Source organism: Chelonoidis abingdonii, chromosome 25, assembly GCF_003597395.2.
Source record: "Chelonoidis abingdonii isolate Lonesome George chromosome 25, CheloAbing_2.0, whole genome shotgun sequence".
Taxonomy (NCBI): domain Eukaryota; kingdom Metazoa; phylum Chordata; order Testudines; family Testudinidae; genus Chelonoidis; species Chelonoidis abingdonii.
In genome coordinates, this window is record NC_133793.1 from 18513189 (window position 1) to 18585277 (window position 72089).

Below are 72089 nucleotides of genomic sequence, written 5' to 3' on the forward strand. Positions count from 1 at the left end.
ATCTATCCCTTACCTAATGGTGCCTAACACTCTATTAGTTTTCTTGACTGCGGCTGCACATTGAGCAGATCTTCCCAGAGATCTATCCACGGTGACTCCAAGATCTTTCTTGAATGTAACAGCTAATTTAGACCCCATCATTTTGTGTGTATAGCTGCAATTATGTTTTCCGATGTGCTTTACTTTCATTTATCAGCCTTGAATTTCATCTGTCATTTTCTTGCTCAGTCATTCAGGTTTTTGAGATCCCTTTTGTAAGTCTTCATAGTCTGCTTTGGATTTAATTATCTTGAATAATTTTGTATAGTGTGTAAATTTTTCCACTTCACTGTTTACTCCTTTTCTTACATCATTTATTAATATGTTAAACAACACTGGCTCTAGTTCTGATCCTTGAGACCAGCTATTTATCTGTTTCCATTCAGAAATTTTCCTTTGCACAGAATCTGACTATGTTGAAAGCTAGGTTCTGGTACAAGTTCCATCTCTTTGCTTAGATATTTGTCTCATGGGCAGATTATGGAGGAAAGGTTTAGTTTCTCTATGGAGACAACGTTGACTTCATTCCCATTTCTATTAAAAATTGATGTCAAAATAGCCACTCACTTTCATGAGGGCAGGATAGAATCTTGTATATATGTGGAGCTTGACTTTCAGATGTGCAAAACAAAGAGCTAACATCTCATTCAGTCAGATTTTCAAAGGTGTTTAAGTGACTTAGGAACTGATGTCCTACAAATTTTCTATCGGGCTCTATTCAAAAGTATGTCCCTGTGACTAGAGAATGTTTTCCATGTACACTCATTTCTCTTTATTGAAAAATCCTAGCAATTTCAATCATTTCTCCTCATCAGATACTTGAAGTTGGGGTCTCCCATATCTGAGATGAGCACCGTAACCACTGGGATAAAAGTTATGGTGGAGCTCCCCTTCCTAATTTCCTCTCCGTGTTGGACAAAAACAAATTTATATAATTGGTCATGACCAATGCAGGATGGAAATTAGAAGAAGGTTTCTCACCAACAGAGGGGTGAGATTCTGGAACAACCTTCCAATAGAAGCTGTAAGGACACATAACTTAATTAGTTTTAAGAGAGAGATGGATACATTTATGAGTGCAACTGTATGATTGCATTTCCTGAGAAGTTGGGGGGCACAGTTTAGCAGCCCTGGGCTTCACAATTGGTTTATGTCTTAGGTTCCTAAAGCAAAGAATTCAGGGTTTACATCCTCTGGGAATGTATTCTGGGAGGGATTTTGTTTTGGGGGATTTTTTTGGTCTCTTTCCTCTGAAGCATCAGGAATGGTCACAGCTGGAGACTGTGGGTAGGGTGGGTCAGGTCTCTAAGGTGGCACCAAGCATTCTCTCTCTCAGATGTTTGCCAAGATAGTTCTTGCTCATATAATCAGAGACTAACTGAACCTTGACTCTCTCCCAGCATATTTCACTTCAGTTATGACTTTTTCTTTTTTTACTCTTTCTATTTTATTTACATTCAAATGCTATTTTTTTATTTTAATTTTTTCAAATGTTCCATTTTTGAAAATCTTTGTTTATTTTTTCTTTTTAATATATTTATATTTTTTCCATTTTATATTTTAATTTTCTGTGTTTTTGTTTTATTTTTATTTTATAGTGTTTATTATAATTTTACATTTTTATATTTTATTTCTATTTCTTTTATAATTGTTTAGTGTTTTATTTCTTTTTAATTTATATTATCATTTTGATGTATTTGTAAAACTAAATGTCACATCCCAGTACAAAGTTTTGATTTGGATAAATCAACATTTCCATCAGAAAATTTTCAATCGGCATCCAACTGAGTTCTCTAGCCAAGGTTTGGGCTTCAGCTAGAATCCCAGTTTATGTACTGCAGTATTATCTCTTATCCAGATTATCCCCAGTAAAAGGTTTTAATTATCCTCAGTGAGTGCTTGGCCATATAAACAGACTGGGAATTTCCTCTATAAATGGCTTTATGACCATCTCTCTGGCTGATGACTGCAATGATGATGGGGAGGTGAGATACTTCCAGTTGCCTGAATTCCACTAAAATCAGGCCCACAGAATCCCCGATGTGTTGCTCTAGGCAGAGGAAAACTCTTTGACATGCCCTCACCCAAATCCGCAACTTGATGTCCCTAAACCGCTCACACTCTAGACCGTAATACAGAGGTCACTGCCTCATCTCTGTAGTCAGAGCCTATGTAATCAGTACCGAGAAGATCATTTAATTTTCAGAATGTCACTAAGCAGTTTGAATCAACAATATCCCTTGGCAGAGAAATTTAAAAGTTAATATGCAATAATCACAAAGCAGCCTAAAAACTGATCTGCATGGTAGAGCACAAATGAAATCAAATGATGACCACCTAAAAAGGCTTAGGAGGTGAGGGTTTGGACTAGCATAACCTCACTCATGGTGAGTTGGTTTCTGTTGGGAACCATGGAAGCTTCTGAAGTCCAAACCAAACTGATTCACAGCCAGGAAAATTGTGGAGTGTTTTACCAGCCCAAAGGAGGCTGGGAGAATTCAGGGAATCCAGTGCCTAAAACTTCATTTGCCAGACTCCTCCTGGCGATCTGGTTTTCCCACTGCACACCACTAGTGTCAGCTCTTGAGAGCAGAATGAAGGGAGCAAGGCCTATTCTGTTCCCAATCAGAAAAAAAATGTGATTTTACACAAATCTCAGCTTCCACCAGCCAGACGCAAAAGGCATTTTCTACCTGCTCCTCTCACCTCATTGTGGTGACAATTTTCTATGGGACCCTGATCATTGTGTATCTGTGTAGCAGGTTGCTCCTGCAAAGGCAGCTAATTAGCCCTGCTCAGCCAGCCCCAATCAATTAAAATGGATTGGGGCTGGGGAGAAGCCTGGTGCCTGGCCTCTGAATGGGCTGCACCTGCGGGCCTGCAGGCTCAAGGGCCATAGAGGCTGGCTGGCAGCCAGAGAAAGGGGGGAAGAGAATAGCCAGAGGCATGACAATCTCCAGGCTGGGGTAGACTCTCTGTAAAGGGAAGAGGAGTGAAAACCTGTACAGCTGTAAATAGAATAACTGGTGGTGGGAACTGTGCGAGAATAAAAAGCCACGGGTGTTGCATCCAGGAGGCTCAGGGTCCTTTATTGAGACAGCAGAGAGCTGCAGCAAGGGGGCCTGAGGAAGGGGCCTGGTTACAATCTGCTATCAAAAACCAACACACTCAGAGACCTCAACAAAGTTTTCTCTGTCTTCTATGCAATTCTGACTCCTATGGCCAATCCCTTCATATACAGCCTGAGAAACAAAGAGGTGAAAGAGGCTCTGAGAAAAGAAAATGCCAGTAAATGTGTAAATTAATATCTCATGATTTTTAAGCCATTCTCATCATTTTTCACATCTGTCTCATTAAGTTTGTACATTTAGGGTTGAATTTACAGGATTGTCTTTGGATCAGTCTACCCTGCAATCATGCGGTGTGATTTCAGTTGATGTAGACAGGCCTTAACAAGCTTTATTCTAGCTACCAAGTACTGGAGCATTAAAGCTGCGGCAGTGCATGCTTCAGCTGAGATTAGCCATGCAAGTAAGTTCACAAGTTTCCGGGTGGGCTGCTACAGCCCAGGCTGAAGCACAGACTGCTGCATCTCCATTGCTCCGGTACCTGAGCTAGATAGATTAAAGCTGACTTGGGTGTATCTACACTAGCTGCAGTAACATCCCGTCATTGCAGTGCAGACATACCCCTAACTGCAATGTTAGCTCAAGACCCAACTTGATTTTAGTTTGAGCTGTGGATTTTGTCTTTTATATATATATATATATATACACACAATTGTAAAACCTATCAATTATGTTTTTGTTTGTTTGTTTAAACTGTACTCTGGATTTCTTAACAATTTAAGGCAGAGCAGTTTCGTTGGGTTGTCTTTTGTATTCTGGTCAATTTGTTTAGGCAAAACTCTGAAAAGCAAGCTAATACTATTTTTGAAAGAGCTCCATTAAACATTTCAAAAGCTATAACGTCTTTTTATGTTTTATTTTATTATTGTGCAACCCTTCTTTACGTGTGAGTTTTGTATAATATTGCTCTTCCCTGGAAACTTATTTTTTCACAATTTACATTCTTGTAAGCTATTTTTACGGGGGAGGGAGTATCTTACTATCCAAGGCATTTCAACAAAAAAAATACTAAAATCTTTCTTTAAGCTGTACCCCAAAGATAGGGGGAGGGATAGTGCAGTTGTTTGAGCATTGGCCTGCTAAACCCAGGGTTGTGAATTCAATCCTTGAGGAGACCACTGAGAGATGTGTGGCAGAAATCTGTCTGGGGATTGATCCTGCTTTGAGTAAGGGCTTGAACTAGATGACCTTCTGAGGTCCCTTCCAACACTGATATTCTATGATAGTTAACTAATTATGGAAATTGAATAAACTGCATTTTTTTAAAATTTGTGATAGTATAGCTTTTCATCACTTTATTTAATTGTAATCCTGTGATTAAAAAATCTTTCCCTGAAAAATATAACCATTTTTTTAAAAAAGGGAATAGGGGGTATGTTTCTTCAGATAACAGGGGTGAGTGGGGGCTGTCTTTACCTTACCCTTTCATACAGTTAGAAAAGCTTCATGACACAAGGGTGTCTCTTTGTTGCAAAATGTCGCTTGCTTTGTGTCATGTTTAGATGCAATAGAAAAGCATGCAAACATAACTTTATTTCTAATAAAAACAACATTTTGTTGCAGAAGTTAACTGCTTCAAATAACAAGGGTGAGAGGGGGCAGCATTTTACTCCTTCATGCAATGGCTGAAGCCACCTGGCTTTTGTCTTTTTAAGCTTTTATTATAAATGGTGGGAACATTACATTCACCCTAAAATCTTCACACTTTACAAAGGAGATCCTGTAAAGTGGTGTTATAAAGTTTAAATTAAAAGGCCTCCTTGCAGCTAAAGCTGGGTGCTAATTTCCAATAAATGGAAAGACTATCAAAACGCATTACTGTAAGTAGATGGAATAAGAGAAGTTGATATAAAGGTTAGCCATAACTTTCATGAGGGTCTTGTTTCCATCTTTAAAGACCAAGGCTAAAGGCATAACATAACTTCTGCTACAAAACTGAAAACAAATAAGGATGTTTGCTGAATTTATATAAATTTGGTAAATAAAGATATCTACAGATATGTTCTTTTGATTGGTGTTTTAAAAGTGTGTTAAAACTTTACTTGATTTAACTGTGTTTTGATTTAAAAAAAGAAGAAGAAAAAGAGTCAGGCACTGAGGGAAAGCCTTCTAATCTCCGGTATAAAATGTTAACTGTTTTACATCAGCTAGTTTTTCATTTAAGTTAGCCTGTGCGTGTGCTTTGTATAAAGTGTGTAAATTTAAAGCTTTTTTTCACAGCAGTTTTTCTTTCGGGAAAGATTTAAAAAGCACCCTAAAGGCTGGTATATTACTACAAAATCTTGTGTTATACACAGGGTTTGACTTTTCATTCCTTTGTTTAAAGAGCTGCATTTTTTTAAACAGACCACTGGTCAAAAGCCATGCCCCTTGGATGTTGTGATTGGTTCAGGGAAATATATTCTAGAGTATTGCTATAGAACAGCTCCTGATTGGCTCAACCAAGAGGCATAGGTTGCCTCAGGCTGACTGGCTGACCCTAGATTTGCTGGCATTTGCCTAGAAGTAGCTGCAGGGGTAAGATGCTTTTCTCTTTTCTCTGCCATGTGGTCAGTGACACAGGAGAGAGAGATTAGAATAGAGACAGAGATAAGTCAAATGTGCCCGAACGACTTGGAAGCTTAAATCCCATTAATTTTCTATGGCACATAGATTCATCAAATTTTAAGTCCAGAAAGGATCATTAGATCATCTATTCTGACCTTCTGTGTAACAGGGGCCGTTAAATTCCACCCAGTTGCCTCTGGATTGAGTCCAGTAATTTATGTTTGACTAAATCCTAGCCTCCAGGAAGGCACCAGTCTGAGTTGGTTCTGATAGTTAATCACAATGACTGTTAAAAAGATGTGCCAAATTATTAATTTCAATTTGAGCTACTTGCCCTTGGATCTCATTATTCCAAGGTTAGGCTCTTCAGCCACTGAAGCATTTCAGAAAAAAAATCCCCACAATGAATAAAAATGTAATAAACCCAGGTTGCTTGTGAGCCACCTGTGGTCAAGTATTATTGAAATTCTTTGAGTAATTTTGAATGAGTGTATTTGTGAACATTGTGTGGTTCTTCATGGAAAAAATCACTGTATGTGTCACTTGCTCTAAATTGTTCAGCCATCTCTATAGCTGTTAGCCTTGTTTGACCTTAGTATGAAGTTTGTATCAGTTGTGTTAACCATTTTGTGTTCTTACTTACAATGAACAATCAGATTACAGTGGAACATATTCAGGGTATTCTAGCACTGAGGCTAGAAAGTGAAAATGCTGAGACACAATGGCTCATTTATTTAATATTCGGTGTGTGGAAGGAAGCAGAGTTGTGAAGTGTTATCATCTCAAACAGAAATAGAAAACTGATTTGGAAATTCACAGGCAATAAAAACTCACCATTAAGAATAACAGACCAGATTCTAACCTCCTGTTAACCTTGTGAAAATCTGGAGTAACATCATCAGCTTCAGTAAAGTTACTCCATGTTTACCAATGGTATAAATAAGACTGCAACATGGCCCAATATCTCTTGCTCTCAGAGGGGCATAAATGTCTTTTCTTATTTTCTTCCTTTTGCACGCTAGAAAAAGAGCCATGGAGTAATCTTGCAGACACGTTTGTTTGCGAGGCAGCAGAAATACTGTGATTCTTCACAGTGCTTTTGAGAATTGACAAACCAACACGTATGTAAATGTATTATTCAAAAACTGTCTATCGATCTACCTGCCTTAGGAATTTTTTTCATACTCAGCAGTGGGGGCCAGATAAGTACATTGAATATTGCGACTCTGTAAGATGGACAAAAAAAAATCAGATATACACTGCAGCGGAACCAGAAATCTCTCCAAAGCGAGGCCAGGTCTACACTGGGAAATTAGGTTGGTATAACTGCATCGTTCAGGCCTCGCAGTGCAGTGGTTTTGGGTACTATATACACAATAATTAAAGTCCTATAGAAATGGTAACCACAATAAAGTGAGAGAAGCAGGTGGAAAAACATCCAGTCTTGATTTTAAAATTATCAGCAATGCATCAAATCAAGAAATGTCAGAGGTGATTTTTTTTTTTTTTAATAAAAACATTATTTGGAGCCACCATTACGAACATAAAGCATCTTCTTTTAAAAACCAAACACTTTACTGTGGGTGACTTGTACAATTATATTTGCATAACACCAACATGGCTCAAACCTGGGATCTCTGGATGGAAACACCTGAGCCGAAAAGACGCAGCTTTCCTGGCTTGTGGTGTAGCAGGCACATCGATCTGTAGCTGGCCTAGTCACCAGTAGCAGAGGCCAGACCATCAGCTTGAGCAGTAATGCTGACACTTCCAAAATTCCCCTGGTCAGGTAAGCCCATCCCGAGATCAGAGACTTCCCAGTTCAGTTCTTCATACAGGTCACCACTTGCAACGCTGACACCCTCGGGTTCGTCATCAGCATCAGAGATCAAACTTGGTCCGCTGGACCTTAATATATGAGCCTCTCCTGCCGAAGCTAAAAAAGCCCCCTCTCTCTCCCTCTCTCAGCCAGTCCTGTAGCAGACTCATCACACTGTAGCTTGCCTACCACCAGTAGAGGGGGGCAGAGTGTCACACTGAGCAGGCCTGGCTTACACTTAAACTAAACGGTTTCACTAGCCTCCATCCTATACCTTGCACCCATCAGCATTGCTTCCTGGAGCTCCTCTTCAGGCAGTGACAGCCCCGTGAGAAACTGGGATCAGGGACTTATCACAGGGAGAGGGAGAGAGGCAGAGGGGTTGCTCAGAAGTCACAGGAACCACTTTCAGGAGGGGGGGGCAATACTCATGCGTGCACCCTCCCACTCCCTACAGCAGTCGGTGGTCCACACAAGTGCTCTGCTCACCTCATTCCCCCTCTGTGTGGTTGCATCCGCCATCAACCCCGGTTACCTTCTCCTGCACAGGTGCGCTGTGCTGTCTGCCGGGGAGTCTGCAAGCAGGGACCTGGATCAGGGGAGTTAGAGGAGGTAGTAGATCCAGGTAAAAATCAGAAAAATCCGAATACTGGATTTTTCAAAACTCAGGGATTTTTTTGGAGGTTTTCGGTAAATAATGAAAATGAAGGGCCTTATTTTTAAGAAAGAGAGGCCAATATTTCATAATCATGACTCTTGAATTTGCATGTCTCCTTTTTTAGCTCTCCAGCTTAAATTGGCTCAGTTTTCAAAAGAAGGGTGCTCAGTACTTCAGGGCCCTTACAGGCATCTCAAGTTCAGCATCTGAAATCACCAGTCACGTTTGACAATCTTGGTCAAAACATACAATAATTAGTGTCCAAGAGCCCCCAACCTCCTGCCACCATTAAATATTTCAAAGAGTCTGCAAGGACCTTGTTAGCAAAGTAATACCTTATTCCTCCAGTAACTCTGCTGAAATAAGCAGTTCAAAATCCTATTCACTGGAATTTAGGGTATCGCAGTGTGGTCCATAAATAACACTCAGAACATCTGAGCTTCAAACAGAAAGCTAGTCTAAAGTTTAATTAAAGAAAACCTGGCAGGAGACCTTTTCAAAGCTGCAAATGGGAATTTAGTGCCCAACTGTCATTGACTTATCGGGGATTTGGGCATCTGACTGCCCCTTTATGCCTTTGGCATTCATTCCAAACCATACTAAATAGTAACACTCCCACTGACTTCACTTGCACAAGATTGGAGCCCTGGGGCTTTTCATCTTCAAAGTGATCCATGCAGCTTAACTCATTGCTACTCACAGACTGGCTGGGTGGTAGGTATTGTCTAACTCAGCATTAGGAAGATGGAAGAAGGATGAGATGAGATAATGCAGCATTTTCTTGTTTATAACTTAATTTTGTTTGAATGAAAACGAGTGGAGGGCAAACAAGGATCCATTGGTCTGTGTGATGGTGTATGACAAGTTGAAATCTCTGACATGACCTCTTCATTCAGGATTTCTGGGAGTGGGACACGGATTCTGCCATCCGTCTTGCAGCTTTCTCTCTGTCCCCCTCATCCACCTCAGTTCTCTCATTAAAGAGACCTGTATTTGCCTGTGAGGACACCCCAATTCTGCTCTCTCACTTGGTTCACTGTGTCAGAGATCCATTGCCAAAAACGAACCCAATTTATGCCTCGCACGAGAAGATGAGATCTCCTTGGCAAGGAAAAGTTAATTATACATATATATATTCTTAGAAATTAAAGAAAACCAAGTTAATAGAGTGAAATTTTAGACCTCAGAGGGAAAAAAGATAATAGAGAGTCAGGCTGAAGAGAAGCGGGGAAAGAGGGGACAATTGGACCAGGGCCCTGAGTTTACATGTACTTGATCATCTGTAACTGGGGGAAAATGGGAGGAGTTGGGGATCCAGAAACAGGATGTCTGCTCGATTGGCCTGAAAGGGAAACTTCTAACCTCAGGAAATCTGCACCTTAACCAGCTGCTCTGCTTATTGCAAAATAACAACTCATAAGTTTAAACAGTAAACTTTAAGGGCCCGATCCATCATGCTTCCTACTCTTCTGGACAGTTTCATGGGACTCGATTCATGAAGAACTTAGACATTGGGTTGCTGAGTGTCACAGCGCTAACTTTTAGGCACTTGGGAAAATCACTGCCCTTCACAAAGCCTGAGCTTGGCCCCCCAGCTGCCTACACAATTAAGGGTGGGAGAGAGAGGTACCTAAGAAGGGGATCCACAAAAGCCAGCATGCTAGGCAGGCAGCCTCCTAAACTAGCTAGTGGGAGATGCTAAGCCAAGAAGTGCAAAGTCCCACCACTCCCAGGGAGTTCAGTGCCTAAAGCCTGATCTACACTGGGCAGGGGAGCAGAGGGGGAGGCGGCATCAATCTAAGTTATGCATCTTCAGCTACGTGAATAGTCTCATTGCTCTCATTTGTTGGCACTACAGGGAATTGCTTGAGTGCTGACCCAGCCCAGTGTTACTGGTAGCTTGTTACAGAGAGTGAACTTCAGGGATCTTGTCCCAAGGGGAACAAAAGAGCATTTAAACCATTCTCAAGAAATCAGCTTGAGTTCTGGAGGCAGCTCAGGAAAGGCGCTTTGTTCCACTACCTCAGATAACCCTACACCTTGAGTGGTTTCACTGCTCTGGGTAAAGGGTCCAAGGATCACATCCATAGACGTATTGGATGTCTTGAGATGTTCTATTCCGGATGCAGATAGACTAGATAGTCTACCTACCTACTTATTGATTTGACTAAGAAAACAGAGACAATCACAAGTCAGAATGATCTCTCCATATCTATAATCTCTGTTTAAAAGGCAGGTGAGTTAATTCATATTCTTCTTTGTTTTCATCTTTCAGTTTAAAAGGTCCAGATTCTGCTCCACTTATCTAGGGGTGAGTCCCTCTGCAGAGTCCCACTGACTTCTGCCAGGATGCAACACTCTGCTCACACTGTCAGTTACAGCACAGAGGTTGTGGCTGGCAACCTAGATACAATATGAATCACCCAGCTCTCTCCTTTGCTTATACGGTGACCAGACAGCAAGTGTGAAAAATCAGGACAGGGGGCGATGGGTAACAGGACCCAAAGATCGAGACTGACTTTATAAAATCGTGACATCTGGTCACTGTACTTGCTTGCCACAACTCTGAGACAAATGAGATCAGTTGGTGCATGTTAGCAATAGTGTGTGTTTGTTAGGGGGTGGTGAGGTTGGAGGCAGGGGATTCTCTGGAGATGACACTTAGCTTTGGAGTTTACTTTGCACAGAATCTGCCTGTGACATTCAGGTTCTAGTGTAGGATTCCTTTGCTTGGGCATTAGTCTGATGAGCCGATAATCGGGAAAAGATTCAGTTGCTCTCTGGCAGACATTTCGGTTTAAATATTGATTTGGTGTTGCACAGAACACTGGCTTCATTCCCATTTCCACTAAAAATCAATGTTAAAATAGCCACTCACTTCCAAGAGGGCGGGAGAGATTTTCTTATGTATGAGCAGCCTGATATTCAGACTTGCAGAACACTAAGTCAAAAGCCCCATTAGATCAGACTTTCAAAGGAACTTTAGAGATTTTTAGACACAAAAATCCCATTAATTTTCAATCAGAACATTTTTCAAATTATGTCAGCATACCTAGACAGTTTTCTGGGCACATTCCTTTATTATGATCATTATTAATTTCTCTCAGTATCACATAGGGTGGATTTTAGAAAAAAAGAAAGAAATAGCTTTCACAACATACTAAATCTTTACGCTTAGAAAGAAGAAAGCTGTTGTCTAAAATGTATCCCCATGTGTCACCAATAACTCCTGGCTGAACAGACTCTGTAGGTTTCGGTAATCAGGAGGCTTGTTAAACCCCTTTCAGTATTCCTGTATTTCAAGTGCTTACATTCATTCAGGCTCCTTTGACTTTCCTTCATGTTATCACAGTGCCTAAGAGCGTTGTCTTCTGGTGCTCACTAGCCATGATGTCTCCCATTCCTAACGCATTCTTGAGCTGCTTGTTCATGCCCTGCTGGGCTTGTCTATGTTCTAATTTGCCATAACTGCTCCCCTTCGAGGCAGAGTTCTTCACACTCCTCCATCTTCTCTCCTGTGTAAATCTTTCAAGTCTTTTACTTATTTATTGTTGTTTGTTTGTTTTTTTAACAATTTGCTTTCTCCTTTATTTCATGCTTTCGTGGGTTTGGATGCAGCTCAGTCATTGCTTTTTATTGTAACCAGATGATTTTTATTCAGGTTTACTCCTCATATTTTGATATTATAGTCTACTTTATCAATAGCTTCTTCCACAGATAGAGAATTTTCCTTCATCACATCGTGGGATGTATGTTCTGTCAATGCTTGATTGCTATGCAGTATGCTAGGTATCACCAGCAGTTGTCTTCTTTAGATGTCAATTTTTTTCTTCTCCTCTTGATTCCACTTGATCACTCCAGCAATGCTCTGTACTACTGGCATCCCGCACATATTAATGGCTCAGATCAAACTCTTAGACTTGAGTTTTCTCCACAGAGTAGTTCCTATACATCTGTAATATTCTTTCCTCACTTTTCTTTCAGTTTCTTATGTAGAAACTGTGACAGTTTCCCTCATTCCAGGATATTTGTAGGAGTCAGACTGAGATATCATGGATAGTTCCTTCATTGTAATTTGTATGTCATCAGATTGTTCCAGTCTGGCCATCTTTACAGATGCTGACACACACATAGCAAACCCAACCTGTAGCTTTATATCTTCAACAAACTTTCCCACACACCATCAATCTCTATAGCTCCTTTTTGTGACTTTTCCTGTAGTTTCAGCTTGCCCATGTCTAGCAAATTAACTGGTTGTTGATCTTTGCTGATATGACAATCACAATTTATCTCAACAAGCATCCATATCAGCGGCAGCATCGCTACAACAAACAGCGCTGGTGCTAAGGAATCCCCTTGAAATATTTCTCTTTTAATTTGGACCTCATGGAAGAGTCCCTTATAGGTAGAGTCAAGTGTTCTAGTTAAGCACAGATCGCTGTAGAAAAGAGATGATTTTTGGATGAACCTTGGACACTTTACTTGTGTGGAGAGTCCCACATTCGTGGATTACAAAAGATACAAAACAAAGAATGAGACCATCTAACTTTTTCTGTGATCCTCCCGGAAAGCCCGAGTTGGTCTTTTGTCGCTTTCATATTTACTGAGCTTTTTGCTCAGGAGGCAGCATTCCATTGTAAGCTAGCTCTATCCAGATCTTCTTTGCCAGATTTATTGATAGAAATTTCCATGTAGTTGGTCAACCAACCATGTTTGGTCTATAATTCATAGATTACTGCGGCCGCTTCCTCCTCCTCTTTTTATTGTTTTGGTACCAGGAACGTTGTCTCTGTTACTATCCATCTTGGAAATCTGTTCTTCAGACATTTATTAAGTTGTTCAAGCAAACAATCAATCTCTGTTGTAAGGCATTTCAGCCAGAATCCATGCATCCCATCTGGTCTGGGTGGCTTTCCATTTTTTATTCTTCTCGGTACTTCGTTTTTTCCTTTCTTTGGTCTTTCTGTATTCCTCTGTGCTGTGACTTTCTAATTTTTTCTGACTTTTTTAATCCAGTCTGCTGTCTGATTATACTGTACATCCTCAGACCAGATTTCCTTTCAGTAGTGCTGAAACTCTCCCACATCATTGGCCCTCTAGTTTTCCTATTCTGCTTTTAACATTAATTAGATCAAAATCTTCTAGGGTCTCTGAAGTGACTCTTCTCTTGATACTAAGAACTTTGTGGGAAATCTTTTGAGTCCATGACACTAAGTGATGAGCTTCTCTTTACATTGTTCCTTCATAACTCTCACATCCTTTCATTAGGCTGATATTTCATCTCCAGGCTGTGTACTGTTCTTTAAATATAATATAATATAATATAATATAATATAATATAATATAATATAAATCAATACATCCTTCATATTATCCTGTACTTTCTTTGGGAGCTGCTACAGTCATATTTGTCCTCAATTTCTCTTCCATTTGTGGTTTCTGTTAATCCTGTATTATTTGCTTCTACCAAAATTTTTGCAGGTGGGTCAACATGACTCATCCCCCTTTTCAGGCTTTCAATCTCCATTTCTGTAAATATTCCTCTTTGCAATTAAGCTCTGTTGTCCAATGAGCATATGTTCAGTCATTATTTTCTTGGTCTTTCTTTCCTTCCAGTGTTGGAGCATTCATTTTTCTCCAGGCTTTCTGTTCTGGTTTTGCCAAAATCCAACCTTAGATCACGTCTTGGTTTGCACTGAGTCCTTTTCACGCTTTTGTTGAAAACTATCTCTGGTTTCCTTGGATAGTTTGGACAACTGCATGATATCCACCTGAGATTACCTGCTTCCACACAATACACCTTGCCAATGGAGGAGCTAAGTTGTTTGGAGGCCCCCTCTATGGCATTCAGAATAATTATCAAGTTGCCTGTATTCTCTCTATTTGGCTGAGTTGTCAATCTATACAATATGCTGAGTCTTAAACTAGTATTTCTAGGTCCCTGGGGTTTGTTTGTTATTTATTTATTTATTATAGAAATCCTACATACTATAATAGGGATGAATTCAATTATATATTATAGATATTAAATACTCTAAACAGTGATTTTGAACCTGTGGTCTAGAGGTACGTAGACCATGTCTAAGATTTTCAAAGGGGTCAGAACCTCCATTCAAATTTTTTAGGGGTCCACAAATGAAAAAAATGCCAAAAACCACTGCTGTACAAAAATTACAAAATGTAATAGACGAAGAGGTACTTATAGAGTTGGCCAGATCCCCAGTGAGTGTGACTCAGCCATAGCTCCATTGGAGTAAAGGGGCCAGATCCCCAACTGGAGTAAAAACAGCTGTATCTTTGCTGATGTTAGAGGGACAGATGAAAGAGTTATGAGGCCAGAGAGAAACAGCATGTGAGGAAAAGGACTTTATAGTCTGCTTGTTACGGCCCTCACCCTAGATGCAGGAGATCAAGTCCCCTTTCTTCAATGACTTTAATTATTTAACCACAGCAGAACAGATTCAACAGGAGAGGCTAAGCGAGGCCTGCATCAGGCTGTCCCTTAGTCATAACTTGGCAGGGATTTTCTGAATACCTGTCGGGCCTGATTCTGCAGTTTAGGTGCTTAAAGTGGCAGTTACACAAGAGGACTTCGTCCCCTATCTGGCATATTTTGTCTCTGTACAACACACAAATTCCAACCAGCTCGTTGCTGTCTATTTCTCTAAATCTTAAAATCTTAAAATCTATTTAAATATATATATTGTACAGGATAGAATAGGGCTCTCTTTGCATTCATCCAACTGAACAGATAATGTCTGCATGCCATTTTAGTTCACTTATGTTGCGTTAAATTAAATTTATTTATATATTGGTCTTACAGGTTACAGTTTTCCCAAATAAATGTCAATGGAAAATCAAACCACAGTGACCGAATTTATTCTCCGGAAATTTTCCAGTGACCCACAGATGCAGATTTTCCTCTTCTTAATGTTTCTAGTTATTTACCTAATCACTCTGTGTAGTAACATAGTGATCATGGTGGTGATAAGAGTTGATTCTCATCTTAACACCCCAATGTACTTCTTTCTCTTCCATTTATCCTTTGTTGATATCTGCTATTCCTCAGTCACGGTGCCTAATATGCTGGTGAACTTCCTAGTAGAGCACAAAACTATTTCTGTCAATGGCTGCATTGTCCAGATGTTTTTCATCATCCTCTCGATTGGTGCTGAAGGTTTCATTCTCTCAACCATGGCTTATGACCGCTACGCTGCCATCTGTGACCCATTGCGTTACACGGAGAGAATGAGCAAAGGGATTTGTGTTCAGCTGGTGAGTGGGGCATGGACAATAGGCTTCTTCCATGCTCTGCTTAACACTGTTTTTACCTCCAAGTTGCATTTCTGTGGGCCCAATGAAATCAGCCATTTCAGCTGTGAACTCCCTCCTCTATTACAACAGTCCTGCACTGACACCTTCACCAATCAAGTGGTGCTTCTTACTTCTGTTGTGATATTAGGGTCAAGCTCCTTCCTCCTCATGCTGATCTCCTACATTTACATCATGTCCACCATCCTGAGGATACGCACTGCGGAGGGCAGGCGTAAAGCCTTCTCCACCTGCAGCTCCCACCTTATTGTGGTTGGTTTGTGGTACCTGACAGCCTTTTTCCAGTACACAAAACCCAGCACAGTCTCCTCTGTGGTTCTGGATGAAATATTCTCCATCCAGTACAGCATCCTGACGCCCATGTTAAACCCTATCATCTACAGCCTGAAAAACAAGGAGGTGAAAATAGCACTATGGAAAACGTTGGGTAAATTGAAGTTTCTCAAGTAGTGCTGATGATCTTAAGTTAAATATATATATATTTTAAATCCAAGAGCAGAGAACTGTGGCTAACTTGTGTTTGAGACATTCTCAAGTCAGGTAATTGATGGTCACATTGTGATAACCTCAGCTGCTTTAAATCAGTGTTTCTCCATTAAAGTCATTGGGACAAGTTGTACAAGAGTCACTGGAGCACAGAGGCCTGGACCCTGGTTCTCCTACATCCATAGTGAGTGCTCTGAGCACCAGGCCATAGAGTCATTCACACATTTCTCTCTCTCTCTCTCTTTTATCCATATCTGTTTAATCTGGCCCACTGACTTCTGGGGAGCTATGGCCAATTTATACCAGCTGAGCATCTGGCCAATTTTATAAAAATTTCTTCATCTATTGATTTCTCAGGGGGTTGTTTTTGACTAATTTGTTGAAACAACTGATATTAAATTGCTATCTTATTGTACTTTACCCTACTAAAATCTCATGGATTTTTTTTCAATAATTAATTATAATAAATAGTGGAGCCAATAGCTTTATTTCTCAGGTAGGACTAGATCCACAAAAGAACTTAGGTTTGAACAGGAGAGTAAGAGAGAGACCCCCATGAGCATATCCCATATTCCCATGGTTAGGGCACTCACATGGGTGGGGAGAGATCCGCTGTTTAAATCCTGTCTCTTTATCAGGCACTTGCAGCATGGCTCTCCCACATCCCAGGTGATAACCCTGACCATTGGGATAAAAGTTGAGTTGTTTTCTCCTTCTGATTCCTTCTTCCTTTCTCCACCCCAGTTTTTTGTTAAAAAATGCCTTAGGTGCAGTTAGAGGATTCCCACCTGGGAACCCTCTAAACAGAAGGAGGTGTCTTGCTCCAGGGGACACGGAGACTGAATTCTGACAGAGGTGAGGTTTAGAACACATCCTTCTCCTCATCCTCTCCCATTGGCCAGGGAATCACCGATCATGATGTTAGGGCACAAGAGCAAATGGTAGACCATCCCTGGTCAGATGGTCAATCAGGCCAATGGTCCATCTTGCACAGTATCCTGTTTCTGACAGGAGCCAGTGCCAGATTCTTCAAAGGGAAAAATGAACAGAACAGGCAATTATTGAGTGATCCATCCCCTGTTGTTCAGTCCCAGCTTCTGGCAGTCAGAGGTTTAGAGACATCCAGAGCAGGGAGTTGCCTCTCTGGCCATCTGGACTAAAAGCCATTGATGGACCTATCCTACATGAATTTATCTAATTCTTTTTTTAAAAAAAAGCAACTGTCTTCAGCAGAAATAAAATGGAACGAGTGAAGTTAAAATGAAAGCCTGATTTAATATTTTACATTTCAAATGCTTTAAATGTTTTGCAGCCTTGTCTGTATCTTTAATAAAAGGTTATAAAATGGGATTTTTAATGGTATGTTTGCCAAGGTACTAAGAAGACTGACATCTCTGCATAGCAAACTCTGAATCTTGTTTAAAACAGTTTAATGTGGGACATTGACTGAGTTATATGGACACTTTGGGCCTGTCTATGGGTCCAAATTAATACACAGAAACTACTTTGGGATCTTTGTGGGTCACAGATGTTGCTGAAGAGAACTGCTCAATTCTGACACTCTGTGTGATGGGAACATAAGAACTGAATCCAAGCTGAGGGCCATATCTAGCTCAGTATCCTGTTTCTGACAGTGATTAGAACCAGATGATCAGGACGTTTCACAGTAGAGAGCTGTGGTATATTCAGCTCCTCACAGTAAAATTGTATATAAATAGACATTCTATATAAATGTATATAATAGAATTGTATATAAATAGACATTGGCTTAATGTCTGAAACATCTTTAATATCCCTTTAGAATATGTTTTCAGAATTAATTATAATAACCCAAAATATTTGTATCTAAACCTTTTCTGAATTTCGCTACGTTAAGATAAAAAATGTAATGTGTAGCAAAAAAAGTTCCGCTTCATGCCATCAGTACATGCAAAGAACAACCTCCCAAGAGTTGCTCGGTCCAAACCATCACCCTCACCTACAGAAAGAAAGAGAGGAGGTCTCCACCAAATGGGTTTCTTCGTTTCTCTGTTTTTGTGAATCTCATCTGATCTAGAGATTTGATACTGCATGCACTTGAATGTTGAGATGAAATGAACATATTCCTACAGTCTGTCTGCATTCAGACCTCCAACTGAGGCTTACAAAACTTCCACTTATAGAACACCTGAAACTAATCTACATTATGTATGATCCCTGTGACGATGCAGTCTACATGATTTTATAAAAATATGCTAATGGGTGAATATAAAGTAACTGGAATATGTTTCATGCAAAAGGTATTGTTACAAAGCTTATTGTCTACTGAGTGTGGTCATCCTATTTGTACAAAGATATCACTCTTGTATCTGAAACTAGAAATATGAAATATAACTCTGAGGGCCTATTGTAATTATGCAAAGTGTGGGCCATTAATGGTGGTTTGGAATCTTAAGGGCTCCTATTAACCAGGAGAATTGACTGTAGATGGCTCTATTTGTAGGCAAGCCTTCCTGTGATCCAGACTGGGAGGAATGAAGGCTTGGGTCTTACAGTGACATGTGATAATGGCACATGAACTGGAATCCATCTTTAACCTGGTGTTTTTCCATTGTGAGGAGGGATGGGAACCCAGAGGGACAAAGGATTCCCGCCTCATGCAAAGAATATTAATGGTGGAACAGAAAAGTGACGCATCATGAGAACCCCTAGCCAGCACCTGAGCTGGAACAAGACTGAACCAGGGGAAAGAATTTAGCATCTCTGAAGCATCTCTGAGGGTGAGATTATCTGCATTCAGTTTGATAACATAGATTGCGTTTTATTTTATTTTGCTTGTGTTTTGATTTGTCTGTACTACTGGAACCACTTAATCCTACTTTCTGTATTATAAACTCACTTTTTACTTATTAATTAATCAGAGAATGTTAATATCTGTGGCGAACAGCCTGCAATCTCTCTATCAGTTATAGAGGGAGACAATAATATTTACCCTGTATAAGCTTATAGCAAATGGATTTATTTGATTAGACTCCATTGGGAGTTGGGCATCTGAATGTTAAAGAGGAACACTTCTGTAACTGCTTTCATGTAACCTGCAGCTTTGGGCAAATAATTCTGACCCTTGGTCTGTTCGAGCAGATGGCGTGTCTGGCTCAGCAAGACAGGGTGCTGGTCCCAGGCTGATGGGAAGACAGGGCTGTCAAGGTTCCTCCCTCACTCTGAACTTTAGGGTACAGATGTGGGGACCTGCATGGCACTTCTAAGCTAATTACTAGCTTAGATCTGGTATCACTCCACCATCAGTAATTTCAGTGTCTGGTTCACTCTCTTTCCAAAAAACCTTCCACTCCTGCGGAGCCCTGAGAGCTTTTTCACCAAGTCCTGGTCAACACCGATCCAACCCTTGGATCTTAAAAGAAGGAGAAATTAAACACCCCCTCCTTTCTCCCATCAACTCCTGGTGAGTCCAGATCAATCCCCTTGGATCTAAAAACCAGAAAAATCAATCGGATATAAGAAAAAGGCTTTTAATTAAAGAAAAGAGAGGTAAAAGAAAAGCTCTCTGGAAAATTAGCATACCAGCTACTCTCCAGACAACAGATTCAAAACAAGAGATATTCTCTTGGCACAAATTTAGTTACACACAAAAAAATACCCAAATACCAAATTTTATTCTACCTCTAATTGCATAAGACAGGTTACAAAGAAATAAACATAAACCTATTTATTCCTTTCTAAAACTTACTACTCTGATAAGAGGCTGGTTCCTTGATCTTTTCCACTCCAGCTGAAACTGAAACTCTCAACAAAGGAAAAATTTCCCTCTTTCCTTTTGAAACATCTTGTTCCCCCATTGGTTCCTCTGGTCAGCTGTTAGCTAGGCTAGGTGAACTTTTTAACCCTTTACAGGTAAAAGAGTCATTAACCTTTAACCATCTGTTTATGACACAGGGGTAGAAGTAGTCGTGGCACATCAGGTGGCAGATACCAGAGGGTTTCTGTCACCTAACCCGTCATAGTCCCAAACCTGCAGACAGATTTACACTCATGCTAATAGTCCGTACTCACACTTAATGTCAATAAACTATTCATGTTTACTACATTCACAGGAGTAAAAGCTTTTTCTGGAGTGGGCGTTATATGCCTGTTTATATGAGCATTTGTATTTTCACTAAACCTACCAAATTGAAAAGTGAGATCTGTAAGATGTTAATTAGGCCTGCACTTTCAGAGAACCCTAATTCTGGGTACTGAGGAACAGGCAGGAGCAGATTTTGAATACAATGGAAATGACAATGTAAAGATGGGTGCTTGGAGTTACATGGAGGGACCATGTGTGCAATGAATGAAGTAGGGGAAATGTGAAGATGGTAAACCTTATAGAAAACCTGAGGGAGTCCTGGAATAGATGGTTTGGCCATGTGAAAAGAAAATCAGAAGACTATATAGGAAACAGGGATTTCAACTTAGAAATGGAGGGTAAGGGAAGGGTTGACAGACCCAGACAGGACAGGTACTAGGGTTTTGAATGCCCTAGGTGGACAGCAATTTCGCCGCCCCACACACTGGTCCTGCGGCTCCCGTGGAGCTGCCGCAGTGGTGCCTGCGGGCGATCCACCGGAACCGCGCGAGCAGCCGACCGTCTGCAGGCACCACTGTGGCAGCTCCACGGGAGCTGCCTGCCACCCCCTCCGGCAGCGCCCTGACCCAGGGTGCTCCTGGGCTGCCGGCTGCCCCGGCGGCGCCCTGACCCAGGGGACACCCTGGGCTGCTGGCTGCCACCAGCAGCTCAGACTCCCTCTCTGTCTAAGCAGCAGCGGATGCTCAACCATTTAAAAAAAATTGGGGGGCGCTTTTTGGCGCCCCCAAATCTTGGCGCCCTAGGCAACCGCCTAGTTCGCCTAAATGGTTGCACCAGCCCTGTCCAAATATCAATCAGGAGTACCTCTACCGAAATCAATGGTCAAATCAACCTCTCACTTATGCTGGTGTAAATTAGGAGTAACTCCAGTGAAGTCATCATAGTTACACTGGTGTAAAACTGAAATAAGTGAGAATATAACCAGACTGCATGGTGTGGGGGGAAAGGGAATTTGCTTCTTCCTGATCCCGTAGGCAATTTTCTCACACCATGAGTGTTGGTTACCTGGATAATGTGATTATAGAGTCTGATACTCCTCCCACTCACACTACTGTTGCATTGATTCTGCCCACATTAGCACCAATTTAATTCTACTCACAGGAAAGGAAGCCACTCAGATACCACCTATTTTAGATTCATTTCCAGCTACCCTGCTGTTCCCTATCATAATATTTCCACACACCCTCAGACAGTGGAAGCAAATCATAACTGTCCCTGTGATTTTACACTGATGTAAACCCACTAAAGTCAAAACCATGATACGCAAAGTGTTGTATCATGGCCAGTAAACTCAAAGTCCAGTCTGAATCTTAATCTCTTACTCTTCACGTGGCCACATGAGGGGGAAGCTATTAAGATCCCTGCTTTGAAGAAAGGGAAGGTGACACAGCAAATCATTCTGATTTCTCATTTCTAGGAACCCGTGGAAGTGTGAATGAGGGCCTCAGAGAGAAACAAAGAGAGCTCTTCTGTGCTAAATAATAACAATAATAATAAGTAATAAAACTCATTATGACAAACAAGCCCATTTTAATTGATATTCCCAGCAGAGAGAAACATGAATCAGGGGTTGCTTGGCCCTGCTGCCCTTATTCAGACAAGTAGCTCTTCCTCACACCAGGAGTCTCATTGTATTTAATAGAACTGCTCTAATGAGTAAGGGCTGCTGGCACGTGCAGTGATTCACAGCATCACCCCATCAGATGAGCTCCCATTATCTTGATTTTATTGCAACGTACAATTATTACATATAAAATAGTTTGCTATTTGTCCTGAAATTCATAATCTCGCTAACAGCTTTTCTCAAGGCCTCCTTGACCTCTTTGCTTCTCAGACTGTAGATGAGGGGATTGACCAAGGGAATCAGGACAGTGTAGAAGAGAGAGAACACTTTGTGCAGGTCTTTCAGTGTCTTGGTGTCTGGTAGCAGATAGACAAAGATTAGCATCCCATGGTAGAGTGTAACCACAATGAGGTGGGAGGAGACGGTGGAAAATGCCTTTTGCCTCCCGGTGGTGGAAGGAATTCTCTGGATGGTGGCGATGATACGCATGTAGGATGCCAGGGTTAATAGAATGGGGAGCTGTGTTAGTATGGAGGAGAACAGGAAGGTCACAAGGGCCATCAGGCTGGTGTCACTGCAGGACAGTTTTACTAATGGGTTGTAATCACAAAAGAAATGGTCAATTTCATTGGGGCCACAAAAAATAATTTGTGATATCCAACATTCAGTGATGGTGCAAGCCCCAAAACCACTTACCCAAGACCCAGCAGCCAACCAGAAGCAGAGCCTGCCATTCAAAAGGGCTGCATGCTGCAGTGGTTTGCATATCGCTAAATACCTATCATAAGACATCACTGATAAAAGAGAACATTTCACAGCTACCAGTGAACGAAAGAAATCAAGTTGTGCAATACAGACCTGGACAGAAATGGTTCTGTCCTCAGTCAGGGAACTATCCAGCATCCTGGGCAGGATGGTTGAGGCACAGCAGATTTCCAAGCAGGACAAGTTCCCCAGGAAGAAGTACATGGGAGTGTGACGGTACTGATCAGCCATAACTAGTGCAATGATGAGGATGTTCCCCATCATAGTCACAATGTAGATCACTATAAACAGCAGAAAGAGAAGAATCTGCAGTTGAGGGAGATTCCCAAATCCTAGGAGGATGAATTCTGTGCTGAACGTTTGATTTCTCCAGTCTGTGTCTGCCATGGACTCTATCAAGAAATGTAGTTAAATAAATAACCTATGAAATATGACATTAAAAAGACAATTTGAGGTTATGTGGTGTCATTTAATTTTGTTGATGTTTAAATGTAGTCATGGATGAGCTTTGCAGGATCTCTGCTTTTCTATGTATCTTTTTCCTGCCAGTACCATGTTTATAAATACTGTAACCCCACACCCCCATCTGGCCTGGTACCGCAATTATCCCCCATTATGCTGTGTAATATAGTGCTATGGGTGAAATCTGGGAGTCAAGAAAACAAGGTACTATTCCTGACTCAGCGTGACCTTGAGAAAGCCATGTAGTTCTGTACCCCAGTTTCCACAGCTGTAAAATGAGGATAATGGTACCTTGTAAAATGGCTTGTTATCTTCCAGTATTTAACATCTTTACAGTGCTCTGAGACTATTGACAGCTTTCTGTACATACTCACAAGTAAAGCCAAACACACCGCCTTGTCACACTGAGAGCTGATTTTTACCCCAATGTGTAAGGGCTTGTCTACATTGGCAAGTTTTTTCGATGAAACTAATGTCACCAAGGAAAAATCGACAAAAGCTAAGTTGCCAAAGCGTGTCTACATTTGCTCCCTCTGTCGACAGTTCGGGGCCACTTTGGGGGCATCTTTGTCGACAGTGAGAGCAATGGACTGTGGGTATGTATCTCACAGTGCCTAGTGACAACATCCGTCACCAGGTGCTATGGGAGTGCGGAAACGGAGCACGGTGCATCCTGGGAAGTGCAAAATGTACCGTCATGCACCGCTTTGTGTTCCACCTTCTCTAAAGGTCTCTGGCTTCCTTTCACACTGTTTTTTACAACTTTCAGTCTTTTGTAGTGTGAGCCAGCATCTGCACTGAGAGAGGATGGATCCCACACTTCTCTCCTGTGCGCTGTTAGCTGTCATGAGGACCTCATGCATGGCAGCATAATTACTTTCAGAGTTACTCGCAAAGTTAGCAGAGGATGAATCGCAGGCACCCAAGTGTGATATGGATGGCAGCAACTTATCAGTGCTTTGTGCATTCACAGAGCAGCTGCATACGGTAGAGTGTTTCTTTTGGGCTAGAGAAACAAGCACTGATTGGTGGGATCGCATTGTCATGCAGGTGGGGGATGACTACCAGTGGGTACAGAACTTTAGGATGCATAAAGCAAACTTCATGGAGCTATGTGCTGAGCTGGCCCCTGACCTTGGTGCAAAACCACCAGATTGAGAGCTGCCCTTTCAGTCAAGAAGTGTCTTGCAATCGTGTGGAAGCTGGCGAATCCAGACTGCTACTGGTCAGTCGCAAATCAATTTGGAATAGGAAAGTCCACTGTTGGAGTTGTATTACTCCAAGTGTGCAGGGCAATAAATCACATCCTGCTGCATGACTCTGCGAAATGTGCATGCAGTAGTAGACGGCTTTGCAGAGCTGGGTTTCCCTAACTAGGGCAGGCCGATTGATGGCACACAGTCCAATTTTAGCACCAGACCACCTTGCCTCTGAATACATCAGTAGGAAGGGATACTTCTCCATGCTGTTTCAGCTGCTTGTGGATCACCAGGGACATTTCATAGACGTCAATGCAGGCTGGCCTGGAAAGGTGCATGATGAATGCATCTTCAGGAACAGGGGTCTGTACAGAAAGCTGCATGTGGAGACTTCCTTTCCAGACCACAAGTTTACAGTGAGGGATATGGAAATGCCCATAGTAATCCCAGGAGACCCGGCTTACCCTTTACAGCCCTGGCTCATGACACCTTATACAGGGCACCTGGACAGCAGCAAGGAACATTTTAACAATGGGCTGAACAGGTGCTACATTGTAGTTGAATGTGCCTTTTGGCCATTTGAAAGCTCGCTGGAGGTGTTTAAATGGCAGGCTAGACATTACCGAGGATAATATTCCCATGGTCATAGCTCGTGCTGCCTTTTGCATAATTTGTGTGAATCTAAGTGGGAAATGAGGCAGAGTGCTTGGCTGCACAGTTTGAAGAGCAAGATGCTAGGGCTGCCAGAGGAGTCCAGAGGGCTGCTATTAACATCAGAGAGGCTTTGACAATGAGGGGCTGTAACATGTCTGCTTTGCAGTTGCTTCCCAGTTGCACCCATGTACACTCTTGAGGCCCTAGATCCATGCAACACAATGCTTTAGGAACCTGTTCCCAAGAGTGAATTGATTGCTATACACTTTTGTAGAACACGGAATGAAAATGCTGTGCCATTAAATACCTTAGCCTTTATTTATTGTTAAAAAGGGTAAAACCTCACAACTGTGTGTAGCTCCAGCTATCATTGTGCAAGTTGTGAGAGGGGGTGGAGTGATGGGGAAAACTCAGAAGTGCTGTGAAATGAAAAGGAATGTGTGGGCATAGAGGGGGGTAGAGTTGGCAAAGAATTATGCATCTGCTGCAGAGGCACTCGAACTCGGATCTGCTCAGTCTGCAGCTGTATCAAAGACTTGAGCAACTCTGTCTGATCCTCCATAACTTTTATGATCCGCTCTGTTTCTTGCCTAGCAAAAGCAACATTATCTTTTCTGTCCTTCCTTTCAGCTTCACAGCACTCTTTCCGTTCCCTGGTCTCTCTCTCATCTTGACTTCACCTAGGTTTTTTTCTTATCTGCCGCAGCTGGTTCATGGGAGTGTGTCAGGGTTCCCTCCCCACTCTGAACTCTAGGGTACAGATGTGGGGACCTGCATGAAAGACCGTCTAAGCTTATTTCTATCAGCTTAGGTTAAAAACTCCCCAAGGCACAATTTCTCTCATATACCTTGGATTAAATAATGCTGCCACCACCAAGTGATTTAAACAAACATTTAGGGAGGGCCATTTGGAGCCCTACCTTCCCTGAATATCCCCCCAAACCCCTATACCCCGTTTCCTGGGGAGGCTTGAGAATATATCCTCAACAATTGGTACAGATGAACACAGAACCAAACCCTTGGATCTTAAAACAATGAAAAATTAATCAGGTTCTTAAAAGAATAGTTTTAATTAAAGAAATGGTGAAAGAATCACCACTGTAAAATCAGGATGGTAAATATTTTACAGAATAACAAAAGACTCAAGAACATAGAGGATCTCCCCTCTAGGCAAAACCTTAAAGTTACAAATCTAGGGATAAACCTCCGTCTAGACAAGGAAAATCACAAGCCAAAATAAAACTAAGTTAACGCATTTCCTTTTTGTTACTTTCTAAATCTAATTGAGTTGGATTGCTTGCTTTCTTGATCTGTCTCCGGCACTCACAAAGAACAGACAGAACAAAGCCTTTTCCCCCTCCCCAGATTTGAAAGTGTCTTGTTCCCTTATGGGTCCTACAGGTCACTTGCAGCTGCAACTGAATAGACCCCTCTCCCTATATACTGATCCGATCCAACAACTCAGCGGTCATCCAAGTGGGAGCATATTTGGTGTGATAGCCGGTCATGCTCACCTGGGAGGCCAGCAAACTGGAAATGAGATTTAAAATTCCTGGGTCTTACAAGGGAGAGTCCTCTGCTAACGTCTATGCTTAGGGTGACCTATCTATAAGATGGGGATAATAATATATTTTCATGATACTATTGGAATGTAGTGAGTTGCTGTGAGGATTGATCAGTTTATATTTGTCCAGGATGGGTAACTGAACCAGGTGAAATTTTAACTCTGTGGGGAAAAAAAACACCATCACATGTGAGGGTATTCCAGGAGTAACACATGAAGTCAGACTGGCAGCCAGATACCGAGATAGTGATTTCAGTGAAGTAACAAGAGTTACACGAGTTGAGGATCTAGCCTATGGGATCACAGCAAAAATAAATCTACTGAAGTCTATAGTCTAAAGTTCAATATTTGAATAACTTTCTGTATGGCTAGATTTTTCTCTCACTCACCCCATGTGTACAATTATAGTGAGTGTAGGTCTCCTCTCACTCATCCCAATGTAAATCAGGAGTAATCCCTTTTGCACTCAGTGGGACTGATTCTCCCGGGGCTTATCTTGGTGTTAATCTGGAGTGACTCCACAGAAGTCAATGGACCATATTTTCCTCTCATTCATCCGGATGTAAATGAGGAGCAACTCCACTGAACACCATGAGATTTGATTCTCAACACAACAGTGTGAATTAGGAGTAACTAATAAAATCAGTGGACCCAAATTTATTCTCACTTATGCTGATGCACAATCAAGAGGAAATCAAGTGAAGGAACTTCAGTTACACTGAACAAGAACAAGACATTAACCTCCTTCTGCCCCCAGCCCACCTTCCCAAAAATAACTGATGAATCTCTACATTCTGGAATCAAAATGTTACATTTCAATTTCTTGACCCAAAACTGAATGTTTTGTGTAGATTTGGCCTGTGTTGACACTGATCTCTGTATCTGTCAGAGTCGCTGCGGTATCCCATGGGAACTGCAGTTCCAAGTCCCACATTTTCTTTCTGCTCCATGGGCCTTCATCTCTGGAAAGACTATATCTCCCATGGTGCACAGTGGTCTCTCCCTGTTGCTGAGCTGCTGCAGTGGATCATGGGGCATGTGTGGAGAGGGAAGTGCGTAACTTTACCCTTTGTTCAATGCTCGATAGATGTGGCCTGGTTCTCTGCTCACTCACACCTTTGTAAATCAGGAGTAACTCCACTGAAGTCAATGGGGATGATTATCCTCTCATTCACCGCAGGGTAAATCAGGAATAATTTCATTGGCATCACTGGGGATGATTCTCCTCTCACTCATCTGATTGTAAATCAGGCATAACTCCTCTAGAGTCATAAGAATGACCATACTGGGTCAGAGTAATGGTCCATCTAGACCAATATCCTATCTTCCAAAAGTGCCCAATGTTAGGTGCTTAGAGGGAATGAACAGAAGAGGATAATCATTGAGTGATCCACTCTCAGCTTCTGGCAGTCAGAGGTTTAGGGACACATAGAGCATGGGGTTGTGTCCCTGACCATCTTTGTTAATAGCCTAACCCTAACCCTAACCCTACCCTCTATGATCTTATCTAATTACTTTTTGAATCCAATTATATTTTGGTCTTCACAACGTCTACTAGCAATGAGTTCCACAGGTTGACTGCGGGGTTGTGTGAAATACTTCCTTATGTTTGTTTTAAACCTGCTGCCTATTAATTTCATTGTGTGAACCCTGGTTCTTTATTATGTGAAGGGGTAAATTACACTTCCCTCTTCACTTTCTCCGTACCATTCATGATTTTATAGACCTCTATCATATCCCCCTTAGTCATCTCTTTTCCAAGCTGAACAACCCGAGTCTTTTTAATCGCTTCTCATATGGAACCTGTTTCCTAATCATTTTTGTTGCTCTTCTCTGCACACTTTCCTGTTATATATATTTCAGATGAGGTAACACAAACTGCACATAGTATTCAAGGTTTAGGCACACCGTGGATTCATATACTGGCTTTATAATATTTTCTGTTTTATTATCTATCCCTTTCTTAATGATTCCCAACATTCTGTTAGCTTCCTTGACTGCTGCTGCACATTGAGCAGATGTTTTCAGAATTTTATCCTCATGACTCCAAATCTCTTTTTGAAGTGGTACAGCTAATTTAAGACTCCACCTATGTTTTATGGATAGCTGGGATTATTTTTTTCAATGTGTTTACTTTTCACTTATCAACACTGAATTTCTTCTGCCATTGACATGACCTTCAACCCGTTTTGTGAGACCTTTGTAACTCTTCCAGTCCAGCTTTGGACTTAATTAATCTTTGCCATAATTTTTGTGATGGGGCAAGGCCAGCTGCTACAGGTTAAAGTTGAGGAAAAGGTAATGTTAGTCCCCAGGCTAACAAATCCTAGGACCTGCTAACCAGATGGCGTTGGCTCAGGTTCATAAAGGCACCTGGAGCCAATTAAGATCTTTCTAGCAAGGCAGTAGAGATAGCTACTTTAATTAGAACACCTGCAGCCAATAAGCAGGCTTAATCAGGGCACGCTGGCTTTTAAAAAGAGCGTCACTCAGTCAGGCAGGAGGAGCCAGAGGGAGAGTTGTGTGAGGAGCTGGAGCAAGAAGCAGAGCTGAGAGTGAGAGAGTGTACTGCTGGGAGGATGAGGAGGCCAAGCGTTATCAGACACCAGGAGAAAAGGTCCTGTTGGTGAGGTTAAAGAAGTGTTTGGAGAAGGCCTGGGAAAGTAGCCAGGGAGTTGTAGCTGTCATGCAGCTGTTACAGGAAGGCACTATAGACAGCTGTGATCCACAGGGCCTGGGCTGGAACTGGAGTAAGGGTGGGCCTGGGTTCCCCCAACCTCCCAACTCCTGATCAGACACAGGAGGACTGACCCAGATTTGTGGGTTCCACAAGAGGGGAAGATCACTGAGGTGAACAAATCCGCCAATAACGCAGGACCCACCAAAGTAGAGGAGGAAATTTGTCACAAGATGGTGTCAGGGGTTGGGATCTTTGGTGTGCACAGCATGTTGGAAAAAAACAGGAGGTGTGATTTTAAAAAAAAAAAAAGGATAGGGTTTTATTTTTTTTCACCTCAATGGATGATGTAGTGCGGGCCATGATACACGCACACCGACGCGAGCAGAGGCTACCGTGCCAGGCAGCCACCACAACAGGAGGCGGGCGGCTGCAGAAAGAAATTAATTGCCTGCTGATGGACCAGGCTTCTCAAGACTGAGCGATAGGTTGGCGGGAACTGGTAAACCAGGTAAAGACTCCTACAGAGCTGAACGTGGCCATGATGGGAGGCAGCTCATACGGGCCAGCACTGGCTGCAGAAATGACGGGAGGATGATGTAGAGGCATACCTTCTGGCCTTTGAAGGGACACCCCTACAGGAGGCCATGCCTAGAGGTCAGTGGCTGCATCCTTGTCCATTCCTATGTGGGAGGCCACGAAGCCTACCCATCATCTGGCCTGAGAAGGCTGCAGCAGACTACCGCCCAACTGACAGCAGAGATCCTGGATAGATCTGGATAGTAACAACTGCACGTGCGGGCCCAGTGGTATCACGAGTGGAGGACCAGGAAGACAAAACGCTACAGTCCCAACTGTATGACCTCATACTCTTGCATGAAAGTGTTGCACTCGAGTCCCGGAGTCCGACAAGATACTAGGAAAAAAAAGGGGTTTGGTCATTCGACGGTACATGAGGGCACTGCCACCAGATCTCCGCAATGGGTTGTCAGAATGATCCGTCCACCTATGATGCAGATGATCATGCTGGTAGAAAGACACATGACATCCAGGGAATTGACCTGACTACCCACGGAAAGCCCCCTTCATAGCAAACACCCAACCCAGCCCTGGAAGGTGGGCAGCCAAACCCCTGAGGAGTCGTAGGTGGAGGAAGAGGGGGGCCAAAAGCCAGTGAAGACCCCAGAAGGAAGGGATTGGCCTGAGTGGGGGAACGCCTGAAGACAAACCCCTAACCCACATGATAGGGAATGATTAGAAACAATCATAGATGTTATGCATGTGGGGAGTGGGGACACATAGCAGCACAGTCGTCCAGCACGAGGAGCCTATGCAATGCCACTTGAGGGATTGGCAAGTCCATGCTCCCTTATCTACCTCGCGGGCATCGCATTAGCCCCATAACTACACCAGGCCGGTGAAGTATAAATGGAGTGGAGACTACAGCGCTTGTGGACTCAGGGAGTGCTATCACCTTGTATCGGGTAGACGCTGTAAAAGTAGCCAGCTGCTACAAAGCCAACGCGTAGCAGTGACATGCGTGCATGGGGCCATGAGTCATTACCCCACCATCCCAGTGAGATAGAGCGTTCAGGGAACCCCATGAGGTGACAGTGGACGTAGTTCCTAACACTCCATATCCTGTAGTCATTGGGAGGGAGTATCCAGGGTTTGATAATTTACTCCCCCAGAGAGGCTGGAGGGAGATGGGAACCTTTTGGCAGCGACTCATTATTGGGAATGTCAACCCCCAATGTTTTCAGAGTTTTCTCAGGATCTATTCTCAGCCCCCAAAAGCCCGGAGACAAAAAGGAAAGGAAGGCGGAAGGCCTTGGGAAACCGGATCCTGCCCAGGGCCAGAAGACCATGCTAGTAGGCGATGGACATGAGCAGCCATCAGAGAAACTACAACACAGAAGTGAGCCGGAGGCTGGCCCCGCCATGATGGTGATCGAGCTGTTGGACAGAAACAGAAGCTGCCCCTGGGAACTCAGGCAGGTATAGTCTTGGGAGAGAGACTTTCGAGAGGACCAGGCAGAGGACTCCAGAATATGATAACATCAAGAAAAGAGGTGGCTGAGATAGATGGGACGACCAGTGGAGGGGAAGGTCCAGGGTCCAGGACCCTACTTATAGCGGAGAAAAGACCTCCTGTACGTATGGTGCAAATGCAGGAGCAGGAGATACATCAACTTCCGGTGCCACAAAACATCAAAAAGCCATATTGAGCCTCGCCCACAGTCACCTGTTTGGAGGACACTTAGGGTAGAGAAACCCAGGCCAGGATCTGCGGAGGTTCTTCTGGCAGGAGTACATGAAGACGTCAGGCGACACTGCACCCTCTTGGCCACAGTGTCAGCTACATAGCCTCACCCACACTTGCGGGCCCCTTTGATACCTCTTCCAATAACAGAGGTACCATTTGAATGCATAGCCATGGATTGATTGGGCCCTGGAGAAGACAGCTCGGGGTCACCAACATGTTCTGATTGTACTAGGCTATGCAACCGCGTACCGCGAGATCTGTTCCCCTATGCAACACAGCTTCCAAGACAATAGCTAAGGAGCTACTACAGATCTTTTCCGGGTTGGGCTACCCAAGGAGATACTGACTGATCAAGGAGCACCTTTCGTGTCCAAGTTGATGAAAGATCTCTGTTCATTGCTCATGTACAAGCCTACGGACTTCTGTATACCATTCACAAACAGACGGCTTGTGGAGGTTCAATAGGACCCCAGGCCATGATCAGGAAAGTGGTGAGCCAGGATGGGAAAAGACTGGGATATCCTATTGCTTACCTCATGTTTGCCATCCGGGAAGTCCACAGGCCTCCACAGGTTTCTCGCCATTCGAACTAGATTATGGGCACCATCCCGGCGCATATTGGATATAGCCAGAGAACTGGGAAGAGGAGCAAATCCGGAAGAACGTAGTTGAGCATGTACTACAGATGAGGGATTGGATAGCTCGAGTTACACCCATTGTACAAGAAACACGTGGAGAAAGCACAGGAGACCCAACGAACCCATTATAACCACCAAGCAAAGCTTCGACGTTCCAACCGGGGATCGAGTAATGGCTGGTGCCACAGCAGAAGCAAGCTGTTGGCCCAGTGGCAGGGACTACGAAGTGATTGAAGCCGTGGGAGGGTAAACTATAAGGTGCAGCAGCCAGGCCGCAGGAAACCTGAGCAAAATTACCATATCAATCTTCTAAAACCTTGGCATGATCGAGAGGCATGCTTAGTTCACCCGGAGAACCCTTCCCCGAAGGAATAACTTACACGACAAGTGAGGATATCCCCACTTGACGCCATCAAAAGGTGAGGCAGCTGACATGATTAATCGCAATCAAGATGTGTTCTCTACAAAACGGGGCAGACTACTAAGACTATCACCATATCCGCACACTCCCGGAGCCCAGGTAACACTGGAGATCCTACCGAATCCAGCAGCCAAAAGAGAGGAAATCAGGGCTGAAGTAAAGAAAATGTTAGAATTAGGCGTATTGAAGAATCCTACAGTCAGTGGTGCAGTCCAATAGTTCTAGTGCCCAAACTGATGGTACATGAGATTTTGTAATGACTTTCGCTGACTGAATGAAGTATCCAATTCGATGTGTACCCCATACCATGACAACGACTGGTTGACGCGATCTGGGTAGTGCCCGATTCTTGACTACACTGGATCTGACAAAGGGTATTGGCAGATTCCCCTGACCAAAGAAGCTAAAGAAAAGACCGCGTTCTCCACCCCGGAGCGCTATTCCAGTACAAGTCCTCCTTTTAGGGCTAAATGGGCCCAGCTACGATCCAGCGCCTCATGGATAAGCTGCTGCGCCCCCATACTAGTCATGCAGCCGCATACCTAGATGAGTCATCATCCATACTCCAGACTGGGAACCCATTGGAGAAAGTTGAGGCTGTACTACGCACCTTAAGGCGGGCTGGCTCACCACTAATTCTGCTAATGCGCCATAGGACTGGCAGAGGCTAAGTACTGGGATATATTGAGGAAGTGGTATTGTGAAGCCCAAACTAATAACTAGAGGCAATTCAAACTGCCTCGCTGACCCGAAAGAAGCAGGTCCGTGCGTTCCTGGGTGTGGTAGCTACTACAAAGTTTTATTCCCCACTTCACCAGTAGGGCATCCTCTAACGGAACTGGTTAGGCCGGAGGTCCAGACATGGTGAAGTTGACCGACGCAGCGGAAGAGGGCATTCATAGACCTTCGGACAGCTCTCTGTAATGAGCCCATCCTCTAGTCCCGAGACTTCACCAAGGAATTTATTTTGCAAACAGATGCTTCCGAGGTGGGTTGGGGGCAGTTCTGTCGCAAATGATTGGACAGAAGAACATCTCCGATCCTCTACCTAAGCAGAAAGTTGCTCCAAGAGAACAGAAGTATGCAGTAGTCGAGAGAGAATGCCTTCCTGTCAAATGGGCGATGGAAACGCTGCGGCTATTACCTCTTAGGCCGGCGATTTACTCTTGTGACTGACCATACACCCTTCAGTGGATGAAGAGAAATAAGGAAAAGAATGCAGGGTCACCAGGGTGTCTTGTCCTTCCACCATTCCAGTTCTGCCTACAGCACAGGGCTGGATGCCACCACGGCAAACGCTGATGGTCTTTCACGAGCACAGTGCCTGGCGTCCCAAGTTGCCCAACCCTATGGTGTTGAGCAGAGGGGGGAGATATGTGATGGGGCAAGGCCAGATGACTACAGTAAAGTACTGAGAAATAAGTATGTGACGCCCAGGCTAAACATATTCCCTCGTATCCTGGTAACAAATGGCAGTTGCTCCTGGTTAATCAAGGCACCTGGAGCAATTAAGATCTTTCTAGAAGGCAGTAGAGATAGCTACTTTAATTAGAACACCTGCAGCCAATCAAGGCAGGCTAATCAGGGCACCTGGGTTTAAAAGGAGCTCACTCCAGTCAGGCAGGGAGGAACCAAGAGGAGAAGGAGCGTGTGTGGAGAGCTGGGAGCAAGAGCAAAGGAGCTGAGAGTGAGGAGTGTACTTCTGGAGGATTGAGGAGGCAAGCATTATCACACCAAGGAGGAAGGTCCTGTGGTGAGATAAAGAAGGTGTTTGGAGGAGGCTATGGGGAAGTAGCGAGGGAGTTGTAGCTGTCATGCAGCTGTTACAGGAGGCCATAGACAGCTGTGATCCACAGGGCCTGGGCTGGAACCCGGAGTAGAAGCAGGCCCGGGTTCCCCCAAACTCCCAAGCTCCTGATCAGACACAGGAGGAGCTGACCCAGATTGTGGGTTCCACAAGAGGGGAAGATCACTGAGGTGAACAAAGCCGCCAATAAGCCGCAGACCGCCAAGGTAGAGGAGGAACTTTGTCACATTTGTAATATCTGTAATCTTTCCCTTCTCACTGCTTACCACTTTTTTTAGATCATTTATGAATATATTGAACAGTGCTGGCCCCAGTACAGATCCTCGGGGACCCTGCTATCTACCTCTCTCCACTGTGAAAATTGACAATTTATTCCTTCTCTTTTTTTCCTGTCTTTTGACCAGTTACTGATCCATGAAAGGACCTTCCCTCTTATCCCATGAATGCTTATTTTGCTTAAGAGCCTTGGCTGAGGAACCTTGCCAAAGGTTTTCTGGCAGTCGAAGTACATTACGCCCACTGGACCACCCTCGTTCACATGCTTCTTGACCCCTCAGAGAATTCTAATCGGTTAGTGAGGCATGATTTCCCTTTACAAAAGCCGTGTTGGCTTCCCCAACATATCGTGTTCATCTGTGTGTCTGATGATTCTATAATGTGTGTGTGAGATGTTGGTCCAGTAAAAGATATTACCTAGCCACCCTTTTTTCTCTAATATCCTGGGACTGACATGGCTACAACGACATTGCTTACATCTGATATTTCTGTTTTTTTCGATAGTTTCAACCAATTTACCTGGTGCTGACATTAGGCTTACTACCTGTAATTGCCGGGATCGCTGCTGGAGACGTTTATAAAATTTGGCATTGCATTTGCTACCCTCCAGTCATCTGGTACAGAGGCTCATTTAAGGGCTAGGTTATATATCATAGTTAGAAGTTCTAAAATTTCATATCTGAGTTCCTTCAGAACTCTTGGATGAATACCATCTGGTCTGGTTTATGTATTGATTTGTTCCAAAACCTCCTCTCTTAACACCTCAGTCTGGAACAGTTCCTCAGATATGTCATTAAAATGAATGGCTCAAGTGTAGGAATCTCCCTCACAACCTCTGCCGTGAAGACAGCTTCTCTGTAATTCTCTTATCTTCCTTGAATGCTCCTTTATCATGTTGATTGCCCCAATCATTGGTTGGCAGGCTTCTTGCTTCTGTTGTACTTAAAAAAAATGCTGTTAGTTTTTGTGTCTTTAGCTAGTAGCTCTTCATATTTTTTCTTGGCCTGCTTTATTATACTTTTACACATGACTTGCCAGAGTTTATTGTCCTTTCCATCTTCCTCAGTAAGTTTTGACTTCCAATTTTTAAAGATTCCTTTTTGCCTCTAATCACTTCTTTTACTCTGCTGTTTTAGCCATGGTGTTGGTTTTGTGTGTGTGTATACATTTAGTTTGAGCCTGTTATGTTTTTGACTAATCTCCATTCACTTTGCAGGGATTTTACCCTTGTGACTGTTCCTTTTAATTTACATTTAACTAGCTTCCTCATTTTTTTGTGTAGTTGCCCTTTTTGAAATTAATTCTACTGTGGTGGAATTCGTTGGCGTTTTCCCCCCTACGAGGATATGAAATTTAATTACATTATGGTCACTGTTTCCAAGGGCTGATTCTCTTCTCACTCATGCATTAACATTACAGATCTGCTATTGATAATTAGTACTAAATTTAGTACTAAATTTCTCTTGTCTACCCACCTCTGTTTGACCTTCACCTTTCTACCTCTTCCAAAACACTCCAAGAAAATATTCACTTCAAACTTCCTATCTGTTCATTCAAACACATATAATCTGTTTCACAGTGGCACCATTCAAGGGTAAGGCACTGAAATCAGCAAAACAACGAGGAGTCCTTGTGGCACTGTCGTGAGGCGGTGGGATACTCCATAGCCCCGCCGAGGGATGGAGCTCCCCTAACACCCACGTGGGCGGAGTCACTGGGTCCTGTGCCTACCCCGTGCTCATTACCCTGAGGAGGACTGGCCGAGCTTACCCCGCGCTTGTTACCCCGAGGAGGACTGGCCGAGACTATCCCACTTCAACCTCCACGAGGAGGAGCCGAGCCTGCCTCTTGCCCGCTACCCCGAGGAGGAGCCGAGCCTGCCTCTTGCCCGCTAACCCGAGGAGGAGCCGTGTCTGCCTCTTGCCCGCTACCCCGAGGAGGAGCCGAGCCTACCATCTGCTACTTACCCAGAGGAACCGAGCCTGCCTCTTGCCCGCTAACCCGAGGAGGAGCCGTGTCTGCCTCTTGCCCGCTACCCCGAGGAGGAGCCGAGCCTACCATCTGCTACTTACCCAGAGGAACCGATGGTGTTTGAGACCGCTGGTGACGCTACCACGACTCAGGTACCCTATGAAGGGGAGTGTGGAAGTAGCCTGGGGGCAGCCGACTCCAGTCTGGCTGCAACACTGCCAAAGCCTATGTCAGTGTGTTGCGGACAGGATCCCCACTGACAACAGCGAGTTTCTGCCTCTGCTAGGGCCCCGGGCTGGGACGCAGTGGAGAGGGAGGGCCTGCATCCCCCCTGTCACCCACTTCTTGGGTGGCATACTCCCCCTTTTCCCTGGCCTGGAGAGCCTAGGACCTCCTGCTATGTGAACTATTGACTCAGCCTCTGTTTAAAGGCCTGAGTCCTTGACTATTTGCTTGCTGTCCCACCCTGACCTAGGACCTAGGCTGCTATTTGAACTAGTGACTCAGCCCCTGCTGAAAGGCCTGAGTGCCTGACTGTTTGCTTGCTGCCCCATCCTGACCTAGGGCCTGGGCTGCAATTTGAACTGCTGACTCAGCCCCTGCCTAAGTGCCTGAGTTGCTGACTGGTTGTTTGCGGCCCCACCCTGACCTAGGGCCTGGGCCACCATTTGACTATTGACTCAGCCCCCGCTCCAAGGGCCTGAGCCCCAATCCGAGGGTACATTACTTCCCATGACTGCAGGGTCGACGGCCGGCAAACTAGAGTGAGGCGGTGGGATACCCCGCAGCCCCCAGAGGGACGAACTGCGGCAAAGCCGCACCACATGTGGTACCAGAAGTGGGGACTCTGCCCAGAATTTGGGCACGAGCCCTTGACGCCTGTGAGAAAGGGTCTGGGGGAGAGCGATCCCCACAGGAGACATGGATTTCACCAAGCTCTTCACATGCCTGACGGAGAGCCAGGAGCGACAGCAGGCGGCCCAGCTGCAGCAGCAGGCCACCCAGTTCCAACAGCAACAACAGCTTGTCGAGCAGCTGGGAGCACAGCAGCAGCAGCTGATCCAGAACCTGATGGTACAGAACCAAGAGTTCCAGAGACAATGTTTGCAGCAGCTAGTGACGGTACTGCCCCGGCTCACAGAGCTCCAGCCGGGAGGCACGGACAGGGTTCCTCGACTAACCCCACCCATAAGACTGACCAAGATGGGCCCGCTGGATGACCCTGAAGCCTTTTTGGTGACTTTCAAAAGGGTGGTACATGTTTCCAGGTGGGCCCCCAACCAGTGGGCCACCCTCCTGGCCCCATACTTGACGGGGAAGGCTCAAGCTGTGTACCGGGGGTTATCCATGGAGCATGTATGGGACTATACCTGGGTGAAGGCGGCGATCTTAGATGCCTTAGACGTCAGTCCAGAAACCTTCCAGCAGCGGTTCTGGGGACTGTCCTACAACGTGGGCACTCGACCCCGATTGGTGGCTCAGGAGCTGAGAGACCTGTGTAAGCGGTGGCTACAGCCCGACACATTGAACCCAGAAGAGCTCACTGAGCAAATCATCTTGGAGCAGTTCCTCCACATCCTCCCATCGCAGGGAAGGGCTTGGGTCCTCTGTCACCAGCCCCCAACGATAGCAGCCACCATCACCCTCATGAAGAACCTCCTTGCAGCGGCAACCCTGTTGGGCTGGTTACGCGCAGTCACTCTCCAGGGCTCGAGCTCCCCAGCCCTGAAAGACAGGTGAGCCCCTGGGTCGAACCCCGGCACCCCCACGGAGTCAGGAGCCCCGGTTTAGACGTCCCGAGGGTCCCTATCAGCAAACTCCTTCGGATCCCGAGACTGGGACTGGCCGCGCCCCACGGAGTCCCCCTACGAGCCAGAAGGGCGGTTTGACCTGCCCCAGACGATCCGAAATCAGGTCCTGTTTCTCCTGTGGGAAGCAGGGGCACCTCCAACGGGACTGCACTGAAATGGACTGCAGCTTTGGGCATGTCTGCACTGGAGAAAACTGTGCCTGATCGCCGCAGGCTGCCAAAGTCTCCGTGCCCGTAGTTGTTGGGAACTGCCAGACACAGGCCCTGGTTGACTCCGGCTGTGGTCAGATGCTAGGCTGCCAAAGCCTAGGCTTTCGGAAGACCCTCAGCTGGGAACCATCCAGTTGCAATGCATACATGGTGACATTCGACCTTACGCCAGTGCCCGAGTCCCACTTACCGTAGATGGAGTCACCCGAACCATGGTGGTCGGCCTGGACCCACGACTTGCCTACCCTGTGATCTTGGGGTGGGACTAGCTGGAGTTCCTGGCCATCCTAGGGTCGCATGTGCAGGAAAGCCCCAAAGTCACCCCGGCCTTGGAAGGGGACTGCCGCGAGGGCCCCGCAGAGGAGGCCGAAGAGGCGGGACCTGGGAGCCAGGAAGATGCGTCAGAAGACCCCCCACTAACGTCTACAGATGTCCCCGAAATTGACACAGACTTCTGCCGGGACCAGAGGGGGGACTCCACCCTTGGTCAGGCGTATGAGCAGCTGGTGGCGGTAGACGGCACTCTGAGTGATCCGGCTTGGGCCAAGGTATGGCTATGACGTGACCGCCTCTATCGGGTGGATCAAGATTCCAGCACCGGGGAAGTCCAGACACAACTGCTGGTGCCTCGGTGCCACCAATGAGCAGTGATGAGGCTTGCTCACGACGTCTCAGCGGCCGGGCACTTGGGCCAGGAAAAGACCCTCGCCCGAATTCTGTCCCAGTTTTTCTGGTCCGGGGTGCACCAGGAGGTGCGGGACTATTGTAGCTTCTTTCCAGAGTGCCAGCTGGCTGCTCCCTCACGGACAGCCCCGGCCCCCCTAATACCCATGCTCATTGTGGAGACACCGTTTGAGCGGGTGGCGATGGATTTGGTGGGACCCCTCCCGAGAAGTTGGGCTGGGTTTCTATAAATCCTGGTCATCGTGGACTATGCTACCCACTTCCCCGAAACTGTCGCGCTCTGGAGCATCACCGCCAGGACCATTTCAGATGAACTGGTCAAGGTCTTTGCCAGTGTGGGCCTGCCCTGGGAGATCTTTACTGACTAGGGTATCAATTTTACCTCTCGGCTTCTGCGGCAGGTGTGCAAACTCCTTGGGATTAAGCAGCTGCGCACCTCCGTGTGCCACCTACAAACCGACGGCCTGGTGGAGCGGTTGAACCACACCCTGAAAGACATGCTGCACAAGTTCTCCCCCGAAGACCTGCGTCGATGGGACCAGTTGATCCCACCGTTGCTCCTGGCTGTCTGTGAAGTACCCCAAGCCTCCACCAAATTCTCCCCCTTCGAGCTATTGTATGGCCGGCATTCGAGGGGACTCCTGGGCCTTATGAGGGAGACCTGGAAGCAGAACCCATCGCCATCTCAGGGCCTTCTGCAGTATGTCCTCCAGCTTCAGGGGTGTCTCACACAAGCTGGAATTCTAGCTTGAGAGAATTTGAAGGCAGCGGAGGAAGCTCAGGCCCAGACATAACCAGGAGGCCTGAGTTCATGTGTTCCAACCCAGCGACTGGGTGCTGCTTCTCTTGCCCTCCAATGAATCAAAACTACTGGCCCAGTGGCAGGGGTCATATGAGGTGATTCGGAAGGTCAGGCTGGTCACCTGTGAGATTAACCAGCCCGACCACCAGATGAAAAGCCAGCGGTACCATATCAATCTCCTGAAACTCTGGCGAGAATGAGAAGGCCTCCTAATTAATTCCTGTCCACCAAAGCCTGAGTTAGGGATCCGGGTTACCCCGATGGAAGATCCCACGACACCTCAGCTCGGAGAATCATTAATTGAGAAGCAACGAAAACAGACCGGATGCCTCCTGCAGGCATTCCATAGGACATTCACCGCCCAGTTGGGCTACACGACCCTCGAGTACCATACCATTCAGATGGAGCCAGGGGTGGTGATCCGAGAGTCAACTAGGCCCTTACCATATCGGATGCGGCAGGTCATCAAGGAGGAAGTCCGGGCAATGCTAGAGCTGGGCGTTATTGACTATTGCAAAGTGAATGGCGCAGCCCCATGTTCCTGGTTCCCAAACTGGACAGCACCCAGCGCTTCTGCATCAATTTCTGCTGTGTCAATTCTATCTCAAAATTTGACACATACCCGATGCCACGGGTAGATGAGCTGCTGGATCGTTTAGGCAAGGCTCGCTTCCTCACGACCCTCAACCTAAGCAAAGGATACTGGCAAATCCCCCTCGACCCTGCGTCGCAGGAAAAGACCGCATTTACTATGACCTCGGGCCTCTACCAGTTCACTCGGATGTCCTTCAGTCTCCATGGTGCCCCTGCAACATTCCAGGGGCTCATGGATCATCTCCTTCGTCCTCATCAAGAGTACGCGGCCGCGTACCTGGACAATGTTGCCATTTATAACGACCATTGCGAGAACCACTTGGAGTGAGTAGCGGTGGTCCTGCGGTCCCTACGAGCCGCAGGATTAACTGCCAATCCAAAGAAGTGCCGGATCGGGTGGCAGGAGACCACCTACCTGGGGTACACTATTGGAAGGGGACAAGTGAGACTCATTATGGGAAAGATCCAAGCCCTAGCGGCATGCCCACCCCTCCATACGAAACTTCAGGTACGCCAATTCCTCGGACTTGCAGGCTACTACCAGAGATTCATCCTCGATTTCACCTCCATTGCAGCCCTTTTAACGGGACTCTTGACTAAAACCAGTCCCCAATGGGTGGAGTGGAACCCAGAGTGTGACCGTGCCTTCTGGGCCCTCAAAGACTGCCTCTGCCACGAACCCGTCCTGTACAGTCCTGACTTTTCCCGAGGGTTTGTCCTCCAAATAGATGCCTCAGAGGTGGGATTAAGAGCGGTCCTGTCCCAGGAGGTGGATGGAGAGAAACGCCCAGTAATATACCTAAGTGGGAAATTATTTCCGAGAGAACAGCACTACTCCATAATAGAGAAGGAGGCCTTGGCGGTAAAGTGGGCCTGTGATGCCCTGAGGTATTGCGTCCTGGGGGCCCCCTTCATACTAGTCACCAACCACGCCACGCTTCGGTGGTTAGCTCAAATGAAAAATAATAATATGCGGCTCATGCGGTGGTATCTGGCACTACAGCCATATGCTTTTACTGTCCGCCATAGGACCGGTAAGGACCATGCCAACGCGGACTTCTTGTCCCACCTGGGAGAACTGGACGAGTCTGACCCCGATGGATGGGAGCCAACCTTGAGGGGGGCGTGTGTAGCGAGGTGGTGGGATACCCCATGGCCCCGCTGAGGGACGAACCATGGTAAAGCCGCACCACAGGCACCTTAGAGACTAGCGGCACTAAGGACAGTTGACAAGAAAGCGTGTTGGAAATGGACGACATCCACCTTGATTGCATTGGCTTAGTTAGGACTACAAAAGTAATTTTCCCTCTCTTGATATTCACCCCTTCTTGTCAACTGTTCAGAATAAGCCACTTCCACCTTAATTGAATGGGCCTCATTAGCACTGACCCTCCACTTAGTAAAGCAACTCCCATCTTTTCATGTGCTGCAATATATAAACTGCTTACTGTATTTTTCACTCTATGCATCTAATGAAGTGGGTTCGAGCCCACGAAAGCTTATGCCCAAATAAATTTGTTAGTCTCTAAGATGCCACAAGGATTCCTCATTTTTGCTGATACAGACTAACGCAGCTACTACTTTGAAACCACTGAAATCACTGTATGTCCTCCAGGAGTTAGTTTGGCCTGATGTTTCTCTCATTGTCATTTCTGTGCATAGTTAAGATAATATGAAAAATAAACAGAGCTCTGATTTTGCCTCCTGTAAGCATCACACATCCCATGATGGGACCTCAGGGACCTTTCCCCAAGGCCTTTTAAAGCACACATTGTATTAATAAGTCTCCTTTTAGCAACCTAGGCAGTCTGCACCAGTGAAGAATCAGGGAGATTATGCGTCTTCCATCCCAGGTATGCTCCATGGACTCTACAGCTGAATAACTTACGTGTTTGTTCCCACAGCCACTCAACGAAAGACACACAAGCACATCTTTCTGATTTTCAGATTGGCTGCCATCAGCTTCTTTACATAGCACCATAAAGCTAGAGAACAGTTGGGGTTTGTGTGGATGTGTGAGATGTGGGTGTGTGATCAGTGACTTACACAGGGGTGTCTGAGTGAGCAAGAAGGGGTCTCTGTGGGACAGTAAGATTTTGAAGTTTATCAATTCACAGATTCCAAGGTCAGAAGGGACCATGGTGATCATCTAGTCTCACCTCTTGTGGAACAAAAGTGTGCATCAACTCTCAGAAATTCACTTCGTTTACACTCACATAAATATGGAATGAGTGAATCCTCATTCTCTTTTTGAGCTTGTGATTTTCTCATTCTGTCCAATGGCTTTATCTTATTTCTGTACAGTTCTAATTCCTGTTAGAACTCCTTCTGTTACTCTTGTTAATTGTCTAGATGCTGCTGCTAATCTATCTGATATGGTATATTTTTTGAACAATCACTGCGTTAATAAAGAGCTTATCTATCTATCTACTTACCTAGATTATTGTCTAAATGCATGTGATAGTCTCTCTGTCTTGCACCTTCTTAAGAAGCAGTTGTTACTGGCCACTGTTGGAGAAAGGATACTGGGTTAGATTGATTAATGGTCTGATCCAGTATGGCAATTCCTCTGTCCCTATATTCCTATCACTGTCTGTCTGTCTTTCTGCCTCTCTCTCTCTGTCATTTCCTCTTTTCCCTCTCTCTCTCTCTCTCTCTCTGTGTCTCTCCCCATTTCTGGCTGTGGTTTTCACATCTCCCTGAAGTATTTGGATGTCCAATTCCCAATTAAAATTCATGGTATTTGGATATCTAAATCTTTTTTGTGGCTTTGAGTACATCTCTAGGCTTTAATACTATGCAGAGCATCACCATAATACCTAGTGATTTAATGAAATTATACAATTAGATAGACAGATTCCAAGCTCATCACCTTTTAGGAAAGGCTGAGCACCAGAGCTGGTTGAAAAAAGTTACATCAAAACATTTTTTAGTGAACAAGAGGAAACATCCCCCTCTCCCGAAATGTTTTCCAAATGTGTCCTTGTTTTTCCAAGCAGCACTAGTCAGCACCTTGCATGACTGGATCATCTAGTCAATATTGCTCTTAAATTAGGTCAAACTTTGCATTTTGGGTGAATATAATGAGGACACTAGCTACTATTATGGCATGTGGGAGTGAGTTCTATTCCATGCTCTGTCTATCTCTCTGTCTATCTGTTTTCAGTGGTGTTATAGTCATGTTGGTCCCAACATATGAGAGAGATGAGTTGGGTGAGGCAATATCTTTTATTGGACCAACTTGTGTTGATGGCAGGTACAAGTTTTCGAGCTTCAGAGAGCTCTTCTTCAAGTGTGGGTAAGAAAAGCAGAGTGTCTGAGCTAAATCCAAGCTAGGACAGATTTTTAGGTGTAAGGAGTTCACACATGCTACAGGAGACCACTTAAAATTGAGTTGGCAATTAAGAATTAGCAGGCAGTAGGATGTGTTACAAATTGTTATAATAAGCCATAAAACCAGTGTTTCTGTGGTGTCCATGTTTTTTTAGTGTCAAGCAGAGTTATGCATTTAAGTTCTCAGGCTCTCCTTTTTAAGGCGTCATGCAGGGTTTTTTTGAGGGTGAGGACTGACAGCTCAGAAATGGAGTGATTGTTTTGTGAAAAGAGTTCACTCTTGGGTTTTATCCTTTATCATTTTTCTGTGTGAGTTCAATCAAAAGCATTGTAATTGTTTGGTTCATCCATATAGTTGTTGTTTGGACATTTGATGCACTGGATGAGGTACACCATATGTTGTGATAGGTATGTATAGGACCCATGAATCTTGAAAGGTGTGTTGTGGGGAATATTGATCATTGTAGCAGTGGGGATAAGTTTTCAGGTTTTGTATCTGTTATTCTGGCAGGGTCTGGTGCTGCTTTAAGTTGGTGTGTCCTGGTCTGTGGCGAACTTGCTTCCTATGATGAGCTTGATGAGGGGGGGAGGGGTTGTTTGAAGGCCAAGACAGCCTAATCCTCAATTGCCCACTTCATTTTAAGTGGTTTCCCAAAACTTGTGTTTACCCCTTATGCTTAACAATCTGTCTCAACTTGTATTTACCTCAGACACTCTGCTTTCCTTCCCCACACCTGAAGAAGAACTCTGTGAAGCTTGAAAGCTTGTAGCTTCCACCAACACAAATTGGTCCGTTAAAAGATGTTACCTCACCTACCTAGTCTCTGTCTGTCTGTCTGTCTGTAATCATATCCGACGAAGTGGGTATTCACCCACGAAAGCTCATGCTCCAAAACGTCTGTTAGCCTATAAGGTGCCACAGGATTCTTTGCTGCTTTTACAGATCCAGACTACTACGGCTACCCCTCTGATACTTGACAATCATATCTTCATCACACATCAAAATGATGTGTGAGGTGTAAAGATATTATAAAGTTAAGCAAATAGATTCCATGAAGTCAGTTTTTAATCTTTTTAAAAGTTTTCTTTCTCTCTTTCTCTGCAGACTGGCTCCAGGAAGGACATGGACAATCAAACTACTGTGAGTGAATTCTTTCTCAAGGGAGTCTCCAGGAATCCGAAGCTGCAGATTTTACACTTTGTGGTCTTTCTGACTATTTACCTAGCTGCTCTTATGGGGAATGTTCTCATCATCACAACCATAAGTCTTGACCACCACCTGCGCACTCCCATGTACTTCTTCCTGAAAAACCTATCCTTCTTGGATATTTGCTTCATTTCAGTCACCATCCCCATGTCCTTCATAAACTCCCTCATGAACAGCTGGGCTATTTCTTTCCCAGGATGTGTAGCACAATGGTTTTTATTTCTTTCATTCATAGAGACAGAGCTTTTGTTCCTCACCATTATGACTTATGACCTTTACATTGCCATCTGCAACCCTCTGAATTATACAGTAATTGTGAACAAGACAGCATGCTGCAAGCTAACATGTGGATCATGGCTGGGTGGTGGTGTCTATTCTACTTTGAACACTGCTAGCACATTTTCACTACCCTTCTTTGGGTCCCTTATCAACCAGTTCTTTTGCGATATTCCCCCATTACTGAAACTGTCTTGCTCCCATCCTAACATCGGTGAGACTGTCCTGATTGCATTTGGTGTATGTGTAGCTTTATGCTGTTTTGCTTTCATAACCATGTCTTATATTAATATTTTCTCTGCTGTGCTAAAAATCCCTTCGGTGGAGGGGCATCACAAAGCTTTCTCCACCTGCCTGCCTCACCTCACAGTTGTCATGTTATTTCTTGGTATTGGAATCTTTTCATACATGATGCCAACTTCTGTTTCTGCATTCAAACCGTACCTGGTGGCTGTGTTTTATTCTGTGGTGCCCCCATTGATTAATCCCATCATCTATAGCTTGAGAAGCCAGGAGATAAAAATGGCTCTTGGAAGAGTTTTAAGGAATAGTCTCCTTCAGAAGAAAGCAATGAACACCCTTTCTGAAGACATCTTATTCTGCCAGTGTGGCCTAGTAGCCAGAACACTGGTATGGGAGTCAGCAAACCTGCGTTCTATCCCTGGCTCTATTGGTGGATGACCCTGTGCCTCTGTTTCCTCACCTTTAAAATGGGAATAATGATACTGACCTTCTCCACAAAGTGTTTTGAGAGCCCTCAGTGAAAAATGCTGCATAAGAGCAAGGTCTTATTATCATCATCCATTCTCCCATTTTCTGTTTCTGTCCTGGCTTTCTTTTAATGTTATGGATAAGACGTCAGAACTCTGTAAACTCCCCAGTGGGAAAAATGTAAAAGAGATGAGACCAAATAATAAACACCACAAAAGGATGGGAAATGGTAAAGCTCTAAACAGCCACCAGCAGAAATGGAGACCATTTCATTGCATAAATGAAATGGTGGTGAATTTGCGCCTAACGCCTATCAGTGTATGAAATGCTTCACCCGATACTTGCAAACTCTGGGGGATGCAGCTTTCATCGGTACGGCTGACTTGTTCTCTGTGCACTGTAGCTTCACATGCAGATAAATGCTTATTCCCAGCTACAGACCTCTTGTGCTGAGTAGGTGAAGACTGTTAAGGAGACACACACACACATGCACTGGGATCTCTAATGCAGCCTCTAATTTTGTCCTTAGTGTTAAAATAAAGGTTAACACTCTGTAAGCAGATGCTCTTTGTGTATAATGTGGACCTACCGGCCTTTATTGTGCCAAATACTTATGTATTTACTCACGTCAATCCACACTGTACTAAGCGTGTAACCTGACCTGAGTAGAACAGTAAAACACCCTGGACCTGTGTAGATCTGTTTATTTAATGGGTCTCTCTTTTTCTAAGTATTCCTGTGCCCCTCATAACCCTCCTCACACACACCCATGTCCCCATAGACTGGCTCACCACACCAGACAAGTTTGTGTCCCTGTTTCCCTATAGCTCTACTCACAACCCCATATTCTTCTATAATATGACTCAGCACCCACATATCTCCCTATAGTCCATATAATCATTCCTCATGTCCACTCACCTGTCAGCTCTCCCTGCCCTTATAGCCTTCTCCATATAGCCCCACTGAACCCCACAGTTCCCTCTGCCTCTCCATAGCCCCATTCCCCCCTATATCCCCACCCCTTTGCACCCATTGTCCCCCATGTTCCTTGCAGTTGTCAATCACCGTTCTCATTCTGGAGCTTCAGGACATCTTTTAGCCACTGAGCGACTTGAACATAAGGACCAAGACCTCAGCGCCAATTCACTATTCTATGGATAAGCAACACTGAGAGTGTAGGACAGGTTTATGTGCTTGAGGTGCACAGTGTGGCTAAGAAGAAGGGCTGCAGCAATCTGAACTGGTTGGAGTTTCTTAAGATCCTCCATTGCTTCATCCACCAACTATTCATATACCCCCCCAACTTCTCCATATATTTGCTTAACTTACTGGCTGAAGATGTGTCTGTCCCCCTCTAGGAGCTGAAACACAGAAAGAAATTTGTGGTTTTACTACAGCTTCCAAACTAGCAGACCTATAGCAATGTTTTCAAAATTGCATATGGGCCAGATTTTCAGTGGTGCCTAAAGAGGCAGATAGGAACCTAGCAGGATTTTAAAAAGTGCCTAATCAAGTTAGGGCCCAGATTTATAAAGGTATTTAGTCATCTAGTCCCTGATTTGAGAAGGTAATTAAGTATTGCTGTTCTCAGCAACTAATTGACGCAAATAGCTTATATTGCCATCAGAAGTATAATTATGGTCACCTGGAATACCACACATGGAGAAAGGGCAGGTCCAGACTTCAGTGCAGTCATGGAAAGAGTCAAATATGGCCACAGATATGGGTGGATGGAATAAGATAAGGGTATAGAAGATCTGAATATTTGTCTGGAACTTGGGTGTGCCAGCTCCCCGAGACAGTGTAGACTGAAGCAGGACCTTCCTTCTGATGTGCTCCACCGACTGATTTCTTCTATCTTTGTTTTCCTTGAGTGTTAGGAGTATGTTAGTATGCCACCAATCCTGATGGTCATTTCGCTATTTGTATGTTTTTATTGTCTGATTACATTAATCTGGCTGTTGAGTAAATCTCTTATCTCTATCTGTGGGTCTTATGAGTACCATACTCAACAATAGTTATCTGTGTAGCCACCTAAGGAAGAACATGTGACAATAAATAAAATTCTAGAGTTACAATAATTGGCCAGGCTACAAAGGTCTGCAGTTTACTGGAGTTCTGTTAATGGTAACACTGGCAATACAGCTGAAGACAATACGCTAGATCCTCAGGTATTGTAAATCATTGAAGTTGGTCCAATAAAAGATATTATCCCACCCACCTAGTCTCTTTAATATCCTGGGACTGACACGAGTACAACAACACTGCAAACAGCCCTCGTTAGTCAGTTTCCAGGATTGTGTCTTCCTCCTGCTTCTCCAACTTCCATCATCATCACCACCCTCACTGGGAGATGGGATAATCCAGTGGTTAGAACAGTAACTTGGGAGACCCTGGATCAGTTCTCTGCTCTGGCACAGAGTTTTTATCCAAGTCACTTATATTGAGATTTTAAAAGATATTTAGGCACCTAAAGAAGTAAATAGTCACCTGATCAGGTTTTCAGAAGAGCCCAAGAAATCAATGGAAGGAGACTAAGTACTTTTGAAAAATCTATTGATTTTAATGGGCGTGAGGTTCATAGATACTTTTGAAAATCTGATTAGGTGCCTATCTACATCTTTAGGTATTTTTACTCTTCTTCTTACTCTTAATCTCTGTGGCCAGATTTACAAAGGTGTTTAGGTTCCTAATGATGCAGAGCAGTGCCTAGTGAAATTTACAAAGATGTCTGTGCAGCTTAGGAACCTAACTCCCATAGAAAGTAAATAACTTTTAAAATCTGCCTTTCTATGTCTCAGTTCCTCATCTGAAATGTGGGGATAACTGTCCTTCTCTACCCCACAGATGTTGTTAGAATAAATACATTAAAATCTGTGAGTTGCGCTAATACTATAATCGTTCTATGGCTGAAGAGAAAAGCTTGAAAATGTGATGCAAAAGCAACCTACCTGTTAAAAAAAATCGGAAGGCAAACAAGAAAAATCAAAATATATTATTATTCTTTCCAAAATCTCATGAATTTTAAGCCAAGCTCATGATTCTTTTGGAGCCTGATCCATGAATTGTAAAGACTTGTGATTGGCAATAATGGTAACTTAGCTACTTCATTACTGTTGTGTTATACGACACTGTGGCGACCCATTTTTAATCCCCTGTAGGATAGGATCTGGAAATGAACCTGAGGGAGTTAGGCACATGAGTCCCGTTGAAACCAGCCATAATTATTAGAATCTATTTGCTATCACAGGTGAGATTTTCAAAAGCACCAAAATGAGCTAGGAGGACAAGTCTTATTGAAAGACAATGGGGCTTATACTCCCAACGCACTTAGGCACTTGATAAATGCTACCTTGTCCTACTTTGCTCCAGCTGCTCAGTGCTGCTGTTTTTGGAGCTCCGGTGTCAGCTACATGAGCAGAGGACGCAGGTTGCCTGTTCAGGAGACCTCAATTACTCATAAAGAAAGACCGCAGGTCCGACTGGGTGGTGAAGGCCCTCGACCAGGTTTATTGTTGACGAAGCCAGACACTAGCGCCCTGGCTCAATGGTTACTAATTCACTAGCATATATATGCCTGTGAATATGGTACCGGCTCAGTCAGGTCACCATGGTCCTGTCCCCTAGGCTAACACAAAGATGCCCCTCCGGGAACATCTCCTTTTATACATCGCTACAAACAAGTTATGTTTTACACTCCAGATGTTAGTTACCACCCTTGTCCTTGTACCTGCTAGTTCGAACAGAACATCCTCACCCATTATCCTGTCATTCCTTCCTTTTCTAACGAGGGGTTGCTGTGTTCTTGTACCATTTCTAAAAAATGTCTTTACATAGTTACTTGAGAGATCTGTGGTTTTGTACCATCCTCTCCGGTCAGGAATGAGCTTACCTGGTTAGCTGGCACCTGGTGCATTGCTCTTTTGCCAAAGCCAGGCCTACTCTGGTTCCCAGCCTTTGATTCATACTGGTTCTCATGCATAAGACTCCAGCAAGGCCTACAGCCACCAGCATCCATTATATATTGTGCCTTCTTATCTCTGGTGCCATCTTACAACCAGTATAAACCCCTCTTTGTCATTTGTTACTGTTCTCTGCCATTTCGTTTACTGATCAATTTACATGTTACCCTGGATTCTTTCAACCCAAAGCTCTTGATAACTTTACTCTGTGCAAGGAGGTGTCAGGAAATAAATCAGGGGAGAGATGGCCCTCTGATCGATAGATGCACAAACACGACAACACAAGAGTGCTTTCACTTAAAGCTAAACTTTACTAGTCTCAAGCACTTACACACATCCGCAGCAAGATTAGTAAAACACCCCCAACCCTTGATAATTACCAAAGCTGAGTGTGGCTCTCGAGTGGCACAGTGGCAGCCCGTCCGCTGGTGGCGAAAACAAGATGCATCCAGAGGGAGAGACCAGTCTCAAGTTTTCCCCCTTATTTATACATTAGTAATTAAAGAAACCTTGTTAAGTGAGCAGTTTTAATGACCGAGCAAGAGGTTCCTTCTGATTATTGATTAACCAGGTGTGGGGCTTTCCAGAGCCTGCAGCCTTGAGACCCCAGTAGAATTCCGAGGTACATCCTGCTCTTTTCAAAGACATGTATCAGCAACTTTAACACAATCTTATCAGGAAGAACGCGGGTCAAGTTCCCTTTCGGTGGCACCCTAAACCCCCCTCCCTCCTGCCTTGGCAAGCTGAGACTTGCTTTAACAGCTTGCTGACAGCTATCTTTAACAATAAGCCACAGTGGTTTCAGGCATTATACTGTTTGCCAAGCCTCCCGTACATACAGGGCTTGTAAATAAAGCTTTTTTTTTTTTCAATTCACTTGTCTTTTTTTCTTGTTTTGGAATGAGCTGATGAGTTGCTTTTTATTGATTTGTTTGTTTTATTTTTTTTTGTTTTGTTACTATTGGAGGAGACCAAACATTTTGAAACAGAAAAAAATCCTAAAAAATGGTCTTTCATAAATGTGTGGTGTGAGTGTATAAAAAGTTATGGACTTTTAATTTTGTGGGGGGGGTTGCAATTAGTTTTATGATATAAACATTTTATTGAAATGTTTGTTTGTTTTTAACCTGAGGAGTTTCAGTAAATGAAAAATTGTGCTAACCATTCTGAGAATTATTTTGAATACAATTTCATTTAAATTTTGTAAAAAAACCCTCATCATTAGCAATTCAGTACTTAATCAAAAAGACAAACAGGACCATTCAATGTTCAAACTGAAAACAATGTCTAGATTTTTATTGTATATTGTGTAAATTTTATTTTTTTCATGTTTTCACCAATCTACTGAACTAGATGGGAAAACACAAAGGAGAGAACTTTAGCCCCCAGATAATATGAGAAGCCTCCGGAGGGGAAATTTCCCCTTTCATTGCAAAACAATTTCCCCATGAAAACTTTTCTCAGAGCCCCTTCACATCCTTGTTCCTCAGGTGTAAATCAGTGGATTCAGCATGGGTTACTATGCTGTAAAGCACCGAGATCAATCTGTCTGTCTAGTGAGTAGCTGGAAATGGCCGGACGTAAGTGAAGATGGAGCTTCCGTAGTACAGCAGGAAATGGTCAGGTGGACATGCGCAGTGGAGAAAGTTTGAGTCTCCCTCTGTGAACGTATCTTCAGGATGGTGGAAATGATGTAGACATAAGACAGGACTATGCACAGGAAGGGTCCACCCGATGAAGACCCCAATGAAGCAGGATGATCTCATTGAGATAAGTGTCTCCACAGGAGAGTTTGAGGAGGGGTGGGATGTCACAGAAAAGTAGTTGAGCTGGTTAGCCCCACAGAAAGGAGTCGGAAGGTGAAAAATGTGTGCACCACAGAGTTGAGGAAGCCGTTGGCCCAGCAGGTACCAGCTAGCTTGAGGCAGAAAGCTTTCCTCATGATAACCAAGTAGTGCAAGGGTTGCATATCGCCACATAGCGGTCATAAGCCATCACAGCCAAGAGGATGCACTCTGTACCCACAAAGGAGAGGAAAAAATAGAGCTGCATGATGCATCCTCATAGCTGATCCTCTTCCTCTCTGCCACAGGTGCACCAACATCTGGGACATTGGTGGTCGTGTAGCAGATGTCCAGGAAAGAGAGTTTCCAGGAAGAAATACATAGGTTGCGGAGCTGGGGATCTGTGCAGACAATCACGATGATGGAGATGTTCCCCACCAGAGTGCAGAGGTAGGTGACAAAGAAACACTAAAGAGCAAGAACTGCAGCTGCTGAGGTTGGAGAACCCCATGATGATGAATTCAGTCGGACACTTTCATTTGCCATTTCTTCAGAGCTGAGAGGGATGACTTTAAAGGGAATAAATGCAAGGAATGAGGATAAGGTTTTCAAAGCCACCTAAAGATTGATCCTAGTCCTAATTACAGTTTGTGGGAACTGGGCATCTAAATCTCTTAGGTGGCTTTTGGAAATCTCAGATTTAGGTTGTTTGTGAACTAGGACAGAAAATTTTAGGGGATAATTTCATCTTAAATTATGCACTATAGAGGCAAGAAAGTGTATCTGTGTCTCTTCATGTGTGTGTTTTTGTTTGACTGAATGATTGTGTTTGTTACTGTATCTGATTGTGTGTGTGTCTGTGAGAGTTTTATTTTGTATATTTGATTGCATGTGTTGTGTATGTTGGTCATTGTGTATATGATTGCCGTAGTGTCTATTTTCAACTTTCTAGATATATATGGTTGTGCTGTGTGTGGTGTTGTTGTATGTGATTGTGTATATGATTGTGTGTGACTATGGTAGTGTCTTTGTTCAGCTGTGTATGTATACAGTTATGAATGTTTGCTGATTTGTATTGAGGTGTTTGTGTGTTCAGCTGTGTGTGCTTTTGTGTGATTCTGGTAGCATCTGCATGTGTGTGTTTCAATGTGTATGTTTATGTGTATGAGGTTTAGGTTGGATATTAGGAAAAACTTTTTCACTAGGAGGGTGGGGAAGCACTGGATGGGTTACCTAGGGAGGTGGTGGAATCTCCTTCCTTGGAAGTTTTTAAGGTCAGGCCTGACAAAGCCCTGGTTGGGATGATTTAGTTGGGAATTGGTCCTGCTTTGAGCAGGGAGTTGGACTAGATGACCTCGTGAAGTCCCTTCCAACCCTGATATTCTATGATTCTATGATATGATTGCGTGCTTTATCTGTGTATGTTTTGCTGTGTGTATTTGTGGTAGTGAAAGTGTTTGTGCTTGTGTAAGTGCAGTAGCGTGTATGTATGGTTTCTGTGTTTGTATATGTTTAAGCGTATCTATGCTGTTATGTGCTTAGCTATTTCTACTCAACACAAATTTGGGCTGCAGACTTAAATTAGTCATTGATTGAGGAGAGGATAACCCCTATCTATAGCGCTGCGAGGAGAGAATGCTGTTTCAGTTCTGGTCAGGTCAATACAATAGGAATCCTGTACCAGAAAATTCCCTTCTATACAACTCTGGTACTAAATTTATAAAGCTCCACAAAGTTCTCCCATCGCTAGTGTGTTTCATACCAACCTTTCCCACTGCCACCTCCATGCATTTTCTATGCCACCTCCCAGCCAACCAGCACACACCATTTCCTCATCTACATCCCATCTGGGCCCAGGTACAACATAAAATATGACACATATAAACCTAATAACACTTTTCAGCAGTAGAAGAAAGAATCAACTAGTTCCCCTTATCTCCTTCTAATCACTCACTCACTCCTACCTATGGTCATCATCATGGCTAGATTAGTCTTTCTTTCTTTCTTGGGTGTCTGTCTGTCTCTTGCTCTCTTTCTATGTCCTTCGTGACTATGGCCACCCCCCACTCTCTCCTCCTCACCTAACTAATATTCCTCTTCCACCCTGTCATAAAGCACATAAGCCCCAAGACTTTCATACTGCCGCTGAGGTCTTATCTGTATGGACACTTAGTGCCGGGTGTAAATCTAGCCTACCGTGTAACAAGTGTCCATCTGAACACTGCCACAGTGCACTAACAGTCCCCTAGTGTGCTTTGATCTATCCTGCTTTGCAAGGGGGGTAGCTCAAAGTGCACTGGGAAGCTATTAGTGTGTGGCAGTAGCATCCAGTCTGATACTTAGTGCATCCCAGCTTGCTGCAAACTAAGTGTTCATTTAGATGAGACGTGACATTCATACTTAGTCAAGTTATGTTGAGTTGGCAGGGACTGCCCAGATGAGTGGAAGCTCAAGTACAATATTTAATATGGCATTGAGAGTTGGCACTGAGGAAGGGGGAGGATTTTAAAGACAAGCTGTCTTTGAAATGGGATCCAGAGGCCTAACTATCCCTCATGCCTTTAAAAATATCTCCCTATGACTAACATTTTCAAAGCTACTTAAAAGATTCTCAGTTGCCCAATTTAAGTTATCTTAAGGGGACATGATTCTTCATCAATTTCTGAAAATCAGCCCTCTTTAAGGCATCACACATTAGAAAACTGAAAATTGAGGCATCCAAAATCACTAAGGTCCAAATGATTTCAATGGGAGTTAGGCACCTAGATCTTTTGAAAATCCCACGAGGTGCCTAAATATCTTTAAAAAACTGGTCCATAGCTCCCTTAGAAAAGTCTGGCTTTAGTCATCAAGATACATACACAATAGTCTGACACAAAGAAATCTACAGATATAAGTAGACATCGAATCACAGAGATGTGGGGCTGGAAGAGATCTCAACAGGTCATCTAGTCCAGCTCCCAGTGCTCAGGCAGGACCAAATAAACTTGGATCAGTTCTGACAGGTGTTTTTCCAACCTTTTCTTTAAAATCTCCAGTGACGGGGATTCCACAGCCTCCCTAAGTAACCTGTTCCAGAGCTTCATTATCCTTAGAGCGGGAAAGTTTTTCCTAATATCTAACCTGAATCTGTCCAGATGCAAACTACAGTGATTCCTCCTTGTCCTACCCTTAGAGGACAAGGAGAACAATTGATCACCATCCTCTTTGAAACCATCTTTCACATATTACACAACATACAAATACAAACACAATGACATAATGAAATAATGACCTTAAGAAGAGCTCTGTCTAAGCTCAAGAGCTTGTCTCTCTCACCAACAGAAGATGGTCCAGTAAAAGATATTACCTCACCCACCTTGTCTCTATAATGAAATAAAGGCTGTTACGCTCTGGGAAAGGCTTCCAAGGGTGGCAGTGGAATCCCATCACTGGAGGTTTATCGGAAGACAGTGGACAAACATCTGTCAGGGATGGTCTAGGTTTCCTGCCTCAGCACAAGGGGCTGGATTTGATGACTTCTCAAGAACCTTTCCAGAGCTATGTTTCTATGACAAACACATGAGTACAAAGACACAATAAGCAAACACAATCTCAGACCTTGTGTAGGATTTTTAAAAGTGCCTAGAAAGACAGAGATACATGTCTCTGGAGTTTCTGTGTGACTAGTGCTCCTTACTTAGTTTCTTTGGAAAATCCCCTCCAAAACAATTCAACATACACAGATGAACATACATTCACAACAGACAATCTCGCACACAAACCTACAGTCAATCACAATGAGAAACACACACACAGATGAGTAGACAAATGCAGTTAGACACACACTTAAGAACATGCAAAAAATGGTTAACCCGGGTATATGACCATAAAAAACACAATGACACAAACAACTGCAAACAGAATCACACACACAAACCTACAAATAAAATAAAACACACAAATATGATCAGACAAACATGACCTCACCCGTATAGAACTACAAACACATCCATACAAATTCCAGACAAATACAGTTCTAGACACACACACCAAGAGAGTAAAGGAAACAAACATGTACCAAATGAACTGTACACAAACTCAGACAAACACACACTAACCATATTGAACAAGGTCCCTAAACTGGTAGAATTCATCATAGCCTCTTTGAAGTCAATGCGCCTGATTCCCAGATTGTATAAATCTGTGTGGCTCCATTGACTTCAGCGTTTGCTGTACTTCTTAGGATCTGGGCAGCTGGCTTTGATTTGCTTTAGTTATGATCCATTAATTAATCTACTAGAATTGCCAGTGGAATTGAGAAACAGAGAATCACCCCCACTCCCAAATATCCTCAATAAAAATCCCTGTCTAATTCACCCGGATAGCAGTGAATGGCACAATCTAAGCAGGATTCCCAAAGTGCCACACTATGGTTACTTATATATATTTTCATGACCACAAGTGAATTATCCCCAAAGATCTTCTGCCATGATGTTGCCAAGAAACTCTAATTGTCCTTAGTAACAAGAGAGAGGAAAGAAATCAAACATACAGAATCCCTCAAGGAGCATCTGGATCTATTTCACACAGGGATGGATTTTCAGCTGGACATCTTAGATTACTAGAGATTTAGACTCAAGGAAATGGAGAGTCACTTTGGATCAGATTTTTAAAGTTATGTGTCTAATAAACCTAAAATCCTTCTCCCTACACCATCATCTCACACACGGTTTGAGACCCTGTCTAACAGACCCTGTTTGTGGAACTGGAAGCGTTTCAGAGAATGCTACCATGGAGGTCCTGAACTTTAATCTCTTACCTGGCAGCCTAAATTTCACCTCCAGGACCTCTCTCCTACCTTCCCCTATGTCACTGGTACCTACATGTACCCAGATCCTCCCCAGCATTGCACATGAGCCTGGAGCCCTGCACAGCTCAAAAGCAGAGGACCAGAGACAGAGCTTAACCTTTTTGTGCTGTGTGTGTGGTCTAAAATTTCACCAAACTAATGTGAAAACAGAGATACAGGGCAGAACGGCTAATGCTCAATGGCTGAGCTCATGACTGGGAGCCAGGGACTCCTGATTTCTAGCCCTGGCCATGTGGAAATGACACACGTGGTTCCTATCCATTGACATTGGGTTCTTATCATTTTTCTATCCAAACATTCTAGATATTAATTTTTTTTCAGAATTTTTGTTCTGCAGGAAATTTTGACATTTCAGTATTCATTTTGGCTTGGAATGAAAACAAATTTTGAAACGTCAGAATTTCCCAAGGAATGTAAATGGCATGTTGCAGCCAGCTCTAATCATCACCTTGTAGCCGTTAAATTAATTTGGGGTGCAAAATGAATTTGTCACTAATAACAGTTTCATTCTTTGGTGGCTACTTAGAAATTAATAAGGAAAATGATTGGTGAGACACACAGAGACTATGAGTTTTATTAATATCATGATCAACATAAGCAAAATCACAGAACTAGAAAAACAAGATGAGAATAAAAGCTAACCTCACATCATCTATACTCATGAATCCATGGAGCTGTGGGTTCTCCTTAAGGTGTGATTAAGCATTAAGGTTGTCACCATCCTGCAATCCCGAGGACCTGCTGAGGTTTGGGTCTGAGTCTATTTCTGAGACCATATTTGCTTCAGTCTTTGCCTCTTGCCTATACTTGCTATTCCTGCTACTCATTTTGGGGGTACTGACAATTCTCACAAACATGTGAGCTGATAGAAGGTGCTTTATATAATTAAATAAATAAACAAAGCCTTTACAGTCTAGACTCTCTATCATAGTTATATATTGCTACATTTTCTGACCCAGGATTACATGCTACTGCTCGCTCTTATTAGGCCTCGTGTGACCTCATGCTAACAATAACTATCACTAGGCCTTAGCTATCAGAGTTTAAAAATAAATTTCCATTCCATGTTGTAATGAAAACAAAACCTTTCAAACGTTATCTCAAAATGGAATTGTGTCAGGTTTTGGATCAAAAAATCAGGTTTGCAGTTCATCTCTATCTCTCTGTCTCTTTCTTTGCTTGGAAGTGACTGAAGAGTCTGCTCTGCCACAGACTTCCTTTTTGACCTAAAGGAAAGTTACTTAGGTCTGGATTTTTAAAGGTATTTAGGCACCAAGTAGGATTTTCAAAACATCTAGGCACCTAAAACTCATTGATTTTCATGGGTGTTAGACATCTAGAGGCATTTTGAAATCCCACTGGGCACCTAAATACCGTTTAGAACTGATCCTAAGTCATTTTACTATCCGTACAGACTGCCAACAAAGTGGGGCCAGTGAATCCCAAATCTGATATTTGTTGTTGGCTTTTTTTTCTGTCAGCTCCTAACTCCTATCATAAAAGTAACCTCTATTTTCCCACCCCAGCTCATTTCACAGAAGAGCTATTGAACTGACCTAAGATAGCAATAACTATCACTCACTGATGTCAAAAGTCCAGAGTGGAAATATTGAAAATACAGTAAGTCAACGCAATGATCCTAAATCCTCTTGTAAAAACGCGAACATTTAATGTTTCAAAACATTTTCTCTTTTAGTGACCAGTAAACTTCCTCTTTTATCTCCTTATTTATCGTGTGATATAACAAAGCTAAGGAACATAGAAATAATGACCAGATGTGGTGGGAATTATTTTTGCTTGGTGAAAAATACTGTCCCTATCAATTTTCTCAGCACATTTTTTAGCTCCTTGTTTCTGTTGACCTGATTTTTAGAGGGCTGAAATATTATAGGCTCACCAATGATCTGACCAGAAGATAATCAGATTCTTGTCCTAAAATCAAGCTACAGAATTAAATGTAGAGAGTTCAATACTTTGTAAAGACCCTGGGGGGGGAGGGGGGCGGGTGGCAAGAACACTCACACTGAGGACAAAGACAAGCTTTAAAGATTTTTATTAAAATAAAGGAAAAAGTTATCAAAGCTCCAAACCACAGAACCAAAAAGAAACAATACAATTCGAGGGGTATCGGTAGTAACGTTCCTTACAAGGCTATTTTGACTACCATACTCATACCCTTCCATGGAGACTTGATGATGGGAGACAAAGGACCAGGCTTGTCTCTGGCATGCCAAATGAGTGCAATGGTCCATGTTCCTCAATGCCGAGATGGTGGTGGTTAGGGTCAGGGGCTGAATAGCTAAGTTATACTTAAAGGCTAAGCTAACAGCTAAAATGAAAAGAACAAAAGGAACTAAAAAGCTCTTTCCACATGGTGGTTTGCCTTCTTACAGGATCTTGGTGCTATCCTGAATATTCATGTCAGTGTCCAGCCTTCCATGCCCAAATCTTATTTCCTCATCCACATAATCTTAGAATACACTTACTGTATAGACTAGCATATTCATACATATTAAAAGCATATCCGTGCATATTAAAGCCAATTATCTCATTCTCAAAACCTGTTACCTTTGGCCTGAACCATTATTTCCATGTTCTTGTGGTGTTTCTTGGGGTTACCAGTATGACCCAGAATTTTGGTAAATACATTCAGTTCCCCAAAGTCTAAAAGGGTAACCGTAGGCCATTTATCTATGCCAAAGTTTTCAAAAACTCATGCTAACTTCCTTTAGCTAATCATATAGGATACAGGCCTGTAGGTTCCTTGTCTTACAACCAAATACAATTAATTAATGTCTACTGAAATTATTCAATATAAAAATTAAAACCAAAATAATATAATCAAACTAATAAAGAAAAAAAGGATATATAATATAGCAAGCTAGCAGGCTGGTCCTATGGGCTACAATTCTCACTACCCTTAGGCGAGGTCTACATTAGAAACTTTTGCAGGTATAGTAATGTTGGTTAGGGGTACTAAAGCCCTAGACACATTTGTTAGTATGGTTTATTTCATTAGTAAAATATGGTAATGGCTCTATTATTCAAGCTTCAATATTGCATGAGGAAACTTGCAGTTCACAACACTCAGCCCTGGGATACTCAAGTCTACGTTGAAGGGATAATATCCTGTGAGTGCGTAAGCCCATATTCTAAGTGATGGGGTCTGAGAATGAAAGTGTACCCAAGACTGCGATGGGACATTAGCACTACCCGAAAAGGTAATTTAATGCATCTCTGACATCCTTCTGGCTGCAGAAAGTTAGAGGAAGACTTTCCTGGATTTGTTGTCACTGCATATGCTGCTACATGGGCCTTGGTTTCATGATGCATTTTTTATCAAGACTAACCGGAGTAGCATTTTCCGCAGGGAACCTTTTCTCTCCTTATTTCTCAGGCTATAAACCACCAGATTCTACAGTGGTGGCAACAGAGTAAAATACAGCAGCCAGCAGGTCCTTATACAGTGAGGACATTGACTTTGGTCTCATGTAGGTGAAGATTGTGGTGCTCAAATAATGAAAAAAACAATCAGGTGAGGCAGTTAGGTAGAGGTGGCTTTGTACTTGCCCTGTGCAGAAGGGATTCTCTGAATGGTGGTTGAAACAATGAAAAGTAAAACAAAAAATAAAACACAGACAATAACCAAAATTTCATTAGCTGATGTTTTGTAGCAAGAGCTCTTTAGTGGCTGTGTGATATCTCAGAAAACTGCCCAATACCTTTGGAGTGGCAGAGCGATAACCTGACAGTGTGACCAGTTTGCAGCACCGAGTAGAGGACACCACTGATCCAGTATCCAGATGCCATCTGGGCACACATAGCCTTGTTCATAATCACTCTGTGATGTAGGGGATGGCAGACAGCAATATAGCAATCATATGCCATGACCACTAGAAAAATCATCTCTGCAAAAGCTAAGGTGGGAACCAAAAAGACTCGGGTGACAATCAGAGAAAGATCAGTCTGGTGTTGGTCAAGGAATTGACCATGGATTTAGAAACAGTAACAGATGTAGCAGACATCTAGGAAAGACAAGTTTCCAAGGAAGAAGCACACAAGGGTGTGAAGTTGGCAGTTGAGGGCTATGACCAGGATGATAAGATTCCCCACCAGCGCTTCCAGTAAATGACTAGAAACACCACAAAGTGTAGAACCTGCACCTCCCTAATGTCAGAGAATCCCAGGAGAAGAAACTCAGTCAGGGTGGTTTGCTTGAACATTTCTTGCCTTGGATATGCTCTGTGGAGCGTTGGACATGAAAAGAAAGAAAGAAGAAGGAGAGAAACTGTTTATATGTATTATGTAGCAGAAAAGATACAGAGGACTGAAGAACTACCAAATGGACTCCATTTTTTTGCTTTGCTATGTGGTTGTACATTTCTTATTATAGTTAAGAGGAGGTTTTAGTTTGAAAGATGACAATTTAGCAAATATATTTTTTTATTTAACAGGCTGCCTGCCTATACTCCAAATCATGTCTGCTGGCTCTACTGACTCAAATGAGTTGTATTATTTATTTTCCTGTTAACCCTGTAGAAGCGACACAGCTATAGGAGAAAAACATGTATAGTATTAGGCTCATTGATCAGCTTTAGCAAGAGGATTCTTAGCTAAGTTTCAAATACAGGCCCAGTTTTACCCTCACGTACAACTGAGGTAAAACATTGTCTTAAATTCCATACATACTGATGGCTGTACAACGCAGCTGCCTTCAGATTCCTCCCTCAGTGACACATGCTAATCATTTCACAGTATACCCCATACAACTCCATTATCTTTATTTTCTGCCATCAGTGACAGCAGTGTAACCCCAGGTAGAGATTTTCAAAGTGGCCAAAGGGGTTTGGAAGTCCATTTTGCATGATTTTATTAATAATTGATCATTCAAATCAATGAGGTGACTTTGAAATCTCAGTCTAAATTTTGACAGATAAGGATACACAGATCTTCTTCATTGGTGCATTTCTCTATAGACATTGTATCCCATAGCAAGGATTCAGTAGTTTGTAATCAAAGATTCAGAGACGTAAAGGATGGAAAAATCTATTGAACCAGCTCACCCATTTTTCTGGGTTCTGTATAAGATTTCTACCTCTGGGACATTTTCTTGTATCTTGTTCAGTGATGTTTATGAAATATGAAGCAATAGGATTTCCAATATTTGTTTCATATGTTTTAGCTCATATAGCTTCGTGGCCAATTCCTCTGGTATCTCCCAATGCAGAGAAATTAATGGTCCTCTGAGCAACTCAATGTCAGAAATATTTTGGAAACATTGACTGAGTTCAGAGAAGAGCAATAAAAGTGAATCTGAAGACATCTTTAAAATACAGCCTGCTCTCTTGGACTCCTTGCCCCTTTATGTTAGACTCCTAGGGGATCCTGCCCATCAGATCCCTAAGGGAGACTAAGTCTGCTTTTCTGAAGTCCACAGTCCATATTTTGCTATTCTCCTTTCTTTCTTTTGTCAGGATCCTGAACTCAGCCATCTCATGATCATTGCTGCCTAGCTTTCCAGCCACTTCTACTTCCCTACCAATTCTTCCCTGTTTGCAAGCAGCAGGTCAAGAGGAGCACGGCCCCTAGTTGGTTCCTCCAGCATTTGTACCAGGAAGTTTGTCCCCAACACTCTACAAAAACTTCCTGGATTGTCTGTGCATTGCTGTATTGCTCTCCCACCAGGTGTCAGGGTGATTGAAGACTCGCATTAGAACCAGGGCTTGTGATCTGGAAACTTCAGTTAGTTGTCCGAAGAAAGTTTCATCTACCTCATCCTTCTGATCCGGTAGTCTATACCATACATCCACCACATCACCCTTGTTGTTCTTGCCTCTAAACTTAACCCAAAGACACTCAACAGGCTTTTCTCCAGTTCCAAACTGGAGTTCTGAGCAATTATACCACTCTCTTACATACAATGCAACTCCTCCACCTTTCCTCCTGTACCTATCCTTCCTGAACAATTTATACCCATCCATGACAGTGCTGCAGTGATGTGAACTGCCCCAGCAAGTTTCTGTTGTTCCAATCATAGTTTCTTGATTATGCCAGGACTCCCAATTCTTCCTACTTGTTTCCCAGACTTCTTGCATTCGTGTACATGCACCTAAAATAATGAACTGATTCCCCTAATTCTCAGTATGAATCACAAGGCTTCCTGTCTTTTACCCTCCTCCTTGTGCTTCCTCCCAGTATGGGAAAGGTGCATCCCAATGGCCAATGGACAGTAGCCAAAGTGGAAGGGCAAGAAAGCAGAAATTATATAGCAGATGTTATGGATTGAGAAATGGGCTGTTATACTAAATGTCTACTAGGTGACAGAGTCAAAAATGGGAAACCGGCAGCTATAGCAAGAAGAATCCACTAGAGGAGAGCAGAGTTACAGGCTGTCATGCTGGAAAATTGACATGGGATGGCAGCAGAGTAGAGGAAATGAAATGGGGGGTGATGTCAGAAATACTGACGAATGACCAATAGATTTCAGTAGCCAAGAAAATAATGGGAAAGTTATACTATAAAATCGCCACTAGGTGGCAGCATAGAATCATTGGGCTAGAAGAGACCACAAGGTTCATCTAGTCTAACCCCCTGCCAAGATGCAGGACTTGTTCAGTCTCAGCCACCCAAGACTCATGGCTGTCCAGCCTCCTTTTGGAAACTTCCAGTGAAGGAGATTCCACGACTTCCCTAGGCAGTCTGTTCCATTGTCCTACTGTGCTTACAGTTAGGAAGTTTATCTTGAGATTTAATCTAAATCTGCTATGCTGCAGTTTGAACCCATTCCCTCTGGTCCTGCCCTTTGTGGCAAGAGAGAACAACTTTTCTCCATCTTTTTTATGGAAGCCTTTCAAATATTTGAAGAGCACTATCATGTCCCCCTTAATTTCCTCTTTTCCAGACTAAACATACCCAGTTCCTTCTGCCTTTGCGCATATGGCTTGCATTCCATCTCTTTGATCATCTTTGTCACTTGCCCTTGGATCCTTTCCAGTTTCTCTACATCCTTTCTATCCATTGGTGACCAAAATTGGACACCTCATCTCTAGATGAGGCCTAATCAGAGCCAAGCAGAGCAGTACTATCACCTCCCGAGACTTTTATGTTGTGCCTTGGTTAATGCAAACTAAAATTGCATTTCCTTTTTTTTTTTTGCAACAGCATCACTCTGCTGACTCATGTTGAGGTTATGATCCAACACAACTCCCAGATCCTTCTCAGCAGTTCTGCTGCCAAGCCAGTTATCCCCCCATTCTTTATTTGTGCATTTGTTTTTTCTTCCTTATGTGAAAGCATGTTGTAAGAGTGACATAATCTACTTCAGGGATAGGCAACCTATGGCACGGGTGCTGAAGGCAGCACGCGAGATGATTTTCAGTGGCACTCACACTGCCCAGGTCCTGGCCACCAGTCCAGGGAGCTCTGCATTTTAATTTAATTTTAAATGAAGCTTCTTAAACACTCTAAAAACCTTATTTACTTAAACTAAACGATTGTTGTATGTAATATTATAGACTTATAGAAAGAGACAGTCTAAAAACGTTAAAATGTATCAATGGCATGTGAAACCTTAAATTAGAGTGAATAAATGAAAAATTGGCACACCACTTCCGAAAGGTTGCCGACCCTTGATCTACTTACGCTATCCCTTTAATAATATTCAATGTATGCTGCCATCTAGTGGGCATTTCTGAAAATAGCTGCCATTATAACAGGCCATCACCTTGGATAGGTATCTCCCAAAAATGAAAGCTGGAGTTTGTTCACAATGTCAAATAGTTTACACGTAGGATCCTTAAACTTAAAAAATGTTGCAATTATAGAAGTCATGCTGTACAATTCCCACTGGACATTGTTAGCTCCAAAGCTTTGGAGACGCAAAATGAAGCAAGAGGGAGAAAGGTTGAAGTGGGACCATATTAAAAAGTGTGACTGAATACAAATATGAGGCAGCATTTACACTTAGTAAATCAAAGGGAAAAATCATTTTCCAAAGGTAGATCAAATGCACCTGCTCATCGCTTCAGGTAACTGCAGGTGTCTTCGATGAGAAAACCCAGTTTCTTCAGAAAGTGGAAAGACAAGAACCTCAGCTGATGAACCTACACCCTGGTGGCCAAGCCCTGAGAAATAAGAGCTCATCACTTCAAGCTTGGGCTGTGCTGTAATTACAGGTGACCACCATCTTCCTGAGTGCATTTCTATACTACCACCAAATAGGGGCATGAATGTGGTTTGTGAATATTAGATGGACAAGGTGGTGAAGTAATGCCTTATATTGCCCAAACTCCTGTTGGTGGAGGAGAGAAGCTTTTGAGCTACCGAGAGCTCTTCTTCAGGTGAATATTAGTAGTTTTGGCCTCACCTTCCCACAGCAGTGCCAGTCAGCATTCATAGCTTCATTTCACAGAGATGGAGCATGAGATCCATGTCTTGTGACAGGTCCTCAGTTGGGGATCTGCCCTGATGACACAAATGGAGCTACCTTGATTTACATGAGTTGAGAATCTGGCTCACAGTGTGCCCCAATGGATTGACACATGCCAGATTGTTTCTAGACTCTGAGTTCAGAGACAGTGTCTTGCCACCCTCCAGTGTCTGTCTTGTTCTTGTGTTATCAACCCACAATCATTATGGAGTGTGGAGGGTCACTATCCAGTTAGGGTTGCACATCAGTGTGGTTTTGTCTCTTCCAAAGATCCACCCTCCAAAGAGATGTATTTTATTACTGCTATATAGTGAGCATCAGGAAACAGAAAAAAACATTGCCAGTCCCTCACCACATCACCATCACCACCACAGGGACGAAGGGAGGATTTACTCCACTTCATAAATTTATGGCACAAACTGATCTCTTGTGAGGAGGGCAGGAATTATTCCTTCTCCTACAGGGCACTGAAATGCTGAATTTACTAGGAAACATTGTTAGATTAATTTCCATTAATTATAAAAGAAAATCGATGCCTGAGGAAAATAAGCTGCACTGGAAATCTCAGTTCAACATTTTAGTAGATGTTTTTATTGATTTTGACTCCAAAGTCATGGCATGATTCTGGCAATTGCCAGAAGTGAAATACTGCTTTTAAGCATCATTGATAACCTTCTGTATGTCACTAGATGGGATACGACAGTAGATAAAAAAAGAGTCTGATCTGCATATTGGTACTTGGCTAACAGAGAAATGGACTGTTATATTAGTCATTCTTCTGATATGGCAGAAGGTGCTCTACATGGATACAAAAGACGTGTTGTCGAACTGAGACTCCTTGCACTTTGACTGAAGTCTGTTTAGCCTTAAAATTTCATCTGTTAGCTAGGAGAAGGTGGGGAGTTTGTGAATATTTATGGAATTAATTCATGACACTTGATTACCTTTCAGCTCTGTTCTTCCAATTCAATTGCACAATTTGGTTTATTATTTCTAGACTCAACTCATGGCAGACATAATCCAGAGAAACCAAACAGCTGTCACAGAATTTATCCTCCTGGGATTCGGGGATCTCCCTGTCCTGCAAATTATCATCTTCCTCATGTTTCTAGTGATCTACATGGCAACCGTGGCTGGGAACATGCTTATCACTGCACTAGTTGTGGCTGATAAGCACCTTCACACCTCCATGTACTACTTCCTAGGGAACTTGTTGTGCTTGGAGATCTGCTACACCTCCACCCTCCTGCCCAGGATGCTGGTCAGTCTCCTGACAGGGAACAACACCATCTCATTCAGTGGCTGCCTCTCACAAGTGTATTTCTTTTGTGCTCTAGCAGGTACGGAATGCTGCCTCCTAGCAGTGATGTCTTATGATCGGTATTTAGCGATATGTAACCCCCTACATTATTCAGCTCTTATGAATACTAGGATTTGCCTCCAGTTGGCTGCTGGATCATGGTTAAATGGTAGCTTGGCTGCTACCATCTTTATATTATTCATATCACACTTAATTTTCTGTGTCCCGAATGAAATTAACCATTTCTATTGTGATCCCATCCTGCTGATGGAACTCTCCTGCAGTGACACACACCTGAGCATATTGGTGGATCTCATATTAGTCTCCATATTCACCCTGCCTCCATTCCTACTAACCATGACATCCTACGTGTGTATCAGCGCCACCATCCTAAGAATTCCTTCCACCACCGGGAGACAAAAAGCCTCTTCCACCTGTTCCTCTCACCTCACTGTGGTGAAAATTTTCTATGGCACTATAATGATTTTCTACATGCCGCCGAAACATGATACACTCTGAGATCTGAAGAAAGTGCTCTCTCTTTGCTTCACTATTCTAATTCCACTGGTTAACTGCCTCATCTACAGCTTGAGAAACAGAGAAGTCAAGGAAACCTTGAGCAAAGCAGTTAGCAAATATGGCTTTCACAGAAACATACAGAGACCATGAGATTATAATTTAGCCTGATGATTTGAAAGTTGCCTGGATGATTGAAGTAATGAGCCTATAATGCACTGTACCTCACAGTAGCCCCCTGTAACCCCTATATTCATCTTTTTCTATGTGGTTGTGATTAAAAGCATGCCTTATAAGGTATCATATGAAACATCATGATATGCTGAAACACATTGTTCTATCAAAATATGTATATCATCCTTGTCTATGTCATTATCAGATTTTGTTATGTGGTTGTTAATGAATATGTTGGGAGTCTGGGAGTCACCCACGGTTAGCTCTCCAGTGACAACAAAGAAGGTTAAACGACCATCACCAGTCATTGACTGGCAGCGGAATTGTAAACAAGATATTTACAATTCTGTAAAACAGGTGCGCAAGCACCACACAATGAGAATTGCTGAACTTTGACTCAGCAAGGCCCACCAGGAGATGTCTGGGCCAATATTGTTCAGGGACATGAATTGAGAGTATAAAATAAGTGACAGTGGCATCATGAGACCACCTGTCTCCTACCCCACCTATTCTGCAGGCAACAAGAAGGCTGGAAGACAAAGACTTTAAATTGGGGAGGATGATTCTAAGCTGAGAAGGAAATTCAGCCTTGGTATTAAGAACTGTAACCTGGCTGCAGCATCTAGTGGGGTAAGAAAAGCTGTTTGAATCAAATCTTACTGACTCTGATAAAGTTTAGGATTTAGAATGAGTTTTTAGGGTTTTTTTTCTTAGGCATAAAGGTCAAAGATAGTTACCTAACACTTAAAATCTGTCTTTCTTTAGTTAATAAATTTATTTTAATGTTTAATCTTAACCAGTGAGTTTGTTTAAAATGCTTGGGGAATCTGCTCAGATTACAAGGGCTGATGCATGTCCACTCTCCTTTGAAGAAGTGGCAAACTAGTTAATGAGCTTGCATTGTTCAAGAAAAGGTCTTGAGTAGTGTAAGATGGTACATTTCTGGGGCTGCAAGGCTTGGGGCATTTGCTGGTGTCTCCCTCTGTATAGTTCATGAGTAGGTTGGAAAGCATTCCTGCAACTCAATTGAGTGTGTCTGTGTATGCTTGTGCCTGAATGATAAAGCAATGGGGGGGGAAGGGCGGTTGCTGCTTCTCACTATTAAAGCATCCTGACAGACAGCTGAGGCTGGAGAGATAAGGGGGTACAGCGGTCCCACAGCTCCAGGCTGTACACAGGGGATCTCATTGCATAACCCTATTAAAATTAAGTTGAAAACTCCCATTGTCCATCTAAGCAGAAGGGCCAGGGAGGGATGTCGCCAAAATCATGTTTTCATCATGAAGTTTTCAACTGGACACCAGGAGCAGTGGAGTCAATTTTAACCAATTTTTTTATATATATCTGTAAAAAAGCCATTGTTATCAAAATAAATGTTGGTATTTTTGTTGTCCAAACTCTTGGTGCAGCCTTTGTGGAGTCATAAGCCTAGGAAATCTGCCATCTCTGAAATTGTGCCTATTTCCATCCCCATCATACCCTCTGAAAAACAACCACTTTCATTACATTCACACAGGCCAGATGCAAACAGCCAGTCCCCAGCAGTGACATCTGAACACTTTGCCATGAACAGCTTCATAGTTCTTACCTGGGCTACACCTGGCTGTGACCAGCTCCAGCAAAGCAACAGCTCCAGGTTCACCGGTCCTTGGAGACGGGGAGGTTGGGCAAACAAAGAGGTAGACTCACAAGCCAGGGCACCTCTAGAACTGATGCCAGTCTGTCAAATGGTCACCGATGAGGGACTCTGCATGTGGCCCTGCAGGGCACGAGCTTCTCTGCTGCCACCAATTGCACAGAGCAGTCGAAAGGGTGGAGACCTGTTACAATGAGTGTCCCCAAAACTCATTGCAATGAATGCATGTCCTAAAAGGCCTAGTTCTCAAGACATGGTGTCCAGCCAGCCCCAGATATCTTGGACAGCTCTACTGCATGCAGGGTCCCCTCTTTGGGCCATGTCACAGCCTATGACGAGAGGAAGCGGCTACCACCTAGCAACGAGCAGAACTCCTGTGATGCCAAACACAGCAGTGCTGGCTCAGCCACTCTGAGCACGTCAGGGTTTGACCAGGGGCAGGGGAGCTGGGCAGCTGCAGGACTTCAGCACTGCAGAAAGGATATTCCAAGTGACCTAACAGAGTTAAGCATCCATCTACCATTGCAAAAGGATTTAGGTGCCTAACTCACATAGATGCCTCCTAGAATCTCAGCCTGGAGAACCACTGGGCTGCTGTCTCTGTAGTTTCTATCTATGTATTTCCACTGGAAACAGACTCCCCAGCAACAGAAATGCCCTGAATTAATGGTAAACCTCGATAAACATTTGAGACCCTCTAATGTTGTATGTGTAGTTTTGGCCACTAATGTTACAATCATGCTGTTGTGTGATTTGATTCCCAATGGTTAAAGTTTTGAACAGCTCACACCTAGCAATAGGTAAGGAAAGAGGGAAGATGCAGTTATGCTGTGTGGGACCACTAGAGGGAAGAAGAATGGGAAAAGTGCAGCCCAATGGACAGCAGCCAAAGTGGAAGACCAAGAAAGCAGAATTTATGTTGCCAAATGACCAAGGGAGGGAAGTGGAAAGGGAGGTGAAGCTGTATAACACCGTATCAGTGGTGAGCAAAGAGCACTGAAGAGGAAAGGAACTCTGTGCTTTGTAATGGACAGGGGACAGTAGGAGCTGTTACGGACTGAGAAATGGGCTGTTATATTAAATAATGTCCACCAGGTGACAGAGTCAAAAGTGGGAAACAGGCAGCTATAATAAGAAGAATCCACTAGAGGAGAGCAGAGTAACAGGCTGTCATGCTGGAAAATCGACATTAGATGGCAGCAGAGTAGAGGAAATGAAAGGGGGGTGACTAGTGACCGATGGATTTCAGTAGCCAACAAAATCATGGGAAAGTTATACTGTAAAATGGCCAATAGGTGGCAGCATAGAATCATTGGGTTAGAAGGGACCTCAAGGGTCATTTAGTCTAACCCCCTACCAAGATGCAGGACTTGTTCAGTCTCAGCCATCCAAGACTCATGGCTGTCCAGCCTCCTTTTGGAAACTTCCAGTGAAGGAGATTCCATGACTTCCCTAGGCGGTCTGTTCCATTGTCCTACTGTGCTTACACTCAGGAAGTTTTTCCTGAGATTTAATCTAAATCTGCTATGCTGCAGTTTGAACTCATTGCCTCTTGCCCTGCCCTCTGCGGCAAGAGAGAACAACTTTTCTCCATCTTTTTTTATGGCAGCTTTTCTAGTATTTGAAGAGCACTATCATGTCCCCCCTTAATCTCCTCTTTTTCCAGACTAAACATACCCAGTTCCTTCAGCCTTTGCTCATATGACTTGCATTCCATCTCTTTAATCATCTTTGTCGCTCAGCTCTGGATCCTTTCCAGTTTCTCTACATTCTTTCTATACTGATCAAAATTGGACACAGTCTCCAGCTCAGGCCTAACCAGAGCCAAGCAGAGCAGTACTATCACCTCCTGAGACCTGAATATTATGCCTCTGTTAATGAAACCTTAAATTGCATTTCCTTTTTTTTGCAGCAGTATTGCATTGCTGAAACATGTTGAACTTGTGATGTACCACAACTCCTAGCTCCTTCTCAGAAGTGCTGCTGCCAAGCCATTTATCCCCCATTCTGTAGTTGTGCATTTCATTTTTCTTCCCTAAGTGAAAGCATGTTGTACGGGTGAAATTATCTACTTACACCATTCCTTTAATAATAGTCATTATATGCTGCCGTCTAGTGGACATTTCTGAAAATAGCTATCCTTATAACAGGCCATCACCTTGGATAGGCATCTCCCAAAGATGAAAGCTGGTGTTTGTACATGATCTCAAATATTTTACACAAAGGTTCATTAGATTTTAAAACTGTTGCAATTATATAAGTCATGCTGTACAAGTCCCATTGGGCATTGTTAGCTACAAACCTTTGGAGACACAAAATGAACCAAGTGGAAGAAATGCTGAAGTGGAACCATATTAAAAAGCATGAAGACTGAATACAAATATGAGGCAGCATTTACCCTTAGTAAATCAAAGGGAAAAATCATTTTCCAAAGGTAGATAAAAATGCACCTGCTCATCCCTTCAAGTAATTGCAGGTGTCTTCAATGAGATAATCCAGTTTCTTCAGAAAGAGAAGAGACAAGAACTTTAGCCGATGAACCTATGTCTTGGTGGCCAAGCCCTGAAAAATAAGAGCTTATTGCTTCAATCTTGGGCCGTGCTGTGGTTACAGGTGAGCACCATTTTCCTGACTATATTTGTATACCACCTCCAATCAGAGGCATGAATGTGCATTGTGAATATTAGATGGACAAGGTGGTGAGGTAATATCTGTTGGTGGAGGAGAGAAGCTTTTGAGCTACACAGAGCTCTTCTTCAGGTGAATATTAGCAGTTTGAGCCTCACCTTCCCGTAGCAGTGCCAGTCAGAGTTCACAGCACCTTGTCACAGAGATGGAGCTTGAGATCCATGTCTTGTGACAGGTCCTCAGTTGGAGATCTGCCCCAATGACACAAACAGAGCTACCTTGATTTACATGAGTTGAGAATCTGGCTCACAGTGTGACCCAATGGGGTGAAAAATGCTGATGGAGTCTACTAGTGAGGATGACACATGCCAGATTGTTTCTAGACTCCGAGTTCAGGGACAGCATCTTCTCACACCCCAGTGCTTTTCTTGTTCTTGTGTTATCATCCCACAATCATTATGGCATGGGGAAGGTCACTCCCCAGTTAGGGTTTTACATCAGCCTAGTTTTGTCCTTTCCTTACATCCACCTTCCAAAGAGCTGTATTTTATTACTGATACATAGTGAACGTCAGGGAACAGAAAAGGCACTGCCAGTCCCTGACCACGTCACCATCACCCCCACAGGAACTAAGGGAGAATTTACTCCACTTCATAAATTTATGGCATAAATTGATTTCTTGTGAGGTGGGCGGGAATTATTCCTTCTCTTACAGGACATTGAAATATTGAATATACCAGGAAACATTGTTAGATTAATTTCCATTATTTAACAGAAAATCAATGC

The 72089-nt window shown here is 43.5% G+C and overlaps 3 protein-coding genes and 1 pseudogene across 3 annotated transcripts; 3 read left to right on the plus strand and 1 right to left on the minus strand.

Annotated features, from left to right (window-relative positions):
- The first annotated feature begins 15034 nt into the window (after positions 1-15034).
- On the plus strand, positions 15035-15973 carry LOC116836601 (olfactory receptor 5A1-like). The gene has a single exon (XM_032800291.1). The coding sequence runs from the start codon at positions 15035-15037 to the stop codon at positions 15971-15973; it is 939 nt and encodes a 312-aa protein (XP_032656182.1).
- Positions 15974-21876: 5903 nt separating this feature from the next.
- LOC116836590 (olfactory receptor 10A4-like) lies at positions 21877-22848 on the minus strand. The gene has a single exon (XM_032800284.1). The coding sequence runs from the start codon at positions 22846-22848 to the stop codon at positions 21877-21879; it is 972 nt and encodes a 323-aa protein (XP_032656175.1).
- A 22104-nt stretch (positions 22849-44952) lies between these two features.
- On the plus strand, positions 44953-45993 carry LOC142045944 (olfactory receptor 14A16-like). Its single transcript, XM_075060872.1, has one exon. It carries the CDS (start codon positions 44953-44955, stop codon positions 45991-45993), a length of 1041 nt encoding a protein of 346 aa, XP_074916973.1.
- Positions 45994-66025: 20032 nt separating this feature from the next.
- Positions 66026-67031, plus strand: LOC116836598 (olfactory receptor 6N1-like; annotated as a pseudogene).
- The last annotated feature ends 5058 nt before the right edge of the window (positions 67032-72089 follow it).

Coding starts and splice junctions, on each gene's coding strand:
- LOC116836601 (XM_032800291.1), top strand. CDS start 15,035: ATGTCAATGGAAAATCAAACCACAGTGACCGAATTTATTCTCCGGAAA.
- LOC116836590 (XM_032800284.1), bottom strand. CDS start 22,848: ATGGCAGACACAGACTGGAGAAATCAAACGTTCAGCACAGAATTCATC.
- LOC142045944 (XM_075060872.1), top strand. CDS start 44,953: ATGGACAATCAAACTACTGTGAGTGAATTCTTTCTCAAGGGAGTCTCC.